We start from the raw sequence: 72,089 nt of genomic DNA, 5'->3' as shown, positions 1-72,089 counted from the left end.
GAACATACAGAGGGAAAGGAAAGGGAGGGTAAAAGAATATTACACAAGAAGAATGAAAACGGATGATCCCCTCTGAATCCCTGAAGGGGGTAACAGGGCTCAGGTTGAACAGGGTACAAGACGAAGCCATAACCAGGTGATGCTTGCACTGACCGTGGTAAACGTGGGTTTACACTGTGATTTATGGGAGTGAAACGCAGCTCTAAGCAAGACACACACAAGCCCACGCACATCCGCACACGTATTCCCATGAAACACATCTAGGGATGCATGCACTGTAAAAAATAATCATGATAAGTGTTTGGTTCAGCTTGGAAAAAGTGTCCAAGCTGGCTAAGCTGACTGAAACTGAAAAGTCAAGTTGAGGTTATTTTGCAATGATTCTCAAAATAATGACTTAACATCACAAAATAATGATTTAGTATCATGAAATAATGACTAAGTTATTAACCAGTAGACTTAGTTCAAGTCATTAGTTATCATCATTGCACATTTATGACATTAATTTGGTTATTTTGAAACTATTCTAAACAAAAAAAGCTTTTCTACTCAAACATGATCAATTCAGTTGTACATGAGAAAACATGTTAAATATGCTTGAGATATTAAGTTGAACTAACAACTCTCCAGTCAAACTTATGAACTTCCAAACAAATTTGATTTTCTTTTACGTTTCCAACTTTGAAGCGTCAGTTCTTTATTTCACACAAAGAGCTGCTCCCTTTGGAGTTACTCTGTTCCAACATTTGCACAAAGACAATAAGTGAAACTGCTCCCAGTGACTTGATTAAATTGTAAAAAAAAATATAAGAGGGTACAGGCTAAATTCTAAACTAACTTACATCATGGTTCAGTGTTTTCATTATTGTGGAAACAATTGTGACTTATCCTAAAGCGTTTTTGAGACACGCAGCAGGTTTTCACCAAATATGTTTTCTTGAAACTATACAAAATAATGTACTCTAAAACAGTGCATGCTGGGAAGTCTGGTAATATGCTGATCATGTTTCTTTAGAAACTTAATTCAATGAGCTCATTCAACTCATCATTTCAAGTCAACAGACTTCAGGTTCTTAAAACTCATGCTAATAAGGTCTGAAAATAAATACTGCATTGTAAAAACAAAAACACTGAGAAAATTCCAAGGAGACTTACTGCAATAAAGTTTTTGAGCTAAACTCAAGCTCTTCTTTTGTTATGATAATTTACTTTCCCAGAAGTCCCCAGTCAACAATGGTTGGTATTTTAACATGTTCATTAAAACCATTTAAATTCCACGCGTCCAAATGATGATAAATAAGGTAAACAGTTCACTGTGGACATTTTTTTGAATATGTTTTTTTTCTTGAGTTTCTAAAAAGTTTATCTAAAGAAGAAAAGTAAGTAATCTCAGTTTAAGATGGAAGGTCTTCTACTTTTTTTTTTTTTTTAAAGTTTATTTAAAAAATTTTAGAATTTGAATTGGTCCCAAAACTAAAAAAAATCTATTGCAGTAATTTGTGGTGATGAAAAAAGATTAGCTGATTCTGCTAAATTCCTGTATGATTTTTTGCAGTGTATATACGGGCGCTCACACACAGAAAACACTCAACAGAGATGCTAAATCACACCATGTAACCCACCAAGGTGAAGCTATAAATCTATTAGGTTCTTCAGCTCTATACATACATATGGGCAAATGTGTGTGTACCAGGTGCTTAGCAGACCTTGTGGCTGTGACAGGTGCAGCACTGTATCTGCATCAGGTCAATGCTGAACATACCAACTGGAGCTTACATTAATGCAGGACAGCTGACAGCACACACATTCTGATAATACCCTGTAAACGAAGTCATTTCTGAACAAAAAAATAGATCCAAATAGCCCCACAGAGAACCATGCAAACATATTGTCCACGTTGGATCCAAGAGTATTTATGCTTTGACCTTCAAGAATTAGGCAGTGTTTACTGACTGTGTAGCCAACTAGCTTACTGCAGCAAAACTGAAGCCAGGGCCATTGTTTGGAATAAAGGAATTCAAAACCGCAAACCGGTCGAATTTGTTCCACATAAATCCAGTTGTATTACCACAAAGAGTGGATTGTGGGCTGCAGATATGGTCACTGAATACACAAGCACCACCTTACTGCTGTACAGGACAAAAGGAGAGAGCGCACTGCAAATAGGAGTTCTACACATAACTTTAATGAGTGTCGGTGCAACTTGAAAGATTCTGCACACCACAGCTATCAAATGTAATTATTAAAGTTCCATTATTTCATAACGGCAGAAATAATCGTGCTGTAGCAGTGGTCCAAAAATAACAAGGGGGCTCCAGATGCGTCCATATGTGTGACTCTTATTAACTGGTGGAGTTGAAGTGGCGTTTCTGTAAGCAGTGAGAAAACTAGTTAATTCCACATGAAAGCCCTCACTTGCAATTTAATGGAACAGGATGCATTTGGTGATGTAAGCCAAACAAATTACCCCACTGTTGTCTGGTATTAAAATATAACCGCGGATTGCAACAAGCTTAAGACCCCTCTTGATTCAGGATGCTTGGCTGGCAAGTGGAAAGCACACAAATGTAATCCAATGATGGTAAAACAGCAACTTTTAATTATGTTACATAACTGCCATTATGTAAGGCAACCCTACAGACAGATTGAATGTGTATCCCACGAATAAGGAAAGCAATTTTGTAGATGACAAAGCGGCTTTTGTCTTATTAAAGTCCACCGTACATATTTAGAGGTGGTGGAGGAGGAGGGGGTGTAGTATGTGATTAGGAGGGGACAGATGTGTAATCCCAACATCTAAAAATTTTGGAAATGGGAGGATGAGAAGAAAAAGTTAGGGGAAGTCTGGGAACCAAGGTGAGATAAAAAGGAAAAAAAAAAGAAGTCAAAAGAGCAAAGCCAATTAGTATGGAAGCTCATCTCCCCAAGCGTGATGGGAAAAAATTGTGAAAAATGACACTTTTGAAGTTATGACTTCAAAATAATGACTTACTATGTCAAAATAATGACTTAGTTTTGCAATATTTTGAAAATCTGTCTAAAAATAACGACTGTATCTCAAAATAATGAGAAGCTAATGCCTAATATTTTGAAATAATAACATTATTTTGAGAGTTTTTCATCATATTGAGATACTAAGTTATCATTTTGTGTTAAATTACTCATTACCTTGAGAAAGTTAACCATTATTTTGAGACACAAAGTTATTATTTTGAGATAAGAGAATGATTATTTGGAGAAATTTTGCGACACTTAAAGGACCAAACACAGTGAAATTTGATGCACATCAGCTGATGCTCCTATAGCTCATAGCCTGCATCAGATTAGAAATCCCATGACCACAGAACCAGCAGTATTTTGGGAAAAGGCCGCTATCTATGTGTATTATTATTCATTTATTTCTTTAATAAAATATTGTCCTCTGGGGGAAAGAAAAAAAGTATCTTTTTTTGCAGGTCAGTCTACATGTGGATTAAATTATGTATAATATTCTTTTTTTTTCTTGTATGAAGGTAGTCAGGATAAAAAAGTTGAACACCAGCATACACCAAGAATATGAAGAGGGAGAGGCAGCACCTGGACAGTTCATCATAGTTTATAATAGTGCAGCGCAGTGACGGACATTTCGTAGAGGAGACGGTCACATGCAGAGCTGTCTGTTTCTCAGTGTCACAGAGACTCCAGTCTGCAGTGTAGCTCAGACTTCACTGATAAACCACAGACCTGTGCAGTAATACCAGGATTGATGATCCAAAAAAAGTTTTTATATCACGTCAATACTTCTGTTAAATGTTTGCATGCTTCCTCTACATCTCTCTCTCCTTCTCTCTGCTGTGAATCTCTGCTGCATTTTATTTTACCTGGTTCTCAGTGGTGCAGCCTACCCATCAGCCCCTCTTCTCATGTTCGTTCCTTTTAGCTCAGTCCAAACAGGTATTGCGGCTGCAGAAAAATAACCTTGGCCGTCATTCGACACCCTAAAATCGAAACAAGGTTGGTGTTGGGGTGTAGGTTCCTACTTATTTTGAGATACTAAGTCATTATTATGAGAAAGTTTCTTAACATACGGAGTCACAGGATCTTCTTTTTTTTATCACATTGGCCAAAATGGGCTTCCGTATTAGAGGCCAGCACAAAATGTGATAAACGGATCAACAATAAGTACACAATATATTTACAAAGTAGCTTATATATCTGTTTTATTTTCATGCACCTTATAGCAGTAGCATATTTTATACTGTACAAGTGGTTCTATGCTCTGCTAGTCTGTTCTATGACCTCTGATTGTTCCTGGTTTTTCTGTGCCCTTCTCTCAACTCACTGTCATCTCTCTCCCCTTCCTGGACTATTTTTTCCTCTCTGCTGCCTCTTGTATTCCACTATATTCCCTTCTACTATTCCCAACTTCTTCTACTTCATTTAACTCTGTAATAACCCTTGTTTTTTTTCCCCTTTGCCTTCCATTCTGTCTTCCTCCTACTCCAACATTTTCCTTCCTCGTGTGACTTTTTCTGCCTCTGGACCCTCACCTTGTTGATCATCTGCTCCTATCCCTTAATCATCTTACATGCCCTTGTGCACCCTCCTCTCCTCCCACCCCCTTCCATACAGCTCTGATTGTTTTTACTTCACCTTTAGTTACTCGTGCTCTCTGTGCACCAGAGCTCATTTCAATCTTGGCACAAGTTAAGTCCTCCTGGAGAGCAGAGCAACAAATCATCAACTGTAGTCAAAACTGATGAGATGGTTGAATAGGAGATCAATGGTTCAGTGGTCAGGCTGACCGTGGATGTCAGCTGCAAAACAATGAGAAGAACATGAGAAAGACAAGCAGAGAGAGAGAACAAAAAAACAGAAATAGAAAACTGTGGAGCTGAAATATAAGCATTGCTCTAGTCCTAGAAAACAAATTTGAATATGTAATAGAAAGGGAGAAACAAAAGAAGATGTTTGTGTTCTAATGAGAGCTGCGGGAGGAAAGACAATATGCTGATGATATCATGATGGCCTAGAGAATATGTCCCATTCTTATTCTTACCATCTTTCCTCTGGACTGACGAGTCTTGCCTTCGGCTGCTTCCACCATCATTAGCTGATGCCCAGCGCGCCGCGGCGTTCAAACAAGACTTAACGACTAGCTCATTTAGATAAACCTGTCACTGTGGTGGCTCTGCAAATGTCGTGTTATATGACTAACATTATCCTTATTGCAAAAGAACAGCTCGTGGGCTAAAAAGTCTGCGTCGCTCAGCTTCCATGAGCTGGCCTGGCCAAGTTTAGCAAGTCATTTTCTGTGGTCTGTGGAACATTACAGCTGCAAATGGTAACGTCCCCCAAGAGGGACTTCTTTTTTTGTAGTATTTGCATCAAAGTTCATTTGAGGTTGATACCGTCTGTTATACGGGGCTGCTTTGTGTCTTGGTAATTTGTGGAAATCTCATGCAGTGCGACAGAGCCCCTCGGGGAAAGTGCACTGTCGTCCAATTTGGCTGAAATGAACAAAGCACAGTTCTGGAGTTCAGTTTGGGGTTGAACGTCATGGACAGAAAACAGCGCAGAAGGCCGATTCAGAAGTGTTTGATGGATGTGATAACTTCACTTCTCACATTATAGAACTGCTGCTTTTTCTTGATGAAGTAGTTATTTGAATAGCAACACCAGCCAAAAGTTTGCCGTCCCTGTGGAGTTGAGTCAGTGATGGCAATTTATTCTCACTGTAGCAATGCATTTATTTGGATACCTCATCTTCTAGTATTTAAAAACTAGAAATTATGAAGAAGTAGAAAAAGTCTTCATATCTTTTGCTTAAATATTCAACAAACAATATCTTTCTATCAGTCAAGTGTAATGGGAAAGGAGTCATTCATAGTGACAAACTCCCATTATTAACTCTGCTCTGTTTGCTTTGGTTTTACAACCAGTAACTTTGCTGTTTTGTTTCACTTTCACCACTATTGTCAACCCTAATTCCATCTGCGACAAGCAGATGTTTTCAGTGAAAAGGATTTGATAAAAATCATTGCACCCTACCTTGCCTCGTCTATGGGGCGTTTACAGTACTAATACATACTGTCGCTGTCCTGTAAAAGACACTTATTTCCAAATTTGGTGCTTTTGAATTATGAATTTTTCGATAATTTTCTTATGCCAACCAAGCCATTTACAAAGTCACTGGATCATCTGAAAATGCATTCTTAGAAAGCTGAAAGCCTGGCTGTTTTTCTTATAATAATAATAATGATCTATGTAGACATCATAACTATCTGTTTAAGTTTAGGAAAAGATCAAACCCAGGTCTCCTGTGTGAAAGTTACCCACCCATCCGTCCTGACCTCCTCTCAATGCAGCCTTTCTTACCGTTTATACCTGCTATTCCAAAACCTTTGCATGCCAAAGACCCCAGATAGCATTTGCATTGCAAGATGTGTTTAAGTTTAAAAGTTGCAAAAACTGTTTTGACAAGCAGGCAATTAGAAAGATGGATGTAACAAATAATTTGATAGCCATATTATGAATGATAGTTGATAATTCAAATATAATTCAAATAGTTAATTAATGTTAATGTTTGAAATTGTTTTAGCACTTTGCAGAAGCTTCCCTGGAGGCGCCATGGGGGACAGGGCCCCCAGTTTGAAAAATACTGCTTTACAGTACTGCACCTTCATACATGCTTGCACTTTTCATTGGTTGTAAAAGTAGCAATACCACAGTGTACAAAGTAAAAGTAAACATATATCTATGTTAGAAGTGTAGTCAGAAAATTGTTTGATGTAGAAGTATATGTAGCGTAAATTGGAAGGACTAGAGTAACTCAAAATCCTACTTAAGTACAGTATTTAGTCATTGTACTTTATTTTGTTTGTGTCTGTAAAATTATAGTACGTGGACAAACACACCACAAAACCACAGAGGTTTACTGCGTACCATAAAAAGGCTGGCACTTTGTGTCATAATACTCTGACATTACTGCCTAACATTTGACTGTTATGGACGGGACATTTAAATTTTATTCTAGCTTCTATTCAGAAGGAGCTTTTGACAATGGAAGGAATTCACAATGGAAATGGCAGCCTTGAAAAGTACAATCCAGTATTGACTCTTTAAGCCCTGCTGAGGAAAATAAATGACTGATTTGAATTTTTATAAAACAACCACCCTGGAAAGAAAACATATTAGACTGGAGGGAGTTTCTATTGTACATGAACAGTTTGCAGCACATTTACAGATGGAAAATACTGTTAAAAATAAAAACAATGCTGTCCTTGGGCACAAAACCTTTATAACAGAAGCATTTACTTTCGGTGGATGCAAGTAAAGTAATTATCTTTTGCTCCAATTGCGTTTTCCTTGCTGTTTATGTATTCATTTATTCATTTCAATTGAAGGAGAAAAACAAATCACAGATCCTGATACCTGGCCAAGTAATCTATGGAGTCTTCCAAAGGATAATTGGGGAAAGACCGCAGGCAACGGAAGAGAGTGAAATGGTGAGGCAAAGAGAGAGAAAAATGAGCAAATGTGGAGAGAACTAATAGAAATCTCGAGCGATGTTGGTCCCTGTTGTGCCCACCGCTTGACAATTTGGAAGCTGGAGAATTAGATGAAGGTACTTCAGGTGTGTGTGAGAAGGACTGATCTGCAGTCTCCTGTCTCAAGCCTTGAAGCACTCCGTCTTTGATTCCACAGAGAAGTAAACAAAAGCAGCTTCTCACTCTTAGCTGATGACTGTGGATTTTGTCTGCTAAAATTATAACTCTCAGTAGCAGATTTCATGAGTATAGCTAGCTAATATGAGCTAATGCTAATAGTTAAACACATTGAGTCAGCTGAGAAGTCTGTCTCCAACTGACTTTTTAATGTTTACATCTGACAAATTTTAAATAAGACGCCTGTAAAAGGGCATTGAATATGTGATGTTACTTGAATGCTAAAGGACTGAGGCTAAAGCCACATCCCAGTAAACACTGGTTAAATGGCGAAATACAACATTTATACGAGAGATGACAGAAATACACTTATTAACGCAGGGATTAGATTAAATGCGGCAGATCTTGAGACGGTCACCCAGCCAGAGTACTGTTGCCTGAGGAGGAGAGCTGGGATAAGAGCTAAGCTAACCTGGCCTAGACATAAGACAACGAGCCAGAGAGAGATGCCTCGTCGTTGGCCCACTTTGATGATGCGCCAGCCCACGTCCTCCTCCTCAAATCCCAATTTAACCCCTGGGAATAAGCCATGAGTTTGGCAAATGCAGTGGTATGTAACACAAGGCTGAAGCTGAACATCACTCTAGGCTGCAAAGTGGTTAGTTAGTTAGCTGGTAGTTAACCTTTGCGGCTTCAGTTAGAGCAGATAAAGAAGAAGTTTAATCCGTTCTTCTCATGTTTGCTCTTGTGTTTTATGTTTTTGAGCGACTACAAAAAGAAAAGACACCAACTTCCAAACTCCTGAGACACAGAATATTTCTCTTCTTGTCCCATGTACTCTGCTTCAACATGTAGAGAAACATAAAACTGGACAGGCCTGTGGAGCCTAGTTACAGTTGCTAGTCCACGACTGGACAGTTGCTCTTCGGAGGAGTGGCTTTGCAGAGGGTCAATTGTTGACCACTGTTTGAGAAATACCCCACCAAAAACCTATCCTTTGAGTGTCAAATACACGCTGAAAGGAATTTCAGAAAAGTTTGTTACTTTCTCTTTTGTCTCTTTTGTCTTTTTGTTGCTTTCATTCACAACAGTCACAGTAGATTCCAAATCATTGACATTTGGATTGTTTTGTGTTAGGAACCCTGGTAAGTATTTTTACGATTTAGCTTTTTTGTGCAGTTTTGCTATGTGTTGACAGAACTGCAAGGTCTTATGTATACTGTGGGGATTGAATTAGCATTGTTCCTGCAAAAAACATGAATCATTGACAGACTGTTCAATACCCCTCTAAATGAGGATCCTAGGGAAACCAGGAGGTGAGAAAAAGGAGTGCCTTTTTTTTTTTTAAAAAGGGTATCTCTTGTGAAAACAGCCATTCACACAAAGCTTTTGTGAATTTCAAATGTGTGTCTAAAACACGCAGATCCAGAGAAAAACACAATATATGCATTTGAGGTAGACAGAATTGGAGTACAATTCATCCTGTGCCTAAGACTGAGTGGGACATGTACCCACCCCACAACCCCTCGGAAAAAAAAAAAAAATCTGTGCCTATGAGGGAAAAAGTGACAGACAGAGAGAGAGAGAGAGAGGGAGGAGGAGGAGGAGAACCAGGCAGAGAGAAAGAGAAAAAGCCTCTTCTCTCTGCTCTTCTGCCAGCGAGAAGCAGCTTTATTACATAACAGTCTCAGGGCTTGGCAGCTCACATGCTTTTAAGGAAGAAGCACACGTTCCCCTGCACCTGAAATCTCATGGCAGGGTGGGAGAAGATGGGGACGAGGTGGAGGCTTGAGAGCAGACGCAGCGAGAGACGAAAGAGGCGAGAAGTAATGAGGAACAAAATACAGATGTCAGTTGAGAGATGGTTGAACTGCCTTTTTTTGGTTTTGATTTGAAGACAGGCGTGAGTTAGTTACTTAAACTTTGATTGCAACCACTAATATATACTGTCACTAATAATGATGATAGTAATAATAAAGCTTTATCATGTTCTGTGTTTGCTTCTATGGATGCTTGGCTCTAAATCAAGGGTGCAGGTAATGTATTTTACAATAAACCACCAGTAGAACCGCAATAGAAGTTTGTTTGAAAAAGATAATAATGAATCAACATCAAAATTTGTTGTTAGAATATCAAAAGGAAAAGGCCTTGCAGAGGTCTTGCAACACGGTTGGCCTGCAAATTACTCTCTGGAACTCTGAGCTGGTTTGAACAACTATAAAATGTAGAATGAGAACTACAGATTTAGGAGGATAGAACAGATGAAGAGAAAGTAACTGATTGTGACTGTTTTACAGTAAAATACAGTGATGCACTATGAGGCAATTAATATGTGGTTGGGAAACTTATAACAGAAATATAAAAAGTTAGTTGGGTCAATGTGTAGGAAAGTTTGGATTTTAGGGGAAAATGCTGCAAGATTTGGGGGTATGAGGTCAGGGAAACATCACAAAAGTCACATGTTTTTGAAGTTTTTGAGCCTAAGTCAAACTCTTTTACCTTGCAGAGGTGGTGTGAGCCACTCGGCGTCCTCCGGACCACTGGCTGTGGGCTTGGTTTGAACAAACAATGGCGGCTTCTGAAGAGGTTAGTGTCGATACTGTGATAGCATCAGTTATATCAGAACTGGAGAATATTTCTTCATTGATTTTATTGATGGAAAACATGTTTTTGCTCTTCTTTTGGCTGGCTTCACTTCAGTGAATTTATCTGACTGGTTGAAGTTAGCCCATATTGGACATGACAGATGGTTCATCCAATCACCAGCCAGGGGTTTTCTTGAAAGCACCTGCCCTTTTCCAAACAGTTTATATGGACAGTTTCTCACATGGTCTCTTAGGTTTTGAAAAAAATACCCACCACTAATGTTTTGTTGAGGTAATTTACTTTTCCTCTTTAGATAAACTTGAATGTTGAGTCTTAGAAAGCCCCCAAGATTTATTATATATATTTTTGAGAAACTCCTTGCAGTGAGTGAATTCAAGCGATCAGATAATGACAAATCAGGGTGGCAGCTCACTGTGAGTTTTTGAAAAGTAAATTAAGTAAAGAAAAGTAAATTATTTCAACAAAACATTTAAGGTTTGCAAAAATTTTCTTTACTTTATTTCAAGTTTGAGTTTGATTCAAAATCAAAAAATCTGATAAAGACATTTGCCTTGTTTTCTCAACTTTTTTTCAGTGTAGCATCATAACAAGGGCATAGGTGTCATAGAGCTCTGATATGTGCAGTTTATCAAACTTTACGTCCACTGGGCAAACAAACAAATCTAGAGCTAGTGAGGTGATGCTTAGAACTAAATGTTAACATCAGCATGCTAGCAGGCTCATAAGGTCAGTGCTGATGTCTGTGAAGATTCTCAGTCATCCAGGTCGAGGTTATTCAAGAAGGGTTGGAAGATGATCCCACATCAGGATGAAAAAAATAATGTGAACTTACCCAGTCACAACAAGATGCCTTAGACAAGTTTCCAGATTTCAAGTTTATCCGCTGTTTATAACTGTCAGCTGTTTGGTAATGTAAAGCTAAGCCTGTTACCCTGTTCTGCCGGCCAGACTCCATTAACTTTTGGTCAATTTAACCATCTACTCCCTCTAAAAGATTATTTATGAGTTCTTACAACAGCTACATATTCTGCCAGGTTCATTAATGTGAACTGTAATTAACGTGAAACGTGCTAACGGTATCAGTTATTCTGGCCCGGAAGGACACAGCGCCTGTAGCATTGTTGTCAGAGTAGCGAGTATTTCAGCTTAATTTCTGATGATATATCATGATTATTTTATGATGTATCACAATAAATATATTATAGAATTCTCATTTAATAATTGGATAAAACATTTGCAACATCACTTCAAATGGAGCTGACATTTGGAGCGGGTCAGTTTACATTTGGCAGTTTTATTTTTGACTCACTGGTGCATGTCAGGGCTGCAGCTAATTTGGGTCCCAATAAACATATATGTAAACCCTCCTCTTGCGTGTTTGACCCCCCCAGGATTCTTCCTATCCCGAATGGCATCACTGTTTTATATGAATGTACCTACTGACGTATACATTTCCAATATGTTGCCTGTTAACAAAGAATATTTTCTTTAATAATAATTTAATGTTTCCAGGAAATAATTTATTGATGATGTGCAAACACTGCATGTTAAATACTTTATGCTGTTTTAAAACCCAAAAGTAACACACCATGAAAATCACACCTTTAAAAATATAAGCCGTGTGATTTCTACTTCTACTACTTGTGATATAAAGAGGGCACAAAAACTCATTCTTTGTACTTGATCAGAGATCTATATTTCTTTGTTTGGTGATCCATAGCACAAGGACAGAGGTGTAGCCACAACTTTCATTTGTTTTCTTTTTATTTAAAGACTAATGCAGAGAATCAGATTCTACAGGGCCATATCATAACCAAAAGAAACAAAAGAAAACATTTACAGAAGGTTCACCATTTCATCTACATCCATCAGAACCCTTTGTCAGTATCATTAAACTACCAACACATTCCTGTGTACTGTGTGTGGGTATGCGTGTTTGTGTGCGTTCTGAAAGTGTGTGTTTGTTGATGTCCATATGTATACAGTCTCACCATAATTTCTCTTACCCTAATCAACTTTTGTGCTTTAGAAAATTAGTTTTTTTTTTTTACATTTCAGTGAAAATCAGAACATATTTTGCTTGATAAAAATACAAGAAAAAACTCCAGTAGGTATCTAGGAATAACCAAAGACTCAATGTTGAAAAGCAAGTGCTGCTGAGAACTGCAATGGACCTTTGCATCAAACATAATGGAAGAAATGACGGATGTGCCTACAAATGTGATATTTACATGTATGCTCTGCATATGAGTGTGAAGGTAAAAGTTGGAAGCTCATGATTGCACTGTGCCTCATATTTCACATTCTCTCTCTGGAGCATTAAATGTAGCAAAACCAGACCTGGCTCAAAAATATCTGTAAATGGTCTATAGCGTTTGTTTGATCGTGCTCGGAGTACAAGTTAGGGGGTTTTAGCAAAGATATTCCCGACAGAGGAGTGTATAAAATTCACTTTTGCTCAAAGTCAAAACTCTCTGGCGCTCCCTGTAATATCGTTGAGCTTTGGGAAGTGACAAACAAAATGATCCGTTTAGCAAAATAACATTTTCACCTGCCTCCATTTTAGTAATGACAAACAAGCTCAAGAAATGAACAGAAATATTATTAACAAGGTGATCTTGTTACAGTTTTGCTCCTGATTTTTTTTTTCAGTTCAATCACTTTATTGCATTTCTCTGGAGAAAAAGTGCAATCAACAATGAAAGCCATTTTCCCTTCAACCACCGACAAATCCAAAGCGCAAACAAAAGTGATAATCTACTGTTTTCTTTGATGTCACCCTGTATAGCCATGGTTGAAAGAAAAAAAAAGCTAATGGTTGCGCGGCTGATAGAAAAGCTAAGCTTTTTTTATTTCTTTTTTTTTTTTTATAATAGCTTGTAAATCTGAAACACAATGGTCAGGGAGAGAACGTCAATGATGTGGTTCAAAGCTGTCCTTGCATAGCACAAAGCTGACTACATAAATGTAATGTTATTGTTCTTCTAAATGTGCAAAATGCATAACAATAGGTTGATAATACAAACAATATTCATCATCATCTTAGCTAATATCTTCATTAATAGAATCAAATACTGTATGCATTATGTATTTTACATATGTATATATATTTTTTCTTCATGATAATAAACATACATACAATAGTTTAGAATTCAAATATCTTTATACAACTCTTCACCCTGAACTTTGCAGTTCCTTGACCCTCTGCTTGTAGGTTAAGTGGCTGTTAACAGTAGACTGCTTGCATTATGCTTGCAAAGATGTCTGCCATTAGGGGATAGATTCAGTATTGGTCATAACGATAAATGCAAATCATAACAATAGCAACAACCACCAATCTCTTTTCCCGTTTCCCTCTGGCAATAGCGTGATCTCTTCACCCCAGCGCACAAACACACAGATAATTCTGCAGGGCTCTTTTGACCCTGCTCATTGCCCTGTAAAACATGTTCCAAAAAAAGCACACCCAGCAACCCATAATGCAATACAATGCACCCCAACTCCCTGGCAAGAAATGCAGAGAAAGGATTCAGAACCCAGGATGGACACACAATGCAATGCCTGTTATCTAATGCCGGACCTAATGGATCCTAGATGTCCATGTGCAGTGTACAGATGAAACTACAAGTAGAGAGGGGTCAATGTAAAGCTACAATGGATATTACCCCCAGACTGAGTGTCAGGTTCAGGTCCTAAGAAAAGCCCTTGCTAATTAATATTGCTACATTAACATAATTTAAAATGGACTGTTCAGAAACCTCAACGTGCCACATCAGAGAAGAAGCGTTTCCTTAAAGAAGTGTGTGTTTTTTTTATATATATAAGTTAAAAGAAAAAAAAAAAGAGCAAGCAATGTTCAAGACAAAAACAAAAGCATTCTTTTCACATTTGCGTTAGTTTCTGTAGAACTGTTTTTCTCGGAAGAGGGATTGACATCATGCTACAAAAATATATTCATCTTCGTCACTATCGTAGAACTACAAGACAAGTCCTCTGTGCGAAACACAGCGCCGGCTAAAGCAAGATTACAGTGCCACTTCAACTCAACGTCTCCTTCCTCTCTTTGTCTCTTTCTGTCTCTGTCCCTGTCTCTCGCTGTTGCTCACCGACAAGCAGCAACAAATGAGTCCAAACGGGCATGTGATACTGAAGGCAGTGTAGCTGGTACTTTCTGAGTGTTATGTCTCAATTTTCAACTCAAAGGAGATGGCGGGACTGTGGCGAACAGGGTCAGGGGGACACAGTGCGATGAAAAACACAGACGCGCCATCAGTCAGCAAAGTAGTAGCCATCACAGCTTCGACTCTGAAAATGGAAAAGGCACTTCTCCTCCTTCTCACCGTGCCCTGCCCCTCTTTAAGCGATGCTAACTTTACTTTGCTATGAATGGCGTTGAAATATAAAATGGCGTTTTGGCCGACGAGGGGCGCGCCATAAATAAAACAAACAAAAAAAAATACGTAAATTATGAGTGATTCAATTCTAAATGTAAAATGCACTCCAGGATTTGAGATGATTTTTACATTCTTGCTCATAACTAGCCAATCTCAGTTTACACCGTTGTTGATGTTGTTGCTGTTGTTGCCATCAGTGTGTGTGTGTGTGTGTGTGTGTGTGTGTGTGTGTGTGTGTGTGTGTGTGTGCACAAACACACAGTTGAATAATATTTTACTTCAGTGTGAAAGCAGCTTTGAATGGAACGCTAACTTGGCGAGAAACAGTCACTTAAGCGTGAATTAGACCAGTATAATATACTCTTTTTGTAGAAAGTATCGTAAACAGGAACAAAAATAAATTAAATTAAAAAAGTTTACTTTTCCATGTATTCAATAAACATACCCTTTAGTTACACTTTGCAAAGCTTAAACATAATATTGACATCTCTAACACTTGATAATATTTACAACGCTGTGAAAGGAAAGTAATATTTTCAATGCTGAGCACAGAGATGATTGAATTTTTGTTTTTTTTTTTTCAACCCTAAATAAATGGTGTGTGTCCACTGAGACATGTTTTATTGCTATTGCAGAAACCCTAACATATTTTGAAGAATGACATAATTAATCTCATAAAACATCTACAGAGAATTGAAGATACTCTGACAGAGACTGAATGTAGCTGCTGAGATCAAATAAACTAAGCTATCAGTCGATGTTGATCTGTATTTTGAATAAATTAACATAAATAATAAGATGCCCTGCCCATGCATATACACAAGTGCCTTTTACCGTGTCTGTGATTCCATGTTATATAAAATAGAAAACAAAAAAATAAAAAATAAGAACATAGAAACAAAAGCCCCTTAACAAGTTCTGGGCTATGTGCAGTTGTAGAATAGCATTCTCTTGGCTATATATTTATAGTAGCATTTTCTTAGTAGCATCATCCGAGACCTGAACAACACCCTTTCGAGAGTCTGTATCATTTATCGTTCATTTTTTCTCTATTTTGTTTTTTCAAAATCTTCAAACTTTAGGTAAACATAGAAGCAATGCAACAACTGGGAATTCAAACCAGCATGGACACCATGTTTGTCTGAAATCAACACCTGTTTTTAGGAGGAATAAGAAAGAAAATGAACAGAAAAATAATAATAATTACAGTTATAATTTTTAAAAGGAATGAAACATGGATTAGTGTGGAGTTATCCCCTGCAATTTGGGCTTCTTATTCAAGTAGGTCGCCCAGTAGACCAAGTTAAAGGTTCCAAAGAGCAAAGGGAAGGCTATTCTGGCAATCCTGTCTATCTTGCTCACACTGTTAAAGGTCTTCTTGGCCTCTGGAGGTTTGGGCTTTGGCTCCTCCTTGGGCTCAGTTGGAGGTGGTGGGGCGCTTTTGGCAATTGTGGCCAATCCAGGGTCCCTGGCAATATTGGGGGCGAAGGCTGTAGCAGTGGCAGCTGGGTAGGCTGTAGTGTTGTTCTTCTTGAGGAGGGACTCCTTCTTCTTCTTTTGCTGATTGTGTTTGTTGGAGAAGGCATCGGGAAAAGGTGTAAACATGGCATAGATTAGTTTTTTTTTTCTTTTGAGATGCATTTTTTTTTGTCTTTTGCACAAGTACTGATGTAAATGTGTCATTCAGTAGCCTGGGGAATATTCAGTAAACATATGGATATTTAAGCTACTACAAGGAGTTATGAAATAGTCTCGAATTAATACTGAATACTCTATATGACCTACATAAGCAAAGGAAACCATCTGCGAGAAGATCAGTTATTTCTGTATAGTTATTAATAATGCCTGTCACGGGGTCAGATTCTCCTTGAAATCAGATGAATGCAAGTCTGTGTTTACATTTTCCCAGGCAGGAGTTACAGTGAGTTGTATGTTAGCCAGTTAAAAGGAAGCAGGAGAAGATTTTTATTTAGATCATTTTATTTCTGACGTGATAATTTGTGGTTATTATGGTGGAAGCGCTCCTGTCCACAGCAGCCTCCAAAATATGAAAGTTCCAGGTAGCCTAGCATTTAAAAACAAGAACTGCAGTTCAAAGAGCAAGTTAGACCTATAGATGGTATATTAAAAAGCTTAAAATCCTATTTAACATGTAATCTATGGTTAAAGACAGTTGTTTCCCCCGGACTCCTGTTTCCCAGATTCGAAGTTTGTATTTTTTTTCCCGTATTTGTACCATTAACATCTGTGAGATATGTGATCAGCAATTCCAAAAAAGGACAAATGTACAATAATTTTTACATTTCCATTAGCCTGCATTAGCACCTTGAGACCAACTAATCACATCTGTATCGCACTGACCAAGCAGCTGGTAGAACGGTGACATAGTCTGGGGTTTTTATTTTTGATGGGTAAGAACAATATAATAAGACAATATATAAGAAGCGATAACCTGTGATTGATTCTGTTTAAAGTGATTAACGGTTGCTGTCTTGTTCACATGATGGCGCCTCCATGTAATATGGTGTACATGACCTAGTTTTGACATTCAGTGTAGCATCCTGTATTTGTTAAAATAAAACAATTTTAAAGTCGCAGTATGATATTGCTGTATTTTGCATTTGACAACACCAACATGCTGACTGTAGTGTTGTTGTCAGAGAAGCAAGTATTTCAACTTAGCATGTTTCTTTAATCTCTGATGACATATACTGGTCATTTTTTGATTTAGTGCACTAAATATATCACGTTTCTCCTTTAAATTAAAAATATTAATTCATCACATTACATATTTCCAAAGAGAGGCATTAAACTCAGCAATCTAAGAATGAATATTGTGCAGCTGGGAGTACAGTGCTGCTAACTGCTGCACAGAGACGAGTGGAGCAGAAAGCACAAGATGAACACTAAACTATTAATGTTCATGTCATGTTACTCAAATTTTCTATGAGATGAGCCGGCGACAACAACTAAATGTTCCCCGCCTGACCCAGCTCTCTCGAAAGTTAACTGCTAACCGTCCTGATGAATGACTGTTTGGAACAGAGGTCCATATGTAGAATTTCTACAATAATGTTTTTGGTAAATCTTGTCTGGTCTGATCATGGGTCTTTCCTTTCCTGGATTCGCCTTCATTTAACCAGGGGGCATTTTGAATTTTGTTTTGGCAAAAACAAGGGCAGACACTGACACTGTAACTGAAGAAATTGGGATAATTATTGCCATCATGTGCCATAACACAGCCCAAAAAACACATTCTGTCAAAGCTTTTGTCCATTATTTGGACTTGGAGGATCTTGTTAAAGTGGGGACGTAACAGTGTACTGAATATAACAATATTGAAGTAAAAATATCTACTGCTATATTACATGATTATTTTATTTTATTTTACTTCATTTTGTTTTATTAAAGGATTATTACTGGCTGCTGCATTGTTTTTGTTTTGCAGTTTTGCAATTCATACCAAATGCTAGCATAATCTTAGGTCATAGCTGGCCACTTTTGTTTAATTTTATTAAAGCATGAAAGTGGAAGTAGTATAAGCTAAAAGGAAAAAAAGTTTTCTACAAATTAAAAACAAAACATTTTGTCAAGTTGTCATTTTTCTTTGTTTTTACTATTGCAGTAAAAATTGTATCATGGACTTTTTATCATGGTATTATTGCGCTGTGACTTTCTGGCATTGATACATCCTTCCATAGTAGTATGTGTAATACAGTTGTCCAAAAAAAAAAAAAAAAGAGCTTCACATACCTTCTCTGGCACAACACTTTTCCCGTCCCAGGCGTAACCCCTCTTGGTGAAGTAGTTTACTGTGGCAAACTCAATGAGGGCCGAGAAGACGAAGGCGTAGCAGACAGCGATGAACCAGTCCATAGCCGTGGCGTAGGCCACTTTAGGGAGAGAGTTCCTGGCGCTGATACTGAGCGTGGTCATGGTCAGGACAGTGGTCACTCCTGCAGGGGGACACACGCACAAAAAGCATCTGTGAAATCCGGTCAAATCACACATAATTCCGTTGCTGTCATTACTCATTTGTGTACTATAAATGCATGAAAAGAAAATATGCTTAGTATGTTGGCATTATAAATTATATCAAGTATGAAACACTGTAAAATAAGTAGCTGTAAACAACCACCATCATTGTTTTCTTAAACCTGAAATTTCCAGAGGAAAAGTATTGTTGCATTAATGTGAATTTACTGTCATAGTTTGTTTACAAATATAATCTACAAATGAATACATAAGGACTAAAATGGAACAATCTTAACGTACCATCATATAAGGACATTGCAGGACAAGGCTTTTTTCTTTCATAAATCAAATAAGCAAGCAGTTTTTTTCACATTAATCTATGAGAGCAGCTGATACAGTCTTGCAGCTTGTGCTTTTAATAGACTCAGAGAGGTAGAGATTTCCACAGATGCAGCTGGAAGATGCAGTTGGCTGCTGCTGACTAATAGCAGGGAAATCAGGCTTTCTCTCTCTAAATGTGACCTGCACACCAATGCAGAAACAGTTACAATAAAATTAACAACGGAAATGCATAAATTAATACAGCTGAAGCATGTTTTTCATATTAAGAAATGCACGTCAGCCTCGGAAAACCAAAGCGCTAAACATCAGCTACCGAACACCGAGATGAGACACTGTACGGCAAGGGAGAGGAACTGGGTCAGAGCATATCTAACGATGATGCGGTGCTCATCACAGAACAGGCGACTGCAGATGTTTACACACCAAATAACATCAGCCCAAGCAGCAAACATCCACCGATTCAGCCCGGGTGACAGTGAAGGGGGCTAAAGAACAGCTGGCTCACACAGGAATTATAAAATATGCAGAGAGGACCTTCCCACATGTGACGAGAGATGTTTATGTAAAAACACACAAGTAAATGACACCTCAACAGCTACCTCTTTATCTCTTTCATCCTTAAAAGATCCACGGAAATATCCATCCACTACCAAGAAATGATCATCTTACAGGTGAAGATCTAGTGTGTAAGAGTTGGTGGGATCTATTGATAGAATATAGCAGAAATATTCACAAATATTTTTTGTTTTTTGTATAATCACCTGAAAATAAGAACCAATGTGATTTGTGACCTTAGAATGATCTGGTTATATCTACAGAGGGCGAGGGTCCTCTTCCACGGTGGCTGCCATTTTGCACCGCCAGGCTTCTATATTTGCCCAGGACAGACAAACCAAACATTGGCTGTAGACAGGGGCTTAGGCATTTTTCACAAGGGGGCAGCTACCATAGTTTTTCCTCCATGCTTGGCAAGGGGGTTTATTTTTGGCATCATATGGAAAAGTTCCATAATAACCTTTGAGCTTAAAGTAACTGACCATTTCTATGTCCCTCCCCTTTTTGTTATGTGCTCCAATAACAGTTGAGCAAGCTTAGGACCTTGGTCAACCTTCTCCTTTCCTGCGAAAGTGACAAATATTTACATCTTAATTTAGCTGTTAGCAAAAGGACTAACAACTGAGGTAGATTAGGTAGCTAATTTTAACAAATGTTAGCAAAATTCTAGCTAACTAACTAGTAAATGATTGATGTAGATTAGTTTAGTTAATTTAAGATTTGAATATATGTTGCTGTTCCAGGTCCCCCAGCAACATCTTTTAACCATCTTCAAAACATTTTTGAAAAAAGTTTTCTTTTCAGCAAAGATGAGCTTTGCATGCAGCATATTCAAAAAGCTTCTGCTCCTCCTCTTGGCTCTGTTTTCAGGCTTTGGAAAATGGGACATTACGGCCAATCACAGGTCGTTAAGATGGTTGATTGTTGAGTCTCCCAAAACGCACGCATTTGACGATCTGGGAATGAGACTCAACAATCAACTCTCCAGAATCAAATACTGCATCTTTAATTCTGAGCAAACGTCTGATACGCCAACTATGCAATCTGTTATTGACTTTTAATGACTACAGAAAATTAAAAAAAAAACTTTCTGACAGTCTGAAGAATTAAAGTTTATTAAATTTAGATTTTGTATTGTATTACATTATTTTGTACAGTGTTCCTGTTAATGTATCCACCACCTCCGAGCTCCAAAAGCAGCCGGTATTTAGTTTTTACATGTCCTACAATGTTACTGGTTCCCTTCAGAATTATGAATTCTCCCTCTTCTTCCTCCTCGGCTCTGATGAAGTGCTAAGTGATGAATCACAGATTCCTCATCTTCCCACTCTCTTTTCACATGCTTTTGGCATTGCTGACTTGGTGCTGTGACATGAAGCATAAAGGATGATTATTATGTTCTCATTAGTCAGAGCCAAATAAATGATTGGTCACTGGCCATAACTGAACAAGACACCTCTGATAGATTTACTGGATCTGCATAGTAGGTGCACAAGGTGTGTGGTCGCACATTTCTTCGTTTCATTATGGCTCCAACGAGAATAACAAATAACTAGGTCAAAGTTATTTATTCTGATGTGGTTTATTGTTGAGATTTCTGAGCTTTTCATTTGATGTCCTTCAATCAAATGTCCTTCATAGATAATTTATGTAATTAGATTAAAAAGGACACACAGGAATAATCAAGAGTAACACCTGCCTCATCATCACACATGGTATAATTGCACTTGGCATTAACACAACTTGAACAAAAAGAAAAATAAATGGTAGCTTCACGTGAAACTGACATTCAATTCTAATTTGATGCACAGACACGACTCAGGAGCCCACATAAGTTATGACAAACGATGCAGAAAGAGAAACATGAAGAGTAAAGGTGCCCACGATTAAACATACTCAGATGTGAAGCCATTTTTATGCTACAGTAAGTGTATTAATAGTTGTGTGATGTCATAAAATCCAAACATGACCATGCTCTGCACTGCACCTGCTGCTAAGTAGGGCATTGAATGGTTTGTGTTGATATATTGTTGTGGGGATGCATGGCAGCAGGAGATATGAAAATATTAAGTGATGCTTAGTCATGTATTCACACCAGATTTTCCCACCCCTCCATCTCAGCTCAGAATTATCTTTATACACAGCTAATTTTGCGTCAGGTAAATAACTTTTGGGGGGGGGGATACATGCTGCATTTTAGGAACATGTGATGTAAATTAATAATAAAATAAAATACAAACAAAAACTAAATAAGGTACTGGACTGATTGCTAATGAAGAAAATATTTGCTCAGGCCAAATAGAGTGCTGCAGGGATGATGTATTTTGTAGGCCCTGGTTACCTGCACAAAATCCAGTGGAATTTGTCCATTGAATTTTGAATTAGTGCAGAAATCAGCTCTGTGGTGAGCAAAAGTTGCCTGTTTTGTTCAGCAAGATAATCACAAACACCACTTCTATATTTTTTGCAATCTAAATGTAACACCAGAAGCAAAAAAAAGCTAACATTAGGCTGTAAGCAAACGCCACCGTGGTGGCATGACTTCAACATCACCATCACAAAGTAATGTTCAGTTTGATGATGTTTGATGTCCCCAACCTTTAACCAACCTCATATATAGCCACTTTACTGCGGCTGCTTTTTTAAAGAGACAAACAAGATTTGAGCTTTTTTGAGTGGAGTGTTATTCTGGTATTTTATGTCGTAAAACAAAATGTGAGAATAGGCTTGGGCAGTGTTATGACAGTATTTATGTAAAACTAGCAACCCTATTCCCACAGCTGGAAAACAGCACACACTCAGGAGCTTTGCTTTATCTTGAGAAGCTGCAGCCTTTATTCACTGACAAACTCAAACCTACACTGTACATTTACTGCCAGACCGACAACCACACTGCTCACCTTATTATTTTTGATAGTACTGAAAATCTTAATACGTTGACATACCCTGATACTTGTGTTAACCAGAAACCTTATTTCGACAACTTACCAAAAACATGTTCAAAGAACACACTGACTTCGAGACAAGGGAACTGGAAAAGATAAAATGCAAACTTTCTGGGTTTTAAGAATAATAAATGCGGCACTCTATTAAGCATGGATAAGGTGGTAATGGTTATGTTAAGGCTACTATAAACACTTGGTTAGGGAAGAACAGTAGTGTTGGTTATAATGAATAAAAAGTGAATGCCTAGAGAATGAGATGAGGTGTAAACATGCAAATGTAAGTTGCAGAATCAACACATGTAGCACATAACACAAAGATGTAATTTGACTGGAAGCACTGGCTTGTTGTCACATTTTAAATCAGTTTGGGGTTGAGAACAGAATTCTGAGATTTCCAGTGGACTGTAACTCTAACATCAAGGTGTCACTGCTTATGAGGCCAGTGCCAGAATTTTCTCCATTGGAGAACAGCCAGTGCGAAGGGATTTTGCCAGCAGTCATGTGAACTTATGGCCTCAGCAGGTGCTGGAGCACAAAAGCACAGCACCTCACATCCATTGCTCCTAGGAGTGAAGGAAGATGAGCAAGTGTTCAAAGGGATATCTATTATAGGGAACAACTAGATAACCCGTATACACGCGTGGGTGGAGAGTGAAGACCTATATGCATATTTAGAGGTGCGTGGGGTACAGTGTAGTACAAAGGGATGGAGGCAGGTAAGGGAAGGTGGATGGACATATGTGGTGTCAATCTGTCAGGTATTTTGTTTGCCAGTAAATCGGTTAATTTTGTGGGGGCGGATGAAGGCAGCACCACTGGGTATTACACAAGTCCTCACAAAAGCGCCCCGATGCTTGGAATCATATATACTTTACTGTGTTTGACAAGCTCTGTTGTCATGGAAACAAGTCTTCCAACTCCTCCAACGTCTTAATACCACAAGAGAAAAAGAAAAAAAAAAAGAAAAGAGAAAAACATTTGGTATTAAATTTGGAAAGATGCATGAATTTGACTATCATTATGTGCTGGCTTGTTTCTTGCATGTATGTGATTGTGCTAACAAGAGGGACAAACAGGTACGTGTTTTCCCACCTCCAGGAAGAACACTTGCCCTTTGTGTCTGTTTAGTGATAGGCCTACTTAGGAATAATTTAGAACACTAGTAAGTTGATTCATTAGAACATGGCTCCAGAGCTGGTTTTAAATGACTCCGTTTGACATGTTGTAACTAATAGACTTGAGGCTTTGAAGGCTGTTAATGAACAAAGTCACTGATCTGGAAAGTTCTAACTGGATTAATAATGGTGTAACTCAATTCTTGAGAGTTCCTTCCACTCAATTTAGCTCAGTGTGCACAAGCACTGACACTTGATTTATATGATACACATCTTCTAACAAGATTTTTTGCATCTGTTTGCAAACTCACTTTAAAATAGGCTACACACACACACACATATGGGGTGATAGGGAAAAAAAATGTCAAGATACAGAGAAAGATGGTGCAAAAAAAGCAAATTTGGGGAAACTAAATTAGAGATTTAAGGTGATGAATGACAAGGTGAGGCAGACTGTTTCAAGGTGGGAAGGCTATCACTGCTGCCTCAGGCAAGAAAAAGTTTGATATGAGAACACACGGGCAAACAGTCTAAATGTGCATTTTTGGAGAATGTGGGGCAGATAATGTCCACTTGGTTAATAGGTTTCTGACACAGCAAGGTAAAGCTTATAGAATTTTGATTTACTGTCTATCAGGGTAATCAGTCTGATAGACTCTTAGCGCTCGACTGCCTGTAAGAGGACGCAGATTAGAAAATAAATTGCTGCAGGCATGGCTAAAAATAAATGAATATGCTCTTTGAGCTCAACTTTGTTTGTCCCTTAAGGTCAAACAGTTTTTCAGAATAAGGTGCAAAGTCATTGTTTATTATTATTATTATTATTGATCTCTCTGACAATTTGTTGTTCCCTCAGTTGGTTCCAACTTTAGCGCTTGATTGACAGCCCTTGAATGACAGGCTTCAGCTAATCTGACCAATCTCAAGCCAGTGAGTAAAATATACTGCTCAGCCATTGGATCGCAGCCAAGCCACAGATCTCAAATCTCTGCGGGGGAGAGTGAGCCTTCAGGAAAATGGCGTTGCTCGTGTGCTCTGTCTCTCTCTGCTCGTATGCTCTCTGGTTCCAGGCAGAAATGTGCCTCTGACAACGTTTTGACTGAGTAGGCAACCAATCAAACATGACAATCAAAATGTGGGACGAGGTCAAAAGTACATTGTGAAGTAGGAAAGCCAGCTCACTCAAAGAATGCACAGTGCTTTATGTGTGACTTGAACGTCGTATCCAGCCAGGGTGCTAAAGACTGCGATGCAATAAAGTTGATGTTAATGAACTGTTTTACAAACCTTTTACTGGTAGCAAAGACTACTTCTGAACAAGGGCAGGGCAGGCAAGGAGACTGCATTGGGATTGGGATCCACACAGGAATGGGCAGTTTAAAGGACCAGTGTGTAGGATTTAGTGACATTTAGCAGTTAGCTTGCAAAACGCCTCGCCTCACCCTCTCCATCCGAGTGTGTAGAGGAGTGGCTGCAAAATTGGCCCTGTCTGGAGCCACTGTTTGGTTTGACTGTTCTGGATTACTGTGGAAACAGTGCAGGACACCATGGTGGCCTCCATAGTAGAGGACCTGAGCCCTCTGTATATTAGAGCCGTACCAAACGTTTTTTGTTATATTGGAAGATTCTACTGAGGTTTTTGAACGAAGCTTTAAATGTATGTCATCATATTTTATTAAATCATTGTCCTAGAAAAATCCTTGAGCAGAATCCCTATAAATAAAGTGATTTATTGGATTAAATGAATTACTATAGTCTTTCTTTTATGTCATTTTTCTTGGACTACCCTTTACGTGTAGCAAGTGGAAGAGCAAAACATCATTTTTGAAAAGCTAAATGCCAACAAATATGGATTGAAGCAGAATGCTGTGTTTACTAAAAACATATCGTGAATCTTGGAAATAATTACCTCTATCTTTTTTCAATAAATTTGACTTTGACAGTGTTTAAATATTGATTTAGATTTAGAATATGAATGTTGTGAATGAAGCTTCAAACTATTTGGTTTATCCCTACAGTGTATATAAACAGGTCATTCTATAAGGTAACAAAAACACAACAAAGTGTTATTTTCAGGTGATTATGCACACTGGACCTTTACAGGTTGCTGTGTGTGTGGGACAGTTGTGGGAGGATGAGAAGGATGGATTCAACAAATTAAGTTGAAAAGAAGAAAAGCAAAAGCATGAAAAGCAAAGCAAGGCAAATCTGACATATAGAGGAGTGCAACATAATTTTGCTATGCTATGACTGTCAGGTATGCAATGCAGCTGGAGACGTCAGAAAATCAGTGAAAGTATAGTGGAGGAATGGTCAGAGTGTTTGCAGGTGTGGGCAGGAGTGGAATAAACATTAGGGGGCTGGGCAGTAATGGTCAGAAATCCAGTGGGAATGGGATTAAGATAACAGTCCCGTCACAGGGCTCTAAAACTTGTCACACTTTTGCAAAGTTGCAAATGCTGTTTTATGCTTAACCACATACAAAGGCTTTCATAGACTGGTAAAACACGTTTCTCTCCTGCATCACCCACAGCTCTGGTGTTTGGATACTGCAAAAGCACTGCACAGAAGTCACAGGGAGGACATGAGGGTGATATACAGTATCAACTTTGCAGTTACACCCTGTATAAACATTTTATATTGGCATTTACCAGTTCATGGATGTTTCCTCATTATGTTAAAACGAAAAGTCTGGATTTGACAAAAAAAAAAAAAAAAAGTGATGAATGTACTTGTATATAAATGTATTTTTAGAAGACAGGGTTGCCTGCATGCATATCACCATTCGGCAGTTTTAGTGAGGATGTGGGAGGATGCCTGCCTGATTCATTGATCCTTTATCTGACTGAGGTTTGTGCAAATTAGTACGACCCCAACCATGGCTCTGAAATATCCCTAGTTTAGTATTGGTAAATCCATGGTGTTGTCCATGGTGCTGAAGTAGCAGATGGATTTGTAACTATGCGTTTTTCTCTCAGTTCCGCCCTTCTGTTTCATCTTGGATCTATAATATTCTCTAACTATTAATGAATAAAAGTATTATAGTATTGAACAAAATGCACCAAGTGACTTAACAGAGCAATATATAACAATTATGCATCCACAAATGAGTCCAAAGTTTGATAATGACAAGCGATGATGAGTCCTACACTACACACTACACCTACACTGTAATCTGATCAGCTGTTTTTAACTCGGTTGTCTGTCAATGCAAAGCTAAACCTGTTATCCAAAAAAAAGCTCAGTTTAGAGTTTGAGTTGCCTGCCTTCTGTCAGCCAGACTCCATTAAAATATTGCTCAATTTAACAGTTTAAAACATCTATTCCTTCTTTTACTTTAATCTAATTAATTAATGTGAAATGGGCAAACCATGACATAGGTTATGGACTGGAATAGAAATTTCAAAGGACATTGCAGCTATAATATTGCTGTCAGAGAAGTGAGTATTTCCTTAATCTCTGATGACATATTGTGGTGGTTTGGTGATTTATTAAAGCAAACATATTACAGATTTCTCCTTTAAAAGAACCAATCAACCAGTCTTCTCATCACTAGGGTGCTCATATTGGTCCGTTAAAATGTAACAAATCTTCTACTGCATATCTCAAATTATTTCGGTCACACTTCAGTGATTTTTCACTTAAAGCAACATGTAGATGATCGGAGGGATCTTATACTAATAAATTAGTGAGGGTAGCACTGCTGTGGCGCTTGTAAAGACTGATGAATGAGCATGATTGTTGTGTAGAGAGTTGTCAAACATCTTCCTATATTCCCCCAACCGGTCCCAGGAGTGAGGCTGTCTTTGTTGTGTGTCTATCAGCATCTCCACTGTGCTGCAGTTACTCAGTTATTCATGCCTTATCAATAACTGAATCCTCAGGGGGGCCTGACTCACAAACACATTACCTTCAGCATCACCACGTCACCTCCCATTTACATAAATGAAGAAATAAATTGACATGTTGATTGGCAGGTGAGTTAAATGACTGTGCCAGCACCACAGCTGTGGGAACTGTGCCGCGCACACACACACACACACACACACACACACACACACACACACACACACACACACACACACACACACACACACATTACATAGCAGAACTGCCTACAATGTTATCAGCTAGTAATCATGAATTTATGATCTCCCGCTGGCGCACAACCAGCATGTGCACATATAGCGAGCAAACACGTGCTTTGACACATAAACATGCTCACTTGTGTACATACACAACCAAACTCCAACACACACCCGCGCACAAGGAGTTATTTCTTAATGAGCAGATACATTAAACAGCATCATGGGAAAACCAATAAATACCCAGCCAATCGCTCCTAAAGAGGAGCGAAGGAAGCAAGCTAATCTGCTGTCCCTGACAGCTTGGATACAGAGACAGAGACGGGGAGAAAGCACCATATCAGCACCATCAGTGGCTGCTTCCTTTTGGTTTTCATTTGGACTGCAAATAAATAAATTGCCGACAGTTTTTCCACCACACCGAACTGGCTATAAACTAATCAGCCTCTTAATCGGCACAATGATAAATAAGATAACTCTACCCACTGCTGTGTTTTTAAATTGCCTATTCATCTACAGGGCAGGCTTTAGGAAAAAGATTTAGTGCCGAGGCTGTGCTTCATCGACACAATGTAATTTAAACAGTGTTGCCAGTGCTGCATTTGTTCATGTTAATGGGGTTTCTGTGTCAGCTTTGGACATCTGTGTCGGAAACATAAACCTGATCACATCTGTAGTAATAACAGAACATGTACAGTATTACTGTAGTTGTTTGTTTACTCTTGGCATCGGTGCATCATTTGATGCATTGTGATTCTGCCCTGAAATGAAAACACGGAGAAACCAAGCTGTGAAAAGGTGTCTGCGGGACGATGACTAAAGTGCATTAAATTTAATATTGAAAACACCATACTTTTCTTCTATTTTTTTTGTTTTTGTACTCCTAGAGACTTTTCAGAAAGGGATTAGATTACATGATCACATGGTTTTGTTAAAAACTCTATTCCAATTGGTCACTGACAGCATTCTGAGGTCGATCTTAGACTCTGGAGGAGCAAAATAAATAAATAATCACTTTTAAATCAATAAAATCGTTTTAAGTTACCTTTCACATCTACTTCCTGCATCACCTTGCCAGGGTTAATTTGACAATAATGACCTGCTCACTGTACATTATCTTACTTACTTACTTGGTGGCTCCATGTACTGTGTACGTATTGGTTAGAATAACTAAAGTTTGAATAGGCGTACGGCAGCTATTCACACCCAACCCCCTTTATTTGAGCTGTAAAATACACCTGGGTTCTTGTGTCTGCCATGCTGTGCTATACACACCTGGGTGTGAACTGGCTATTCCATCCTGGGTGCAAATAACTATATTGGTATTTCTAACCCAGGTGCAAATAGCATCTGTCTTAAAACATGTCTTCAGACATATGAGTCTTTTTATGTCAATGTTCCTTACAGCTTTAATCAGGCCGTTCATCCATGCACACCATTATAGAAAGAGTGATAATGCTTTATGGAGAACACCGGAGAAATGAAAAGTCTTGATACGGTGTGAAGGAAGATGAGTGTTTTCTGTTCTCTCAAAGGCTGCATCTGTGATGGATTTTAAAAGTTATTTTGCCTTTTGAAGATTTAATTAATGACCACCGTGGGTACGAGTGATCCTTCTTCTTCTGCTCACAGTGAATCCCCTGAATATAAATTCTCATTAATTTCATCATTTATTAGACAATTCTGCTGCCTACTTAATAATATCCAACTGTGCACAAGCAGGGAATGACAAGGCATTAAGTTGGGACTCTAATTTAATTCCTATCTGCCCACATGTTGTATGTGAAACATTTTGCCGAACATCCATTTATTCATCCATGTCGTTGGCATTAATGAAAAGCAAAAATATTTGAAGGCAGAGCTGGTCTGATTGTCATTTTGCTTGTGTGTATTATTAAACCATTTTTTTCTTTGTGCATGAGAGGTAATAATTACGTGACACATTAATTACAGCACTCTTAATAAGGCGGAGCTGTGTGTGCATTTAATATCTCTCCATTTAATTTTGTTCTATGTTAGCATTGCATTAATGTGCATTCAGTTTAGACTTTTGCTGTGATGGAAATGTTACCAGGAAATTATTTTTATGTATAATTAATTTGCAACAGCGAATTTTTTTTTTTTTTGTGGGGGGCTTTTACGCCTTTAACTGTACATGACAGCTGAATATAGGACAGGAAAGGGAAAGAAAGAGTGGAGTATGGGGGGTCAAACCTACAGCCACTGCAGAGGACTCACAGCCTCCATACATGGGGCAAACACTCTACCAACTGGGCTACCAGGCCAACAGGAAATATGTTTTTAGGGAAACACAATGCCATCCTGCACTTTGTGTTGTCCCTACAGAGTAAGAACAATTTCTAACAATATACAAATGCAGTTTCGAGGAGACGTTTGCTTGGGTACTTATTTAGACACAAAATTGCAATAAAGTACATAATGAGGTGCATTTCTGTAAGGGACCTCAAACTATGCTACAGCAAGTGTTATTTGTGTTCATCAGGGTTCTGAAACTGTTCCTGTCAAGCCCTCATCCCACTTGTTTCAAAACTCTGACATCTGTCTGCAGCACATCATACTCACTGAATGCTTAAGAAAAACATTTACAAGCTCAGCTCTAAAAATAGTCTGTATACAGCGATATAAAGTCGCGACAAGATATATCAAACCATAAGTGCTCTGATACATCTCCCCCTGTACAGAGCAAACATCACAAGCTAGGGCTGCCTCCTTCATAGCTGAAGGGAGCATTTGTCCAGTGAGGCATTCGTTTTGTTTCCTTTGTCAGTCAGTGTACATTACAGTTAAAGGATAAAACAGAGAAAAGCTACAAATGCACAAGAATAACATTTTTGTGAGGAATCGAGGGGAATCATAAATATATTTTTATATTAGCTGGTGCAATTATTTTTAAAAAATCCTTGCGACAACATGTGCTGATGAGAGAGCGTGAAATGAGTGGTTGGTAAACAAGACTCAGCACTTTTCAGTTGCATCATTATATGCAGAGCAATGCAACAGTGCGACAGACTGTAAACTTTACAAGTCATACTGCTAAATCACCACCAACTACAAAACTAACTGTGATGGAAGAGGAGAAGAGTGACAGAAATGGAGCGCAGGAGACACGCCGTCAGCCGCTTCACCAGAGCGCACAGGGTCTGACAACATTATGGAAAGGATTACTACAGTGACATAACTATTTTTGATGAGTAAGACATATTTTGTTTAACCAGAAACAGCTGTTTCATTCAGAATCATTTTGCAAAACATCAGTATCATCATCAGCCTCGTTCAAACTTGACAGAAACAAAACAAAACTCGCCAAAACTGTATTGGTTCAACTTTTTATTTTTCCAACAGTGACTAACTTGGGTCTTGCTGAAATAAATCCTTAATTCACAGCGTGAAGGAGCATGCAGCATGCAAGGCAGGTGCACTGCACTGCTGCAGCCTGGGGAGAGATGCTCCACTGATTTTATTACTGAACTACAGGGGGAGGCACACTTTTACATAAACCTCTGTCTAACATGAACATACAGCAACATATCACCAGGTATCTTCTTATTTAGGCTGCATTTTGCATATGAATCACTATAATGAAGATATACTGTACATAAGAGCTTGTCTTTGAGGACAGCACAGTGTACTCTTTCATCCTAATAGCACCAGACACATGTACTATAGTTTGATTCAACACATAAATCCTTGACTTAGATGATAGCCAAAGGATTAAGATGGCAATGAAAGATCCTGATTGTCTGCTATGTCTTTTTAATGATTCATTTAGAGTGATATTGACATTGTAACCTCTTTGAAGAACAGGCTCATTCATCTGATGTCTTATATGATGCATATTAATCACACGAGTGACCTACCTAGCATACGCGACGCTGTGCCGCTCTGCGTCTTCATGAAAGCATGTACATGTGTTTGTCCAACTATGTGTGTGCGCGTGTGCTGCATGCATGTAATCTCATGGAGCAGAACCAGCAGTGATAGCATGAGGGACACACACATGCCCTAGATAGTTGTTTGAATCTAATCTAGGCCATCCTCATTTCCCCTTGACACGTGACAAGCACCGCAGGTAGCTAGCTGTGGCGCACACTCGCATACGCACTTGAAGACACCAAAACATCACAGAAGAGTTAAAAAAAAAAAAAAAACCTGCTGGAGACTGCAGAGCTGCAGAGTCTGGTGCATGTATAATGTTTGCGAGAAAGCTCTTTAAGTGGCGGGCCAGAGGAGACACTGACATCCATGAGAAGAAGGGAGAGCGAGAGGAAGAGTAAGAAAAAGAAGAAGAAAGAGTACAGGGCGAGGTAACTCAAGGACATTCTGCCTGCTGCTGCTGTGCTTTGCTGCTACAGAGCATGCTGCAGACTAGCAAGAGCTTTCCTTTTGGGCGGTATTATGTAAGACCTTAGTGTGACAGACAGACAGATACACACAGATACACACACATACACAGACGCATACAAACACTCACATACACATGCCCAGACACATGCACAAAACACAGAGGCCAATCTCTGTGCACACACACACACGCACAGATGAACACTTACATCACACACTGGCTGGCACAAACACACACACACACACACACACTTGTGGACACATATTCAGAGCACGTAAATCTAAATTCACACTGAGCCTTGTGCTTGAAATTCTACTGCAGCCAGCCACAACTGATTAAAGCTCTTGTTCACCTCATTGGTGCAGAGACAGAAAAGAGTGGAAGAGAATGAGATTTGGACTGAATATGCAATTGTTCAATCAGTCTTTTCAACATTTAATATCCTTTAGCTGAGGGAAAGTTTGACAGTTTGGCAAACACGCTTATTAGCTTTCTTGCTGAGAATTAGATGTGAAGATTGATACCATTCTGTCATCACTGTGGTTGCCAGGCAACCAGCACAGACACAGGAAGTCACTACTCCTGGCCACTGTTCAGCAAGAAATTGTCACAGTGTCGTGCCGTCCTTTTCTTTGTGTCCTTTCATGAATTAGTGAGCTTTAGAAGTGATGATATTTTTTAACTTTGGGCAGCACCAGGCTAGCTTTTGTCTCCTGCTAGGCTAGCTTTTTTCCAGTTCCAGCTCTCATTCAATCAACGAAAGCAAAAACACACATTTCCCAAAACCATGCCTTTGGTTTGCAAGCCCTCTGAAACATTTACTGCAATATACTACTCGGCTACTGCGTCAAACTTTGGTCAAGCATCTGCCAGGATAGGAATGACAACTTGTGGTTGCATAGCAGCTAGTGGCACCTTGCAAGTGTCGAAGGAATTACTTTTTGTCATCAGTGCTAGTGCTTTTAGCCAAAGTAATCAAAGCAGAAGCCACCGACTAAGGAGTTTAATGTGAAAGGGAGATGGAAGAGCCACCACAGAAAAAAAATGCGAATGGCTGAGGAGAAAAAGAGTTTTCAGGAAAAAGGGATCAATTCTTATTTCTTTGAACATCAGGGCAGGTGAAGTGATCCACCCTAATCTGCAAACAGGTGAATTCTGTGCTCAAGAAATCTGAACCCCTGTTTAAGAGAATCTGTCTCCATTGATGTTACGTGGAGCCAACACACCGTTTGCTTTATTTTGATTTTTTTTCAGTCAGTCAACACGCTCTAGCACCATGAGGCAACTGGTCGAGGACACCATCGCTTTTTTTTCAATTAAGATGTGCTATACACGCTGTAGAAAATACTGACAGCAAAAACATTTTTTTTTTCAGTCTTGGTGCAAAGAAATAAAGCTGCACTGCAGAGCCATTGACAGCTGCATATGTATCAGCCATGTGTCTCACAGTTGCTTCTATTTAGACCAAAGCCAAGTCTCAGATGTATTTCATTTTAAAATTCAACCAGATGGTGTTACAGTCATTTATCTCAGGATCAAAGATCAAAATACACTCATCATTCCTTCTTCTTCTTTTTTTCTTTTACAAAGAGGAAAGTAAATTATGCAATAAGTAGTGAATTTAGACTGAAACAGCTTTCAAATAATGCCATGTATAGAATATGTGATAGATGCTGAATACGTTCCTGCACAGTGCTATACCACCTCACTGCAGGAAGATTTAAATTAACCCATAAAATTCAGATATTAACACCAGCTTTAATGTATTTCATCCCAATATGTTTGTATAATTTAGTTTACAGCTCAAAAACACATTTAAGTAAGCAATACTTGTTTAAGATTCCTTTGACACTTAAATTCACCATCTAATATCATGTTGTGACATGATATAAAGTAAGAGGCTGTGTTACTGTCTTTAATTTTACTATATTCTTAAGCAACCAGTTGTTTAAATACCTTGCTCATTGCCCTATAGTTTTTTTGAATGAGTGCTTAATGCCCTGTCATCATATCTCCCACACTGATTTTCCAACAACAGATTTGAAACCTTCTGGTGACGGGCTCATTTCTCTACCCACAGATGTTTAGAAGAGAGAGGAGCAGACAACTCACCAAAGACAGTCCTGGCAGGGACGGATTCTCTGTTGAGCCAGAAAGACACTTGGGACAGGATAACTGTCATGATGCAGGGTAGATATGTCTGGATCACGAAGTAACCAATTTTCCTCTTCAGGTGGAAGTGGGTTGTCATCACAACATACTCTCCTGTGGTCAGCAGACAAAAGACATGAAAGTCAGAAAGAATGCACAGCCAAACTTTGTACTTTAGCTCTAAAATATATATTTAGAAGATCTATTGTACCTGTCCTTATAGTCTAAACTGTTTTTTTTCTAAATGGTTTGTTGTGTTTTGGCCTTCAGTTTTATTGTAGTTGAGATTTATTGGAACAGTTATGGGCGTCATTTGTCAGCAAACTCAATACCCAGGCATGATCCATTTCATCAGTGCATTCAGGCCCAGTTGCAGAGAGAAAACGAGAGTCACAGCAGCAGCACTGGGGTTTAATCTGGTTAGAACAATATGTTGATTTTGAGGTTTTCCACAGACATAAATAACTGGAACAACTGTAATAGAATGCAGTTATATATCAACATAGCTTATTCACTCTGCACTTGGTAGATACAGCCATTTGGGAGCTTGTTGCTAATAAAGCAAAGCATGGCTTGGGGGATAAGGCTGTCTTAAGCATTACTTTCTGCCTGCAGCTAGCGTCGCTGCAAACAGGTCACCCATTTTATGCTGTCACTAATTTTTGCCAGTATCAATTGAGAGAGGAGGTGGTGGAAAAAAAACTGCAATGGCCAGTAGGGAAATTATGAATCTGGGACATGGCCTGTCAAACGTAAAGCGACAAACTGATGCCAGTGAAGATGCTGATGAACTGATGCAAAATTTACAGTTTAAGACCATTAAGTTTGTTCAGTGATGAATTATGAACATTTGTTTTTTTAGTGACCAAAGAGAAGGTAAATGTAAGTGTATCTAGTGACCTATAATCTTTCTCAGCAACTTTGACTGGGTAATGAAGATTTCCCTTTAAACATTTATTCATCTGTTGCTTTTATTTAGACACTTTGTCAAGCTTTCCATTCTCACACTGCAGATATGCAGTTTACAGTGATAACTGTGGCTGAATTCACATCAAAACAGGCACTAGTTTTTGATTCCACAGAGAAGAAAACAAAAGCAGCTTCTCATTTCTAGCTGACAACCGTGGATTTTGTCAACTAAAATTATGATTTTTTTGTTATCAGATTTAATAAGTGTATGTTTGCTAGCTAGCCAGCCTGAGATGTCGATCTCCAGGTGACTTTTTGATATTTCCATCTGACACGTTTTTAAAAATGAGAACCCTGTAAAAGTGTCTTAATGCTAAAAGACTGAGGCTACATCCTAGCAAACAGTGGTCATACGGTAAAATACAGCAAATATGTATATGTTAGATGACAGAAATATACTCGTTAATGTAAAGAAAGGACGTTGAGATGTTTAATCAGTCAGACTGCGATCACCTCAGGGTTTGAGCTAGGATAAGAGCTAAGCTAACCTGGCTTGAACATAGGACACTGAACCAGAGTGAGATGTGGAGGTGGCCCACTTCAATTCTGCACTAGCCCACGTCCTTCTACCAACAAATCCCAATTTAATTCCGGTGAATTACCTATGAGTTTGGCAATTGCAGTGGTATGTAACGCTAGTCGGGCTGGAAGTAATGCTACCATAAGTAGTAAGCTAGCTGGACATGCTAACCTTTGCATCTGGCATTAGAGCAGACGAAGACAAAGTTTAAAGGTGTGCTATGTAAGATACTAGCATTCAAAAATGACAATTGCTGTCCAAATAGTGAGTTGGAGCCATGTGTGATGTATTAAGTCAGGTGAATCACTATTTACTGTTATGTATTCCACTCAGCCTGCAGGCTGCAAAGCACCATGAGTTCAACATTATGCTTGAACAATAACAAACGAAAACAAGTCCTACACTGTAGGTTGATCAGCTGTTTATAACTGCCAGTTGTCTGTAATCCTGAAAAGGCCACTGCTCGGAAAATACTCTGGAGTTGGAGTTCAGTCACTGCCTGCCATTATGAACATCTACTCTGACTTCCTACGAGTCATAAACATACACGTAGTCATTCAGTGAACATCAGGCATCAATTTTAACTCTAACAAAAGTGAAATGGGCAGTGTGTGGAATCTTACAGGCCAAAACAAGAACAGATGTTTTGGACCTGAACAGAAATTTCAAAGGAGAACATGCCATCTGTGGTGTTGCTGCTGGAGAAGCCATTATTTCAACTTATGATGTTTCCCTAATCTCTGATGACATATAATGGTCTTTTTATGATTTAGTACAGTGCCTCACACAGTGTTAGTCTGAGTAGTAGTCTTCTTACAGCCCCTTCTTACACCTACCTGTGCTGGACTGGACCACACCAGAATCCACACTCTGACCCATCAGATCGTACTGGTTTAATCTGGATCCGTCCTCAGCCACTACCACGGACTGTGCTGCCCCTCTGGTCCACACATACACCACCTCTAGTCGAGTGTAGGCATCTGGCAAGGGCAAATGGAGTGAAAAGTTATAAATTATTTTGCTAGTGGTTGTTGGTTGTCACGTGTTGCCTGCAGTGTTTTTTTTTTTTATGGAGCTGTTAGGGATGCCAGGTGGAAAAAACACACAACTTTGAAACAAGTTCTCCCACTGAAACCCTGTAGTTTTGTCTTACCTCGTCTTGTCTTCTCTCATCTTGTCTATTCTGCTCTCATCTCAATTCTGCCTGTCTTGTCTCGTTTGCTATTTAAGCACATTATCCTTTTCTGTCACCTTGTTAGAGCGTCTGTTAACCTTATCTCCATTTTTTTTTATCTAATCCTTTTGCTCATCCTGCCTCATATTTTGTTTTACATTTTAACCATTTCATCGAGGGACGTGATGTCGTGTCACATCGTGTCATCCCTCGACTTATAAGAAAGCAAACAAACAACATCCCAACAGGACAACATGACCTTAAAACAGCCAAGTCAGTCTTTCCTTCCCTCCGGCCACCCAACCTGTCAAAGCTGCAGTGTGGCTCGACCACTGCAGAGGAGAGGATGGCTCGACTGCAGACTGCAGCATAAGGAAGAGAGCTCATCACTGAAATATTTAGGGAGTGAGTTCAATTTAAAGGGGGTTGAGGCTGGGTCCTTTCACTCACGCTGTGCAGCTGTCTGAAGGATAGCACAGAGACAGTGTGTTTTACTTTTGCGATGTTTTTGCTTGCTCCCCCACCGCCTATGCTCATCTTCCCCTTTAGTTTTTCACTCATTCTCTATTCTTGTCGCCAACCTCCATCATTCTATCTCTTGTTATGTCTTCTCAAGGATGATGCAGGGTAGGGGTAGCTGTCAGCGGTGAGCAGCTGGTGTGATGCTCTGGAAATATTACAGAGAGTGCTGCCTTGGATAAACACAGGTCTGCGCGCTGCATGCCTGCCAGGGTCTTGCAGGGTCTTGCAGGGCCTGGCAGGGTTGAACGGGGGGGACCAGAGGGGCCTTGGCAGACAGTTCCTCTGGGAGAACAGCTGTTACCACACTGTCATCCCTTATCAGGGGCTGGTGCCGGGGTCGCGCTTCCAGTTGGAAGAGGTAGTGACAGCATGTCAAAGAGGCATGTGTGTGTGTCTGTTGGGTGTGCTCATGTGCATTTCTGTGCATGTAGGTAAGGTTTTGTGTGCGAGTACAGAGGCCACTTACAGCTGCCAAACTTCAGTGGACAAGCGTGAGCATCCATAGGGAAGTCTTCCAGGTGCATGGGGCATTCTGCTCTTACTGTAAGCCTAGAGAGATTTAGACAGACATGGATGGTGAATTAGAAAAGGACCGAGAAAAATCAGGAAAAACACAGCATGTGGAAAGGCCAGGAAAAAAGAAAGCAGTGCTGGTGGAGGGGTAACGAAGAAGAGCGGAAGAATTAAAGTGATAGTTCCAATTATTTGAAGTCAGATGCATGAGGTATTTATCATTTGGGTATAAGGTACCATAGATGACGGTTGGCAAGCCCCCAGTTTGGACAAACTTAAGCAGGAAAGCTATGCAATGTACTGCTCTGGACAGGGTCGGCAGCTAAATGTATTTTAGGCACTTGAAAAAGGTTCACTGCCTTATTTTGCTGTCAACCAGTCTTTTCTAATGGGACACCCCCATTTTATAAGCCAAATACCGCTCTCCCCAAACCAACAAAAGAGGCAAAATCTGTCGTTTTACCTTGCAGAACACGAGAGGTGCCACTGCCTCAAATTTTTTGTTTGTTTGTGTTATTGTGTGACTTCGGTGTTTTAAAAGGTTGGTTCAGATTCACCGATGTCGCACAATAACACAAACAAACTGACAGACAGAGGTTCACCATCATTTGTATTCTGTGGAGTAAAATGACTGATTTCACCATAGTCTAAATATAGTGTACCATTAAGCTTATATAGATTTAGAGGTGGATCTTTAAGTGGCTTAAACACCCTTTGTTGCTGACCCTTTCCACAGAAGATCATTCCTCAGCTTCTGTGCAGATGCCCCTCTCTGCTTCTCCTAATTGACTATCAATTAGTACCTCAAGCATCCCCACGTCAAATAATGTGAACTGTCCCTTTAAGGCACAAGAATTACATTTCAGTACAGTGAGGCATCAGAAACATGTGGTGTATTATGTTTTTTTTTTTCATTCTCTCAGCACCAAACACTGTCAAACCGCAGATACTTTTCCCAAACCAACAGAAAACGCTCCGGTTCCCTGAGCTGTGGGTTTCTATTTCCTGACAGCTTGGTGAAAAACAGCATGTCAGGCCACCCGTGACACACTAATCTCCCATCCATCCCTCATCTCGCTCATCTGTGACAGCAATATGGGCTCCGCCTCTACATCCTCCCCCCACTAGTAAACATGCTAAAACAAATGTTTTACGATGCTTGCCTTAGACATCTCACATTAGCATCACTCTGTGGTGTGCATCAAGGTTGGTACCGTCTTTAAGGCTTCTATTTACCTCCTTTCCTGCTGAAGGCTACTGACGTGCCACGCATGGGTCTAAACTCAGCTCAGCTGGTCATATACCTTATCTTCCTGCTCGCAACTGTCAGGTAGCATCCCCAGAGTGATCAGTCATGACAGGATAAAACTATTTTATTTTTCCTGGTGAACACTACAATGTACAAAATGACAAATTGCACACAGAGCTTATAAATGGCTGACTATATTCTCTGAAGAACAATAAATAAATAAATATATAGAGATAAAAATAGACATTTAGTAGCATAGTGAATCATTGTTGTGTAAAAAGAACTATATATGTATAAAGTGTAAAGTGGAGTATTGTGTGTAAACACAGTTGAACACAGTAGAAATAATACACCACTTAGTTTCATTAAATATCCTAAAAGATAAAGCTGGTAATTTCCAATTTTATTCCTACTGACTAGAAATTCCATGACCACAAATCTAGAGCTAAACCAACAATAAACTGATCTTACTAGTATACTTACTAGACTAAATATTGTCTGAGTACTAGACTAAATATTGTCTGAGTACTAGACCCATTTTCATTTCCAATATGTCAAAAGCAGCAGCTTGGCCCCAACAATTAACAATCAAATCTTTCTAGTGCATTCATGAACAGCTCTGACAAATCCCACTGATTCTACCTTTAAATTAAATCAGTATTTCATTTTTTAATTATCATGGTTATTGTCAATACCAGTATAACACGACACCCATAAGGCAAATACAAGACTTTCACCCAGGAGACCAGGCTTGTGTGAAACCATGAGTCAACGATGACTCCTGTTTTGACTGTACATAACTTACAGAACCCAAACCATGATCCTTTCCTAAACCTACCCAACCTATACAAGTTTTTGTGCCTTTAGTTTGAAAGTGTGTGTTGCGTATTTTTTATTTCTGACTTGACCATGGAGCCCTGTGCATGCAAAACTATACGGCTACCTACATTGTCATAGTTTTAAGTGTAAAGCGTAGCTAAACACCTGATAAAACATATTCCTCTGTGCCACAGATCATTGTCCACATACTATTAAAGCACATCAATAAACCACGCCACTGGACTGGGTGACATGCTCCATTACCACGAACATGGTAACTTCCATTTATCATGAGTCAATCTGATCTGGTGCTGTAAACACTTACTAGCATGCTACAGATAGTGTAGGAGAGTCAGAAAGTATTGAGAGATGGGTAATTAACTGTTGGGTTTTAGTTGTTTGATAGGATTAGTTGGAAAATAATAGAATCAGGCTTCCTTTCAGCTTAAATCACTAAAACTGTCGCCGGTCATGTTTTCAGGATTTCTCAACAAAACAAAATTACATCAGTCACCCTCTTTTCAATTCAGATAATAGATTCAGTGAGCCCTTAACCCTCCGTCCTCTTCAAGAAATGAAATGTCTGCTGATATAATATGACACAAGGCTTCTGCTTTTTTGTCAAAGCCCCAAAAGAAAATTTAGTCCCTGGCTCACTCTCAATCCTTTATTGCGTTGTTTTCGTAGAACTTGTTAGCCTACCTCATAGTGTACAGCAGCGTGCCCTCCTCTGTGATTCGCAGCAGCTTGTTTGGCATGGTCATGTTGTGGGCCACCGACTTTTTGCCGTTGTGAAAGAAGGTGTCGGGGGTCCAGATTTTGCTGGCCATCAGGTTGTTGAGACGCAGCACGGCCATTGGGCCTTTGAACTTTAACCTTTCATCCTTCCAGCTCTGTCTGAAGAAGACATCGATAGTGTACTCCTACAGGTGGACGGTGAGAGGTGAAGAAAAAACAAGTCAACAAACAGGTAAACAAGAAGAGAAACAGCCAAAACCACAACCCTGAAGCTGTTTTCTTCTATCCACAGCTGGTTTAGGGAAGACGCTGAGTAATCCAACCTTATTTTCCCTTTTTTACCCTTTTTTGTGTTCTCACTTTACCCCTTTTCTCTCCCTCATGTCACTTTGACTTTCTTACGGTAGTCTTGGCCTAGTTTCCCTGCTGGTAGCTGTCTCTTCATGTTAAAGGCTTTGGCCAACACAGGGAAGATCTACTGGATGGTTTTCTGGCTGGTATTTTTTTTTTTAGAAATGCCTTCATTGTTGGAGTATAGTAATTGTTTTCCATTTCACATAGTAATATGTGTGGCTGCCATTCCATTTCCTTTCATTTTATTATTTGCATAATTATGGTCAGGTCAGTTTAATAGGCTTTATGCAAATGGCGGCTCATTCTGTATTTGGTCATTTGGTACTGCATTGTTAGGTAAGTGCCAAAAATGACCATTGTTAGCATTTATCTTTAGGGAAACTTCTTTCCTCAGTAATCTAAATTATACTGGACACAAACAGGAAGCACTGGCCACAAAATTAGGAGGACATTTCATTTTGAAGGGAGCTAATGACTATAGCTGAGAGCAGATTTTAATGGTTCCACATGACTGCCTGGCAGAGTAAAGGGAGCCTGTAAAAATTACAGTTCAGCCTGTTTTTTGTTCTCTTGGCCCCCCTCCTTTCCACTCGGCCCGCGTAAGATAATTAGTACGAACTGAAACAGAGCTTCAAGGTAATAGAGGGGGATAGGGAGTGGGCTGGAGATGGAGAAAATGTTCTTTAGCTCTTCCTTCTGGCTTTAACACAGCAGCAGAATAGTCCTGGGCTGCATGTCAGCCAGTGCAATTAACTGAGATTACGTCAAATAGAGTACACACACTTCACGTGCAGATAACAGGACTCTTTTTTTTCTCTCTCTCTTTCAAGTGGTAAAGGAGAGGCAGCGAGACATTTGGATGAGATTAATTGGTTTCCGGTGCACAGTGCAAAGATCAGATGCTCATGTTTGAACAGCCCGCAGCTTTTTTTTAGGTAGCAGCTTACTAAAGTAGACTAAAGAAATCATGAAAGTGATGATTCATATTTTCATGTTGTATTTTATTTTGATATTCATATTTTGTTGTTTTTCACTTGCTGTCAAATCATCTCATCAAACAGTAGTGCTTGTCAAAAATCTCAAAATTGGATTTAACAACAGCTTGACCTTCTAAATAACAGCAACACATAACATAAAGTTTTGCTATTGCTGCAATTTAGTTATATTTCAGGAGTGAAATAAAGATCAGCACCGTTCAGGGATAGTTTGAATCATTTTAAGCGTAATTTATGAGGTATTTAGATATAGTCAGTGTATTATTTACAGCTGATGGTGCTGACACAACCCCAGTTTGGAGAAGAAGCAGCTCCAGTGTAGGAAGCTAAGCAGTGTGCTGTTGTGGACAGGTTCAGCAGCAAAACGTATTTTAAGCACTTAGATAAGGTTAAGTGCATGCCAGATTTAAAATACTTTCACTCCTTTACCTTGCCATGAGACATCTTCTTCCATTAAGAAAAAAAATAAAACATTATATAACCCAAATAGTGCTCTTTCCATTGGCAAAATCAGTTATTCTACCTCACAGGGAGTTGCTGGTCTACTGCTGCCTCGATCTGTTTGTTCTTCTTTGTTTTAAAAGGTTATTTCAGTTTCACCAAAGTCACACAATGACACAAACAAACTAACTGACTGAACCGGTGGTGGACCAGCAACTGTTCTGCAAATTAAAATGACTGATTTCAACTATGGAGACTGTTTGGTTTGGACAAAGGGATATTTGGCCTGTACAGGTGGCTGTGAAAAGGCTGTGGTAACTGTATTCTAAATGTAGACAAAACATAAACTGCTATTGAATTTTTACATGGGGGATTAAAAACAAAAAATAAAAACTTTTGCTGCCGACTCTGTCTGCAGAAGTACCTTCCTTAGTTTCCGTGCTTCTCCAAACTTGGAGCTTGCCATCAAAAATATACCTTTAATCTGGTACATCTACACAGCTATGGTATATTTTTTACAACACTAGTCAGTCACTGCCTGATTATTGTTACAATACCATCTATGAACCTCGATATCCTTCACATCTCAGCTCCCGATTTTTTAGCATGAAGGATTGTTCTACTAGCTAAACAAACGCTAGGTTTAATATTCCTTAACAAATAAAGAGAGTACAGGGTCAGAGTTCAGAGCGTATTTCGACATCCCCATAAAAGCCACATGTGGTCATATTTATGAGCAGGGCTGACATTTATGTAGAGTGGGATAACGACCCAATGCGCTAGAAAATACGTTCCACGCATGTGACAGTTTTATTAAAACATCGGGAGTTAATGGAATGAATCATCAAATTAATAATTATCTCACAGCTTAAGAGACCACAGTGTCCAGAGAGGTTAGAAGAAGGGGGGTGGAGGGAGGAGGGACAGGGGGAGCGGGGAGGACTAGTGACATTTACAGAGGCGAAAAGAGTCTTACCATGTCATGGTCCGAAACTGGCCCAATACTAGTCACGAAAATGTCAGTCTTGACTTCAGTTACACGCTCTGTTGAAGCAGGAAATTGCCAGAGTGAGTGACTATCAGTGGCATTCATTAGCCCCTAACTACCTGTTAATACAAGACCACCTGGCTATAGCCTCTGATCCATTAAATCTATCTGACATTATTTTTAACACACGCACACACACACATGGTGGGAATAAAAAAAACAACACCATAAAAATGCCCATTTTGGATGTCGATAACCATTTCTGCTGGTATTGGTTTCAGTGTCAGCTCCATTACCCGGACACTGGTTCAATCTCTTAATAAATTTGTGTGTTGCTGTATTACTGAAAATATGCCACTCTGGTCCCATAATACTGATAGCCAGAATGGGTCCACTGGGGATTCAATTGGAGGGGGTGGCAGAGACGATGGGTGTGTGTATGTGTGTGTGTGTGTGTTCGTTCCTGAAACTGAAAAATGACAGCATGATTTATGAATGATACCCATCATAATCCATAATTTCTTTCCTCTCGGCAGCTGAACTTCTAGCAGGCCGCGCTTTTATTCGCCTGTCTGTTTGATGCCTGCTGCATCACACTGTGCGATCCTCCGGTGTCCTTCACACACCAATTCTCACATTATCTCTCCCTCTTTTTCTCTTTTTACTCTTTCTCTTTCTCTATTTCTATCATTTTTTTTTTCATGTCTGAATTTGGCTCTCAGTCTTTCTGCCATTTTGTTTCTCTCTCTAACAATGGACAGTTGACAATAGAGTGAACAGGAAGCCCACACAATAAAATGACATCCACTGTCTGCGCTATTAGAAGTGCTGGCTTTTTGACAATTCACTGTTTCACAAAAGCAGCAGGTGAAGAATGAGTCTCCAGTATTTTTTTTTTCATAATTATCACACACTAAATCTGACACTGAAAGCAAACCCACCTCCGTAACATTTAGTCATATGGATATTACTATGTGTAGTATAGGGATGGGAGAGAAAAATGACTCTCTTAAGTATTGTCATTCTTTTTTGGTGATTGCTGAATTGATTTTTAAATATCAAATTGATTTTTTTCAAGTATATAAAGGACTGGCCTTTAGTTTGTTAGCTCAATGCTAACACATAATGGGAATTCTAATTAACATGCTAATGGAAATTAGCATCATGATCATCCTAAATTCTTCTTAACAAACAAGTCTTTACATACTTAACATAAAACAATGTGCGTTCATACTTTCAGGCATAAATTTCCTCTGATCTCTAAAAAACATACTAATTGATGCTCATTTCACATTGGTAACACAATCTATTGCTCTTGTTTCAACAATCCAGACTTGAAGAGCTGCAGGAACCTCAATGCACAGTATGAAATTCTATTTTCATATGTGCAGGAATCTTAATTAAAACTCTTTGTACTGTGTGCAGTTTTATTAATTTTGGCCTTACATCTTATTTTATTAGTTTCTCCTGACACTAGCTTGATGAGAAGGAATACCTAAAGTTTACTTCAAAAAGTAGTAAATCATATATCGCATCAGAATACTTGTAGAACTGCAATATTAAGAATTGCAATACATATCAAATTGGCACCCAAGTACTGTGATTGTAATGAGTCAGAAGATAAGTGTATCATCTCAGTTCTAATGTGCAGTTTTGTGAAAAGTAAGATATTTATAGGAGTCCTTTGGATGATATTTGCATATTTGAAGAAAAAAAAAAAGAAAAGTACAAAATAATGAGTCAAACAATCACCATGAGGGACAAAATACATTCAGTGGCTTGGCTTTACTGACCTCCCAGTCCTGGCCTGAGGCGATTGTCATAGCCATCCAGAAGGCTGTCTAAGATCTTGGTGAACACTGTAGTGTTATCTGGCGGCTCATCTGTCATGCTGTTCGGCCCAGAGCTGGCAAAGCAAAGAAGAAGATTTAAAGTCGTCACAGCTCGAGTCCAAACCTACAGTCAAAACTGCCAAAAGAGTAAGAACAAACTCTGAATGTGAATCATATATCAAAGACAGAAAAAAAGGAGGATCTCTGCTCTGTAGTTAGCATAAGACAGCTCTTTTGAATCACATGGGCAGCGCAGAATGCATTGTGAATCACGTTGTGAAGAAGTGGACAAGAAAACTCTGTCGAATCCTATATAACGCTGAAGCAGTTTGCTGTCGTTGCCTATTTACAGTTCACAGCAAGTGACCACATGGTTTTAGATCACACTGATATGAGATAAATCCCCTGAGACCAATTTATCCCGTATTATTGTTTTTTGAAAATGTGTTTATTAATAAAGGTGCAGGTGGTAAAGGAGCAATATGCAGCAATTGCACGTACGAAAATGAGTACTGCAGTACAAATAGCAAGTTGGAGCCAGAGACGGTATAGTAAATGGGTTGAAACCATATTTAATATACAATCTATGGTTGAAACGAGTTGTTTCCCTCCTGTAGGCTGCAGGAACGCTGCAGGAGTGCAGGATGAGCACAACCTTGTTCTTTGACATTGATCAGCTGTTTATAACTGTCAGTTGTCTCAATATAAATTAAGTCTGTTGTCCTGAAAACAAAAGCCCGCTGCTCTGAAAATACACACTCTGGACTTTGAGTTCAGAGGCTGTCTATCTTACTACTTGCCAGATTCCATTAACATATTGTTCAGTTTAACATCTACTCCTTATACAAGCTTATTAATCATTTTTTACAACTCATAAGCAGACACTAACTTATTCAGCAAACTTTCAGCATTAATTTGAACAATAATTAATCTGCAACAAGAATACAATAACAGTAATTTCGGTCAAGAATAGAAACTTCAAAAGGGGAAACTGCGGCTGCGGCGCTGATATCAGAGAAGTATTTCAACTTAACATGTTTCCTTAATCTTTGATGACTTTAATGGTCATTTTGTGATTTATTACATTCAATATATTACAGATGCAGATATTACAGTGCATGCGCACACACACCCACAAGTAGGCACAATCTCACGGACAGAATAGTGAAATCATAATACATTATTTATACCTTAATATGGTCTTTTAGACCACAAAGGCCTTGCTGAATGTACTCTTTGAACATGAAACAAAATGCTTAGAGCAGTGCCGAAAACAGTCACAGTCAGTAATTGTGAGAGCAGAGTTTGCAGCATCTCCACGAATAAATATTTCAGCACACTCATAATCAGGAATACCGCCCCTAATTACATTGTGTATCATAAAAGCAGAATGCGATCGGAATGTTTAGAGAATGTGTGTATGCGTGCGTGTGTGTTTGCATACCTGAATAAATGCATGCATGCAGTGCAGGCTCGCGGTCTGTGCACACAAGCTTATGTACATATTCATGCATATGTTTGCATGTGTGTTAGTGCTGATAATAATCAGATGAAAGTCTCTAACAATTGCATGCCGCCAAGCAATCATCCTCTCCCACTTTTTATGCCAATAGCATTTGGTTTGATTGCATGCTAAATAAACAGCAAGTGTTTGGAAACAAGCTCTGCGAGCTGAATGGCTCCAAGGAGAGGGAGAGGTCATCAAGATTAGTTAGCAGGGACCTGCAACGTGAGGGAAGGAAAAGCAGGAGGGACGTTTGGAGAAACATGTGAGGGAAATCTCTAAAGAAAAAACAAAGAAGAGAAAAAAGGATGGAGATAATGGAGATGGAGATAAAAGACGGGAGAGCGGGGTTGGGAAAAGGTGAGGATTCTGTTAAGTGAGACGGGGAGTGGTGTGTTAGAGAGACACAGCTCACGTTCAAAGCTGTGGGATTGAGGCAGATCCCACAGCTTTGAACGTGAGCTGCTAAACATTTTGCTTTCTAAATAAGGATGCAGCATCCGCGTTACACATGGATTTGTATAAAAGGGTTAATGCGTATCCCTCTGCCACCAGTTTCCCTTAATTCGCAAGCGGCCCTCTATCTGCCAAAAAAAAGAGAACTCTCTGAAAACCAAAGCCAGCATTAAAACCGTAGAAACTGTGATGAGCAATTTTGTTTTGAGGTACGAGCTTTGAAATAACTCAAATTCAAAACAACAATTAATCTGTTTTGTTCAGGTCTGGGAAGCCAATTATATATAAATACAGGAAGCATAAATTGCATCCATGGGATGTCAGCCGAGGCTGAAATAAAACACAACCCCCCCCCCCTTTCTTAATATTCATATTTTCTACTACGGATGCACGATATGGATTTTTTTTTCAGCCAATACAGATAGTAACCGATAATTTCCTGCTTCTAATGGCAGAGAACGGTAAGATAATTGCTAATTTCACTTTTTTTTTTTTTTTTTTTTTTTGAAGGAAGTTGATATAACCTGCAGTTTATGCACACTTGAGGGTAAGAAAGACTGAGATGTGGTGAGCAAAAATACGTGATTTGGTATTCCACAGCTCTGACTGGGCCAGATCTCACTCTTATACCAGCTGTATATCTATAACAGCTGTGACTCTTCAAAGGTTCATATAATTTTTCTACAGCATAGTAAAGTTCATCAAAAAAACTCATAGAGCATTTTCAGGCACATACAAAGATAGATCCCTAGTGGTGCTCAAGCAGCTGCCCTCTTGGCTTCTGACTAAGCAAGTGCCCTTTTTGCAAAACATTTTGTTCCCATTTACTTTTCTAATTTTATATTTTAGCTTTTAAATCTGGCCCCTAACATCAATGCTTAATTAAAAGCATGTTATAAAGCCCAACAACTGAATTTGAGTTCTAATTCTGCAAGACCGCTCAAGCCCCTGCCCTTCCCTCTGCGACCTCTGTCACAGCCGCAGCAATTAACACACTCAAATCCAACATCCTGCAGAGTATTAAACAGCTGCATGAGTGTATGAGTATTGAAAAAAACTAAATATGTAAGTAAGTAAATGATGTGCTTCTGTGTGTAACCCTGTTTTGTGTAAATAATAATTAGACCCTTTAGTGCCCCTTTTTTTTTTGTTTGAGAAATTGCTCCCAAAATGTTTGTGCACGTTCCTGAGCATATGATAAAAGAATTCAAATAAAATGCTTTGACAGATATTAGTATAGCCGCTATTTATTGTCTAATATATGCCACTGATATAACTTAATAATTTACTGGCCCTGATATTCATCCTGCATCCCTACTTTTTTGCATTTATTTAGGCATTTCTAATTTGCCAAATCAAAGCAAGACAGAGAAATAGTGTCTGGTCTACCCAAAGGGTTACAGTCCTCTTGTTATAGTCTCTACCAACAGAGAAAGCAAGCCAGGATGTCCCTTAGCTCTTTCAAGCTCAACAACAGTGAAAAAAACACTTAATAAGGGGAATTACAAGGGAAAAAAATTGCTTGTTGTAAGTCATTAATAATCAGTGGATGTAATGGTGAAATGAGATACTGCTGTCCAAATAGTGAGTTGGAGCCACAGAGCTGGTATATTAAGGAGGTTAAATCCCTATTTAATACCATATCTGTGGTTGAAACGAGTTGTTTCCCCCTGCCCCCCCTTTCCCCCAGACTCAAGAAAGCTCAGGCAGGCTGCAGGAACACTGCATGAGCACAAGACAAGCACAACATTGTAAACTGGCAATAACAGGCGACAGTGATTCCTGCACTGTAAGCTGATCAGCTCTTTATAACTGTCAGGTGTCTGTTGATGTAAACTCAAGCCTGTTATCCTAAAAAACAAAAGCCCACTGCTGTGAAATACTCAAGCTGGAGTTTGAATTCAGTGACCGTCCGTCTTACTGCCTGCCAGACTCCATTAACATGTTGCTCATTTAAACTGTTGTAAATGTCTGTGCCTTCTAAAAGATTACTAATGATTTTGTTCAAATCATAAACAGATACTCATTCAGTGAACATGCAGCATTAATTTGACCTCTAATTAAAATGAAATGGTCAAACTGAAACAGTAATTCTGGCCAGAGATGTCAGAGAAGCAAGTATTTAAACTTAACATGCTTCCTTAATCTCTGATGGTCTATCATGGTTATTTTATGGTTATTACACAAATATATTACAGATTCCTCCTTCAAAATGAAAGAATTGATCAAAGGGCAAACTGTTTTATTGTACCTTGATTCATGACAAATTTGACTTGTGTTATTGGGCTATATAGACAAAACATGACTTATTATTTCAACCAAGAGAAAACCATATTTCTACACATCAAGAATGCATAGCATTATATGGTACTTTTTTTTAAGGTAGGCAGTTTTACAGTGCATGTGGGCGACTTTGGCGGTGGGGAGTTTGGAGCCGTATGTCCAGGAAAAGGAAAGAAAATGGAGAGAAAAAGGTGCTGTGGAAGAATACACATGTTTATCAGCCAGGGGCCACTTCCTCATAAAACATTGTACACCATCCCCATCTACAGGTCATCTGAACAGCAACAGTGCCGTTCACACACACACATGCACTCAGCCGATGTCTCTCTGTCTCTCCCTTTCTCCATTTTACTGTACATCTCTCTCACACTCTCTCTCTCTCCCCTTCTCATCACTCGGATATCTAATTATAAGGCAATTTCTTGCAGTGGCAACATACTGTAGCAGAGTGCTAGGTCTTCCTGATTACCGTGTCTCGTTGAAATCCCCCAAGGTGTGTGTGTGATTCTGTATTCGACTTCAAAAAAAAAAAGGGGGGGGACTGGATTATACAGTAAATCTTTGGGTGATAATTGCTTTGCAGTTTGCGGTGACAGTTCCTCAGTAAAGTAATCAGTATTTTTACTTTGCCTCTAATGTGCTCAACATACCACACAGCAAACCCAGTAAATCAGACCCTCACTGCAAGTCTAGCCGTCAGTACATCTCAAGTCTATAAGCTACAGCTGTGATTAATCTGTGTCCAATAATGATATATGGCAGTGTATCATATTTTTCAAATAGGACACGTTCCATCTGCGTTCTGCCTGTGCTCAAGGCGTGTAAGCTGGAACATGTATGTGTGCTGTATGTATGTGTGTTTTTGTTGCGTATGTACAAGCTGGACCATCTCAAGACATCGCCATTCCTGTCAACGGCCTGTGACAGTTCTGCTGAATTATTCAACCAATCCCTTCAGTGTCTCCAGGTTTCACCAGAGGAACCACAATGGGATGGTGATGAGAGCTAAAATGATCTCATGCACTTGCAACAGCTAGTAAACTGGACTTCTGGCGTAACCTTGAATGTTTTACCGGTCTGCAAGGCTTATTTACCGTGCTGTTCAATCAAAGTTATCCACATTAATCCAAGGAGTGGAGGCTAGGGATTATGATGCTTTAAAGGTATGCTACACAAGAATGGTTGCCCAGTGTTTGAACCATGTGGGAATTAATGCAGTTGCAGTCACATGACAGTGGATCTCATTGCTGTCATCTCTCATCCGTTCATTCTCCCCCTATTTCTGCTTCTGTCTGCTTCTGGTTAGGTGACATCCAACACCTCGGTGTTGACATTGAGAAGTGTGTCTGTACATCGAGCCGACTGTCCCTGCAGTCACTGTCAAAAACACGTGTGCACAAATGTGTGCCAAACATCACACACTGCAACACACATCAGCCTGGGTCTTTAAACTGAGACAAGCCTAGGGAACCAAAATACAGAATAATGACATGGATAGTGGCTATTTTGGCTCCAAATCTCCTCTCTTGGTGTTGCACTTTGCATTACCTCTATTCAATTATAGACATGGTGGTGTCCTGTGGGGATGCCCCAGTTACAACCACAGAGAATATCCTCTGGAAGGGTGTAACCCAATAAACCGAGCAATAGGCAGAAACACTGAACATCAGCCCAGCAGGTGTACCACTGGCTGCCCCCTTGGCTGGCTGTCTGCCTGACTGATTTACTGACATATTTATGAGACAGTTGACCATTTGGCAAGCGCTGAGACTAGAATTAAAAGGTAATTGTCCTTTTCAGCAAAACTGTATTCATTTTTTTCCCCCCAAAACAGTGTGATCTTCACAGTTTGCCCCCAACATGTCACTATGCACAACTGCAGTTTCAGTGATAATTTGAACATATAGGTAATACTTAGAGCTAAAATAATGTGCATATGGCTTCAAATTCAAGTCATGCAAACAGTGTGCACAAATTATTTGTGACTCTCATATATTTAGAACTATCTGATGATCTATAATGGTGTATTTTGTAAGTCAAAGTTTGTTCTTACCTTTTCCCACCCAGTGTGCTGTTGGCGGCAAGCAAGCAAGCCCACAGACACAGAAAGGCCGTCCTGCTCCGTCCACACATAGTTGCAATATGAGGACCTTTCACTGCTGGAGGTCAAAGAGAGAGACAATGAACATCAATACCAAGTCATATGAGCCACTGGTCCACCATTAAGTCCAACACATCATCAACAAACATGTAGATGAGCCAACGTGGAGGTAGGTGGAGGCTTGTTCCTATAGAGATGCTTCATGTGAGGTTTCTGGTCCTGCTGCTCGCAGATTCACTGACAGCACATGAATCAAAGCAAACGGCCCTGCCACATGCGTTGGGCCATCACATGCCACTTGACACACGCACTTTACATCATCAATTTGAATGATCTGTCACACTGACAGAGGCATATTCTACACCCATTTCAAACAGCTGCTCAGCATTTCCATGATGGGAAAGGGAGCCAGTGTAAATACGAATTTCGTAGCTGACACTCAGCACTCACGCATACGGCTTGGCTGCATCTGTAGCGCAAAATGATTAAGAAGAAATAACAAGGCAACACATCATCGACCACATAACACCCTGTGTGTGAGAGAGCTTGTAGCACCTGTACACAGCCTCCTCCTCTAATACCCTGCAATGTGAACCGCGGCGGTACCGCAATATCAAACCAAATCCCCCTAAAAAATAAGAGCATTTGCGTCCTACTCAATCATTAAGCTATGATGTCAGCTGGGTCATAAAGTATGTAAGCAATTAGCCTGCGCTATTGCGCATGCAAAACACAATGCACAGATTCACGGTGCATTTTCTGAAGGAATTATCGATCAGTTACTTACTTACAAGAAAGCGCAAAAAAACAGTATTTCACAAACGAATACAAAATCCTGTCAGTGAAACACAGCCCTCATAGGAGACAATACCCCTGCTGTACTTGCTTGTGATGTTCCAAGGTGCACTGTGAGCGGATGGGAGTCGGGGGGTGGGGGGGGGGAGACACACACACACACACACACAATGCTCTCTTAAAATGAAATAAAAAATAAAATAAATCCGTCGGTTGACAAGGATTTGACCAAGCGGGGATGATGCAGATTAGCGAATGGAGGAGAAAATCCCGCACAAGCACACTTTCTAAGTTATTCAGAGGAAATGTCACCCTCTCAGCTGCGATACACGGACAGATTTGAGCTGAGGAGAAATTTTAGCATGCAACTGGCATCCCTGCGAGGCTGCTCTAAATACATGCATGGCGATCCAATTCGTGCGTGGCGGAGTAATTAAGCAAATGTGCGCTGATGCTGTTTTATTCGGAGCGCTGTCCGCGGTGCTGAAGCCAGGGCTGCCTCCCCGTTAAAAGGCATCAAACGGCTCCCGTTCGCCATAAAATACCCCGTAAACGGTCCCAATTTCGACGGCAGACTCCCCCCTTCTCCCCCCAATAAAACTCGTCTTCGATTCTAGCGGCGTCCAGCAACACAAACCATCCCTCTCCCCCTTCTTCTTCTTCTTCTTCTTCTTCTGCCTGGCAAAAGGCGAGAAAAATGGAGAAAATCACTTACAGCAGATGCGTCCGGGGGTATATTCGGTGTCCGCTGGCGATATCCTCAAACTTTTGAGAATATCTTTTCTAGCCGGACTGAATGAGAAAAATCCTCTGTGATCTCAGATCTGACGAATTTTAGCTTGAGGCTGGAGAAGCGGCTGCTGACGATATGCGCAGGTCTCTCTCACTGTTCATTGGTGGTGCTGTAGTGAGTTGAACTCTCTCAGTCTGTCAGCAGCAACAAAAATGTTCTACTAAACTAACAAATCTGCTCTGTGTAGCGTGGTTTCTATCCCAAAAATAAACGTTTTAGCTCATCATCAATCAGTGACTGTAAATAAAGTGCATGGCAAACAGACTGTGTCCAAGCGCAGAGCATTTAATTTTAGAATAGGCTGTACCAACCTAATATAAAGACTAGCCCGCCCATTTTATATGCAGCACAATTTAACTTCCACTGCTGCTGTCGCCCTAATCTCTTTTCAGTGGCTGCTAAATAAAAATCCTCTTACATTTTCAACTGGGATCCCTTGTTTTTTCCCCCATCATCGCGCTTTCTCTGTCGCGACTCCTACGTGATGATTTCCACCGGGATAAAAATTGACATTTATCAAAAAGACCGTCTCGCAACCAAGACAGCTAGGATGGCATCTCATGGTCACAAAAGCGAGAGTAAAAAAAAAAGAAAGAAAGAAAGAAAGAAAAAGAATGAAACGCTAATGGATAACACAGCTCGGATGCGCGCACACAAGCAAGGGGAAAAGACATCTCCAAAATTTGTAAGAAAATCGTGTTGCCTCACCAGCTTCGCACTGATGAGACGAGCCTCTCTCAGTCTCTGCAATAAAATCCTCCTCGAATCACTCACCGTCTCCTAAAAGCCTGCGTTTCGCATCGAGACAACAGCACTGTGTCTCTGTTTACAGCCAAATATTCTGCTGCTACAGCCGCGCCACTCAAGACTGTGGTGAGCTCTGCACGGCGCGGCGAGGAGCGCTGAGCTGCGTGCATCTGCAAGGGAGAGAAAAAAAAAATCGGGCTGCTGATGATACCCAGCGTATATTTTTGTAGTCATCTGCGTATTTCAAGTTAAACTACAAATCAGAGGACATTTTCATCACCAGGGGACTACAGCGGGAGGCATGTATATATATGTGCATATATGAGAGGGAAACAAGGGCATTCTTATGGGGCAGTTTTATGATCATATCAGTGTAAATTCACGGTTGCATAAGCCTCGTATGAACCCCCCAGCTGTTGATTTTGGAATGCTTTTGACAGACTCATTTTCGCCTTCAGTCTTGACTGGGGGTTTATTTTCATCAGGGCAGGCAGAGTGAGCTGGCAGTGGAGTCACGTCAGTCTGGTCTGCAGTGCAACGTTTCCTCTATGAGCGCGTGTGAGTGAATGTGTGTGTGTGAGTGTGTGCGTTGCCTCCTCACGCGTGGTTAAAGTAGTGCATGTGCGTGATTAGTTATGAGGGACGTCATGGACTTATGTGCAGGGGCGTGTCCAGACTTTTTTTTTGACTGGGGTGGCATTTGGTAGTACTTATATTTTAATAATAGCATTTATTTACTAGTATAATATTTACACTAATTATTGACGTCACATTATCTGACAGTTTCTTACATTTCTGTTGAAAGATAAATAGTCCTAAGTGGCAACATACAAATATAATAGAAAGCTCCTATACTTGATTCTTTAAGTCCAACAGAAACCTCTTTCCTCAGGCTGCAAGACTCTACCATGAAAATTAATATTATTTTTGTGATTTATTATTTACTCACCCATTTGCTGTTTATATGCTTTGTGTTTTTTGTTTTTGGAAGTAGCATAAATGGAACTGCAACTAAAATGTCAGTATGCAACCCTGAGTTGTGAAATGAACCATATAGTAAATTAAAGCTACTACAAGGAGATTTTAACTTATTATAAAAGTCTGTTTTTTTTATATGACTTGCATAAGCAAATGAGACCATCTGCGAGAAGACTGACTGTTTGTATTTGGTTGTAATGCCTGCTATCGGTTCACATTCTCCTTAAATCAGATTAAATAACTGTGTTTACATTTTTCCAGGCAAAGTTGCAGTAAAAATCAGCTTAGTCAGATCAAAAGTGGCAGGAGAAGGTTTTTATTTCAATAAATTTCATTTTGACATTATATTTTGTGGTTATGGCATTGGCAACACTACCACTTTTGTCAAAAACAATCAACAGATCAGAGAAGTTTGTTATATCTTTGAAAATAACATAAAAGAAGGCATTGCGTATGAAAGAAAATGATGCTCGTTCAAATATACTCATTGGTTTCAAACTAAGGTCCTGCCTCTTACCTAAAGAATAATGAACAGTGAGCAGGTCATTATTGCAATTATTGCTGGACTCTGATATGAAGTGGAGAGGTCTTGAATCATCCTGAAGGACTTTATCTTACAATAATGACCTGTTCACTGTACATTTTCACACTTATTATATGGTTACTTACCAAAAAAATCTATAATTTGACATAAACTACCCATTTTAAGATGATTTTATGGTTTTTTCATTATTATTGCTCCAGTCAATGATCAGAATGGCATCCATAGCAACAGTCTGTTCTTAATAGTGATGGTCTGTTATACTTAGCATGATTCTGCTATACAGAAATAACAGACCTTAGAATGCTGTCATTAACCAATCATCAGTGAGTAATTAACAAAGCCATGTAATAATGGACAGATAGCCAATAAAATATGAGGATAATGGGGTGGGCAGTCAGACTTCATGGGGCCCAGTGCCCCTCCAGGACCCCCTCTAGAAACATCCCTGAGAGATGCATCCATCTATATATTTATGTATTTAAAGTCAAACTTTTCAGCGTTTTGGGATATAAATGTGCATGAACATCATTTTCAGACCTTTTTATTATTTAAATCACGACACAAATTGCATTAAAATGATCCAAATGTTTAGATAAATGGACTTCTTTCCTCTCTTTTCTCCCTCTCCTTGCGCTCTGCTCATATTTCGTCCTCATAACCTGCTGCAGCAGGTGTACGCGCATATTTTAATAATAATAAAAAAGAAGAAGAAAAAAAAACTCCACAGCCCCACCGAGCTGCTTCCGTAGAATTAATGCCATTGTAATGCAAGCGGAGTATCATTTCAAGCTGCTTCTCTCCTCTCAGAGCCAGACGCCACCGCTGCATGTGACTCCATTTGCCTCTGCGCGCGCGTGCACGTGCGAGCATGCATAACCAACACGTGCCAGCGTGCGTGTTGGCGCGAGCACGCCCGAGACGGATAGTGTGTGTGTGTGTGTGTGTGTGTGTGTGTGTGATATAGACGGGGGAAAAGTACGACTCTCGTCCCCCTCCTCCTCCTCCTCTTCTTCCTCACGTTTGAATAACCTTCCGTTCTGCCGAAGAAGAGGAGAATTTTCTTCTTCGCGGTCAACAACAGACAGCTTCTCCAAAAACACCGCAAGTGACCAATTAAGACGAATTCCCAGTGACGCCGCTCAAGCAAATAACGACAATCGAAGGCGACTTGCCTACTTACAGCTCCATCTCTGGGCAGGTGATGGGAACGGATAGTGAAGGGAGGTGTGTGTGTGTGCGCGCGCGTGTGTGCGTGCGTGCGTGTGTGTGCATGTGTGCAGGGCTAAACGGAGAGAGATGGATGACGGTAATTTAGGTGAGAGATGTGCAGGTTATGGGGAAATAATCACTCGCTGTGAACAGTGCTTTTGCATTTTAAAAGAAGGGATATTGACGAACTACGCCCCCCTCCCTTCTCTGTTTGTGCATCCATCATGAGGCTGTATGTGAGGATAATTTTTTAGTTTCACACAAACTTAAAGTACCTGTGGCGAATTGATAGTCAGACACCAAAAGTAACTTGCAGTCACATTTGTTGCCTCCTAACATTTGCGTCACTTTAGTACTGTAAAAATCATGCAGGAATTTAGTGGAATCAACTAATGTTTTCTCATCTGCTTCAGGGTGTAATATGTAACATTTCTGTATTAAAATCTTTATTATTATTATTTTTATTTCTTGTGTACTTGGCAACTCTGAAATATTAAACATAGGGATTGTTTTGCAGGGGGTCTAGGTCCTTCACCAGAAAAAAAAAATGAATTTCAGAAAATTTGTTGCCTTGATTCTGGTGACTTTTTAAGGTTGAAAATAACAGCATAATTACACAGCAACACAATTCACTTAATAATTTGCCCTCCATGTTCCAAAATGAATGTCCTATTTCTCTAAAACATTCTGTAAGAAATACACATTCTTCCCAGATTTCTGACTTTTTTCTTCAGGAAAATTGGGAGGGTTGGCCAGTATGTATTGTTAAATTGTGTCCTTAGATTATTCCAGATTTTCCGAACTGTGCATTTCCTGCTAGCTGTTGCTAGCTAGTTGCTAGTTTCCGTAACTTCTAGGAAAACGGGGGATACATCAAATACATCAGAGAGTGAGGTGGATGTGACTAGACCTAACATCACTAAAACTGTAATATATGACCTCGTCCATGAACACAATTTATGCCCGAGTCATGATTTTCATCAGCTATGTCAGCTGTTAAAAAGTGAAGACAGCAACCGTCATAATACATTTAATGTGCATTTACTGTAACTTATCATACATATACAAGTTTGATTTATTAAAATCCATTAAACTTTAAATTTCTATGTATTTATACAACACTTCAGAAGGTATAAACTTCTAACTTGATTCTTTTGACTTAAAAGGAGTTGAATGAATGACCTGTAAAGTGTTCAAACAACTCATTAAATTAAATTTCTAAAAAAAAAAAAAAAACATGATCAACACATTAGCAGACTTCCCAGCATACACTGTCTAAAAGTTTCAAACTCTCCTGAACCTTTTTTTTCTTCATATTTTAATATATATTTTAATAAACTGAAGAAAACAGACATGATGAAAACTTGCTGTGTCTCCAGTAGGCCTAAAGATAAGTCATGGTTGTTTGTTTTCACAATAATAAAAACACTGCAAACCATGATGAAAGTTGGTACTGAACGCAGTCCCTGCCTCACACTTAAAATTTAATAAATTCACCTGGAGCAGTTTCACATATTGTCTTTGTGCTGATGCTGGAACAATGTAGCTCCAATAGGAGCAGCTGCAGCTGTAAGTTCTGTTTGTGAAATGAAAAACTGACTTTTTAAATGTGGAAAATGTAAAAGGAAATCAAATATGTTTATTATGGGAGTGTGACTGAAGAGTTGTTGGTTCAACTTAATATCTTAAGCTTATTCAACATGTTTTCTCAAGTACATCTGAATTTATGTCAAGTTTATTTGACTAGGAAAGTTTATTTATTACCTAAGCTTGTACTTTTACTTTTTTAAGTTAAAACATTTATTTTTATAGTGAGGTTTTCGAAAGAATCAATACGTAAAATACTTTTTCCAACACTGCATGTATAAAATAATACAATATTATAGTAACAAAAGTACCAAAGCCAATAAAAAAAGGACATAAGTGCTCATTCAAGACCTCAGTTCAGTTCGTTCTATATTGTTCTACCTGAAACTTGCCTTGCAGCACAGCAAACTCAGACAGTTTTCATTAACTTTTTCTGCAAGTTAATTTAAAAAAGAAAAAAGTATATCCTATTTTGTGTACCCAGGACCTCATTTTCTTTGTGCCTTTCTTTGTGTTTGTGTCTTTTTTTTTTTTTTACCGTTTTTTATACGGTCAAGTCAATTTTATTTATATAGTGCTAGAAGACATAATGATAACAGAGGTTACCGCAGAGCACTTTTCATATCGAGCAGGGTAGACCAGACTCTTGATAATATAATTTACAGAGACCCAATAGTTCCCTCCAAGAGCAAGCACTAAATTGACAGTGGCAAGGAAACACTTACTTTTAACAGTCAAACTCGAGCACGGCCAGACTTTATGGTGGGCAGCAACCCACCGTGACTCTTATTTCATCCAAGTTCCCAGGTCCCTTTTACATCCAGGACCTGGGCCTGAATCTGAGTTCGTTTGATTAGTTTGAACACTGCATACTGCACTGGTTCCCAGGTCTACTTGAGTAGGTGGTCTCAGGTGCGGCGTGCATGAAGTGTGAAAGATAAACAAGGAGGTGGACTGCTTTTGGGATCTTGTCAGGCTTTTCTACACCATAACAGCAACATAAAAAAATGTGTAGATGATGATGCATGCATGTTCGGGTACAGAACAACAATACTAATGTGAAAGCCGGCTGGTGGGGAAGGACAATTGTACTCGGGCACAGTACGAAGCAATTGTACCTAATGTGAAAACACCCTGAAATTCTGGTATTGTGACAACTCTAGTGTCACTGTGTTTTTGTATTGTGTGTGTGCCTGTGTGAGTTCCTGAATGTGTATGTTTTGCTCAGCTGCAAGATGAATTTTGGACATGTAGGTATGTTTGCACACGTGACCATTTAAAGTTAAGTCATTCACACTATATTTTATGACTGTGTATCACTGTGTGTGGGTCTTTTGGGTGTCCTACGGAGCCTTTGTCCTGCACTGAATGTACCGGGATTGTTTTCTCTGAAAGGAAAAGTAACCCTGAAAGGTTTTGTTGACCTCTTTTTAGTTTTCAACACCTGCCTTTTGATGACTGCGACACAATCTCAACACCCCCAGATTCTTTTTTCGGTCCTGGCTCAACAAGCACACAGACAACAGCAGGTGAAGTCTCCGTTTCAACTTATTTGTAGGCAGTAAAGAGCATTTTAAAAAGGGATGAAACCAGGACAGGTGGGAGAGGGCTTTTTCGTTTTTTTTTTTACTTGTTCTTTGGAGTGGAGCAGAGCACTCTTCACGGGGGAGGAATGTCCTAATTTGGCATGTGATGTCACTCAATTGGAGATTCCTGAGTCTCTCAACTCATGGCCTGCGGCATGTTGTTCCTCCGGGTAGGTCAGGGCTGCTCCTCGATGAAGAGGTCGCTGAAGACCACTCTCTGTCCAGTAGGCAACAGCAACCGGGGCTCCCATCTGGCTGCCTCGAACTGAGGCTGTAGCAAGAAAGAGAGAGGGAGAGATAAACCCGAGTGCAGTACTTCAGTTCAATTACTGCAGTAAAGCTTGATTTGTGCTAGCCTTTTTTTTGCCCCTTGGGCTTGTGCATTTCACAGTGCCAGTGGGCTGAAATTCTGCTACTGCTTCAGCTCTTGAACCCGGGCTTAGTGTATACTGCTTTTCAGTGTCTCATTTCCCTGCTGCCAAGCTCCTGACTTCATTTCTCTCCCCCTTATCCATGCAATATGGATGGAGCAGGCTAATTGAGACTTTCTACAGGTGTGGATGAATCACTGGAAATATTTTCGCCGCGGCGCTCTCCACATGTGGTAAAAAGGAGAGGAGAAACACTCACAGTAAATCAAAATCAGCGTTACTGTAGAGCACCTCCAACAAACAAGTATGAGGGAAGGTTCACATCAGAGTGTACCACAGTGCCTCGTCAGACGTCAGTGCTGTCAAATTGCAGGGTACTTGCCCTTCTAGCAGTTTTACTGGTGGACATGCAGCCACTGTGTACCCTGCAGTTCCCTTTCTGCACAGCATTAAGAGTGACTTGCCTCAATCAGTCGTCTTGAAGAATAAATCAGGCTGTTGTAGCAGACAAAAGAGCGCTTCCCCTCTGTGAGCAGCTCTGCAATCAGCCATAAGCTGGCACCTCTTCTGACTCACTGTTTCAGGCCAAGTCCCCATGTGACGCACACAAACACTCACAGGTGCACAGTACACAGGTATACTGACATCCATACCTTCTCATACGCCTACATACGTAGGGCTGCACAATATGGCAACAGAGAGTATGAGATTATTTTTTTCAGACATTGTGATTGTGATATGATTCCTGATTAGTGGGAATGATCATGTTTGCATCACAATTTGAATTTCCACTGAAAACAATCATAATGATGTGACATTTCGGGAGGTTTGTACCAAATACAGATGTTTTCTGGAGAAAAAGATTTGTTGACCAGGGCATCTGTGCAACGCTGCAGTACTTCATCATGATGCTGTTTCATCACCTGTCATCCTACTTGTCCATATTGAAATTTTGATAATATTTAATTGTGCCACCATCAATATATTGGTACAGATGTGTAAAACTGCTACGGATAATCTTAAAACATCTATGGTAACCATTTCTCAGTGATTTGATTATTTGTGTCTGAAAATAAGATTTGTTTAAAAGGTGGACCATCATGTTTTTTGTTTGAAGAAAATAAAAACACTTAAGCCAGATATTTATGTCAAGGGGGGAAAGATTGACACTAAACTAACTAAAACTATAAAACTAAAATGGAATAAAGAACAAGAAGTTCACCTCAGCATATTTCAGTAAAACGAGGAACTCTTTTTTTATTACTTCTGCCAACATACAGCATTTATGAATCACTCAATCTTTTCCCACATGCCGTATTATACATGCAACCTACCAGCAGTCTGGAGAAACCAGTCATTACTGATGTGAACAAACATTTAACAGCACTGGAAAACTGGAGCACAAATAACTTGGATGTAGGTGCTGTTTACTTGTGTACTAAAAACATGTCAATCATAGAGTCTATGTAGGTTCCACACCTGTATTTAAACGTGGGCATCACAGATTGTAGCTGCTTTTAAAAACCTTGAATAAAATCTCACTTTAGTTTCGCCATTACAGTAGTGCACTGCAGTTGAGAAGCAATCTTTTGAGTTCTGAAAATGACACATTTTATCAAAAAATCTGTTTTAACTGCGTCACAAATAACATTTATGTTGAACATTGTAATTTAAAAATAAGTTAACATAAGGTCTCTGTAAAGCATTATTAAATATGAGTTATGAGTTTGTCACACCACAGAAATTGCTATCATGTCATTAACCACCCTGACAAATTTCAGTTGCAAATATTGTGAAATATATAAAATTGGGTTTCAAACTCCACTTTCCACTGGGGGACATGTTGACTGGTGCTGTCTCAAGTGTCAAGTGCTCCATCTAGCAGCTTTTTTGGACTTGCATAGATGTACATGTTTGAGTCACCAAAGCTAGAATCCAAGTCAAAGCCAGAGGACAGTAACCCATCAGAGAATCAACTCCTTTCTCGATGTCTGGCTGTTGGAACTGAACTGAGGGGTAACTGACTGGTTTGACTGAACGAGTTGGTAAAAGACTTGGTTGCCTGGTTGGTTGAGTTGGTTCACTTGTGGAGGGTGTACGAAATTAACTAGGTCACCTAAAAGAACCAGTCCCCTCATCACTTGTGCTAATGATGCTAAATGCTAATGCACTCTAGTTTCTATAGTGTTAGGGGATGTATGGCTCTAGTGAGTCATTGAGCCATGATTTTTGGGATTGCCCAAAAATTCTTGAATTCAGAAACATTTTAGCTGCCTCAATTCAGTACTTCATAGTTCTCAGTTATTTTCTGACATGTACAGAATTATATAATAATAACCTCTAAATTTCCTTTACACAGACTTAAATAAAAATATTTTCAGTGTCAAAGTCAATTACATATATTTAAATATGTGACACAGATATACACGTGTGTTATGACTATTCTTACCTGTACACAGTTAAAGGTGTACCCCTGGACCTTGATGGGAAGTGTTCACTCACTGTGGGATGAGGTAAATAACTGGGCCAGTTTCTCTCAGGTGAATCTTAAATAACTGCAAACATTCAGCTTCACATTGGGAGCATGAATACACTACTTAAATATTAAACATGAACAATAATAGTTATTATTATTGGAGTAATAAAAATAAACCTTTTATTGCAACTGTCCAAAATAATATCCTAACTAAAATAAATAATTTACCAGAGAATATTGTACAGCTTAATTACACAACATAAGATAAACAAAAGTAATTAAATTAAACCAAGATGTGGTCTTCGCAGTACCTACACTGCTATTACAAATGCTTGAGCAAATATACAGTTTGTGTTAGCAAACGCGCATACAAGCAAATCCTGTGTGCATGCACATTAAGAGACACACATATGTATGCATAAGTGTTGTGCAAAAAATATCCATTTATATCCATATATACACTGTGGTAAAGGCTTGTAAATTGGCTAAAAGCATACACACGCCTACATCCATCTACTTGCACACACAAACACATGCACATGCACAACACAATGCAGTACAAAATAAGGAGGTAAATCCAAAGCTAAAGCTAGAAATAGTCTGCAAATCTTTGCAGCCGACACACTATGCAACCACTTGATCTGTTCACACTCAAATATTCATGATTGCCAATGAACTGCCATGATTTATAAAGACGACGTGAATGAAGAAGGTAACAGTTCAGCTCCGTGTTTAAAAATACATACTGTATACGTGCTTACATGAGAGGAAGGAATCAGAGGCCTCTCAGCTAAATCTTTGTGCTACAACTACGTGGAATATATCATTGATTATTTGTACACTAAAAAACCCCAATAGGCTACTTTGTCATACTTAAATATACAGTACATGAACTGCGTGGGTGTGTGCATATATACACTGTGCATGCTGTGTGTAAAGTCTTCTCAGCAAGCTTTCACTTCACAATATTTTCACATTCTCGCACCTTTTCAAATGAATCTGTGAACTATGTATACCCTAACACTCCAAATCTGGTGAAGAATATAAAGTTGAAATAATAAAGACGGAGAAAAAAACACTTAAGTCTTGAGACAGTTTCTCACCGTGACATTGTCAGTACTTTTCTAACAGGGTTAAACGTTGCACCGACTCTTTGTGTTATATAATTTAGTAGTTTCTTGCTTACGGTTAGTAAATTCTACCAGTGTCCTAAGATGCCATCGATATGTACAGTTAGAGATCATCTCAGTGGAACTCCAGAATCCAAGCAAGTATTCACTTAATTAGCTCCCATGCCAATGTGAACATGAATATATGAGTCGCTAGTGGATTTACAGTATGTGTACATGGTCAAAAATTTAAAAAGGCAGCTGTCTTGAGCTGTGATTTGGTGCAGCACACAAAAATACAGCTAGATCCAGAGGAGCGGCCAGGAGCCAGTTGGCTTGTTAATATTATGGATGGATTACTGAACAGGCCTACTGGGTATCGGCCCCTGGGCCCCTGGATTGAACTTCTATATGATGTAACTGTTTACATTCCTTGTTGGAACGTCAATCAAAGGCCTACAAAGAGATGCAAAATGACTACAAACAGACACAAAACAACAACAAAGAGACACAAAATTTCCCCAAAGAGACTGAAAAAGAGATGCAAAGTGAGATGCAAAACAAGTACAAAGAGCTGTAAAACAACCTCAAAGACATCTTCAGACACATAAGATAACGACAAAGAGACACAAAAAGAAAACACAAACTGATGCAAAACAACAAAAAAGAATGCAAAATGACCACAATGAGATGTGACACAAAGCGAGATGCAAAATAACTACAAGGAGACGCAGACGAAAAGCATAGTGACTGCAAACAGATACAAAACAACAAACTACAAAGAGTGCATCTCTTTGTAGTTTGCTCAGACACACAAAAGAATTGGTTTATAGGGAAAAGAACTGCTCGGGCTTGTTTGTGTTTATTTAAACCAATCACAATCATCTCGGGTGGCGCTGATCCCAGGATGCAGCGGCAGTGCCCCTGCAAAATAGTGTCCAGGCAGAACTTGTCACGGCACAACGAGCTCTGGCATTAAAATGACCAATTCACGTCAAAAGAAAAGGTAACGGCTAATTTGCCATAGGTTGCTGCACAGAGATTGTTGTGGTTACCTGAGAACTTTGATAAAGCAGATGGCGGATGTCACAGCGCCACTCGAAAACAAGCCGGTGGCAGTTTTATACCCACAGTGTACATACAGTACAGTGAGTCAGACTACTGCAGATAGTACCCCCTCAACGTAGGCAGGATTCTTAGCCGATTGTCATAGCGACACCCTGTGAAACTGCCATGACATAATGTTCAGCGCTACACGAACACATAAACACAAAGAGGACACTGAAGGGATAAATGTTGGTCACAGGAAGGAGACAAACTCTCCCATATAATCCTGAATGAGACACCTCTACTGCTCTGTGTCGTGCAAGTGACAATTCTCTGATCAATCAGCTGTCTGCGTTGTTTTCACCTCAGTGTTTATTATCGGCTCGGCTTGGTTGGAATCTAGCCTGAGGTGATACTATAATCAGCGCCAGGTAGAAGGTACTATCACAGGTTATGACACTGGAAATCAAAACTGCTGTTTATATTATTTCATATAAACTATTCAGTTTTGTGTATTTGGTATTCATTTTCACACAGAATTAAAACTATAATTCTTAATAATGTACAGTTTATTATTCAGGAAAAAACAAGGTTCCCTGTCTACATTCAAAAGTTTCACAGCTTGCTGTCTGGACCAACTTTCTTTTTTCATTTATTTCAAGTACTCAGAGAGCTGCTTGCTCGTGTTGGATCCCTTCATGTTGTGCCTGTTTGACCAGCTTCTAAGTAAACTGTACTTGTGCAGCAGATTCATACCTGTCTTAATATTTTGGGGGTTTTCCCAGTCACTTCAATACAGCTTATTAGAGCCAGCCTCTAGTGGCCATTAGAGGAAGTGCCTCTGTGGAGCTGCATTGGCTTCACCGTTCAGCTGTGGTGCTTCCTTCTGTGATAAACTGACGTCCTCTTTTGAAGTCTGGGCGTCAATCAAATGCCTCTGCTATGGAAAAAAAAAGATTTGAAATCCACTGAGTGTCTTTTCCTGCTGGCCTTGATCTCCATCTCATCCTTCTTGGTGTACATCCATACTGGCTCCTCTCTCCCTTTTCCTCTCAGAAACACTGACGTCTGCTCATGAATACACTCTAAACATGTACACACAAACAGTGCTGTGGATGCGAGCGAGTAGGGCCACAGAGCGGAGGCAGACCGCACAGCAGCAGCAGCGCTCTCACTCGTCAGTTTACATAACACTGATTATAACCCTGAGATTTAGCCAACCGATGCGCAACAGTTTAGTTTGGCCTGGGCATTAAAATCTCACTGACCATCTGTTCCACTGCTTAGTTGCTTTCCTTCAAATACTTTTCCTGGACACTGATTCTACCTAGTGAAACTGAGCACTACTGTCACTCAAGCAGTAAAGAACAGGGATTTGACGTTACACATTTTTGCTTTTTTGCAAGATTTTCAAAAACCCCTTTTATAACTAATATTCATCATTATCAAAATAAGTAACCATGGAAATAAATGATTAGGAAGCCCAGTTAACTAATAAATAAATTCTAGTTAAAAAAACTTGTATGTCCAAAACTGTTACTGTTCTTGAAATTTAAAAGAAAAAGTTTTAAAATGAATTGAGTCAAAGTTAGTAGCTCTTTTTAATACTTCTCAGTGGTTAAATGTACATAAAACCCACAAACAGACATAAAGGTTGATCAATAGCATTGATTTATGAAAAAAATACAAATGCTGAGTGCTGAGTACAATCAAAAATGTCTCAAATTTGAGAAAATAGTTAAAATTCGAGGACATTTAAATGCACAGGCTTTTACACACATCACATATTTACTTACTGATTGATTGAGATTGAGAATGCAAAACTGTCTTAAAAATTTATTCATATTTATGTTCTGTCTTTTATCTAATGGTTGGTTAAGATGGGGATGAAATCAGTGTTTTTCCTGAGAATGGATACTCCTCTGCTGTCTTCTTCTGTTTTTACAATACAGAAAGCTTTTATACAAGATCGCATATTTCATGCCACAGTGGGGTCATTTCTTCTCATCACAACAAAGTCCGCCGCAACTTTGTTCTCTGCCACACCACCGTGTTCTCCTTTTGTGTTTTGTCTGCCTGTTCTGTTGCTTGTTGTTGCAAAGAGTGACAGAGACACAGAGTATCTCATAACCACAGTGTGAGTGCTGACTGTGATTCCAGCACGTAGAGGAATGATCGACAAACTAATAGATTTGTGTATATTTCTGACTTGACCGCTGATGGTCTGAATAGCCTACTAGATTAGTTATTTAAATGAAATATTTTAACAGTCTATATAGGCTATAGGTAGGTAGTGGACCAAACCACTGTGAGGAATAATGAGGGGGAGCATGCAATCTTTCAAAACTCAAAAACACACGGTTTTACATCTATAATTAGCACAGGTGCTTCTGGCTCTCACTGACATTGACGAGACACTGAGAGCCAGCAGTGATTATATCTTAATTTTTTGATCAAAAGTATTGAAAGGGCCAATTCAGTTATCCCTGGTTATTGGTAGGATCATGTCCCTGACATCCCTACCCAAGTATACACCCTGCTTTTATTATGCTTGGTCATACATCTGTATCTTAAATGAACCTTTAGTAGTTAACACGTGTAACAACACAGATCACTGAAAGTTTCATAACTTCTGCACTGCACAGCAGAAAGACTGAGTTATTGATTATAATGACACATATACACATACAATTTAATTTGTCAGGAAATGTCTATCATATTCTGATAGTCATTGAGGTCAGTGAATGTTAACCAGATCTGGGATTCAGCCAAACTACAACATATGATGTGTTCATTTCTGCACATTTTTATTTTATTCTGCTAATGTCAGCTGACTCTTCAGTGACCATTTGTCTCCCTGAGGTGTGAGAAATTGTGGATCACAGTTCAGTCAATGGTAAACCCACCCACGCTTAATTTATCCATCTTTTTAAGTCTCTTCACGACACACAAGTCCAATATATCAGTGGCTATTAAATCAGACTGTTCTAAGTGTAACAACAATAAGGGGAATGTTTCTCTGAGAAGTTAATTATGTTGGTAATATGTGTGGTAATTTGCATTATGAAGATCAACTCATTGTTATAGTCGAGGTGTCCTCTACACCACTAATTATGACTCTGCGTCCTCTGCAATGGACCATGCTGTCCTCCCTTTGTCCGATATTTCCTCTGAGTGCAGTTTACAAGTTAGAGTACTGACATTAATGGATCATAAACTCTCTTCACTCTCCAGATGCGATGGAGAAATTGCGTTGTGGCACCATTACCGTAGCCATGGCAATTATATGGAATGACAGTTCCTCTCAAACATCACTGATCCCAAAATAAAGACAGAGCAAGAGAGACAGACATAGAGGAGAAAGAGATGTTCTGTGATTGTTAGCACAAGGTAATGAAACACGGAAAAGGTGACATTATCAACATGTGGGCTGAGATATTCAGTGAGACTGTTGCTGCCTCTATTTCTGGAGGTGTAGGAGTATTTGTGTACGTGTGTGTGTGATTGAGAGAGAAACCGATGGTGTCAGAGTGTGCGTGTGGATGTGTGTGTGTGTGTGTGAAAGACAGAAAGTGACAATAAAAAACAGAGATGGAGGGAGGGAACAGAGGGAAAAGAAAGATTTTTCACACATCTCCTACCTCATTAGAGCCCATCATTCAGTCATTCAGCAAAACTGTGAATTTGTATGGAGGTGCTATTCTGGGTCGCAGCCACAAAAAGTTGCGATTCCAACCGCGCAGCCAAGACTGAGGATGTTTCTTTTTTACTCATAGCATTATGATTAATGCCTTAAGAGTTGTTGGTAGCATATCTCAACATGTCAAATGGTGAGATATGCAGAACAATGGGCTGCTCTGCACACTCCTAAATCAAATGAGGAAAGCATTTACTTCAAAAAAATTCTACAATTCATTTATCTTATTTCTGAAGCTCGCTGCACTGTGCTTCTCTGCTTTAAAACCAGCACAAAATTCCTCCCCGCTGCTTCTCTGGTTAAAATTTGTGCAGTCAGTGATGTTATGTTTTACCATTGTGCATTTCAGTGTGCTTTGATGTTACTCATGCTGAAATTTTAAAAAAAGGTGCACAGAGACATGATTATTATCACCTGGAGTGGATCATGCAATCGCTTGCTTGTGCACATGTGTGATCAATGTACCTGGAGCTTGTCTGCAGCTTATCTCGAATACTACTGGATTGATAATTTTGCCCAAAAATACACTACACTTGTTCACCTGTACACCTGTACCTGTCTCTGTATCTGTATTTGTATAGAAGAACAGATGTGGCTGTGGTATGTTTCATATATCTCTCTTTCTCCTTTTGTTATTCAGTTTTATGAACTGTCTGAAACCCTCCACCGGCTCCCCTTTTAATGGGCAAATACAAACTCTACAGTAAAGATATACGAATGTACAGAAATATCCTTCAGTTAAAGGGAATAATCTTGGTCTGTTAAATCACTGATCGATTGAGGTTATTACAACCCCATCTGAAGTCTGCTGAGAAAATCGTGGAGCTGACATTTTCCGAATAATATGGAGCAACTTTCAATAGAAGAAATTCCCGTTTCCATTGCATCATTTGTGCTTTCCCGAATAACATATTCTGATTCATGTGCATCCCTATTACATATGTAACTATGCAACTGTAGAAACAGATAAAGTACAAACAGTGGACAATGTCATTTAAAAATGCAATAACATCTGATGTAATAACCTGCCTACAATATGACACAAATGTAAATAAAGCACATAATGATATAAGAACACTATGGCAACACATTTTAAGGCATTATGTGATATTTTCTGTTGAGTGGTTACCAAACCAGACCTGAATAAACATCTCAAAGACAGCTGAATAGAGTTACACAGGTAACCAGACACGGCAGAGACAAGAAAAAGAAGCAGCACGAGAGAGTTACATTTTTATGGAAGGAGACAAGCAATGTGACATCAAAAGCATCAGGCTGAACCTCAGATATTATCTGGCTCCTGTTTTACCATCAGACAGCGTCTCTTCAATCTCTTGCTGCTGGCATGAGCAAATTAAACAGACACAGACCAACAATTACCCCTCCTTGATCAGAGTCTAACAGGAGAGTGAAGAATCCTGATGGCTATTTTTGTTTTTGCTCTTTTAGCACTTGTTAAGCCACTCTGAATTTATAAGAGGGGGTGATAGAGAAAAAGCCAGAGAGTACGAAAACTAGAGAGTCGTATTTGGTTTAGCAGCAAAAATAAGTGCCTGCTTGTGCATCTGCTGCTCAGCTTATCGCTGTCAAATACAGCTGCTGGCCTTTAGCAGCTCTATGTACATCTCACTACATGTTACTTAAAGCAAGGGTAAACAGTGTAAAGAGGAGAGAAAAAATCACAGGCAACTAAATCACAAAGAACAGGATCATTAGACTGCTTTGCACCAGTAAGATACTGTATAGTTGTGGCACAGTGGTTAGCTGTTTTGCCTCACAGGGTTTGAATGGATTCAAATCCCAGCAGAGCCTTTGTGTGTAATGTTTGCCTGCGTGGGTTTTCTCCAGGTGCCCCAGTTTCTCCATTATTATCCCCACCATCAAAGAACAGGTCACTTCTCCAGCCAGTACCCCTGAACAAGAGGTGAGCACTGGTTAACAACTGGAGTTGGTCCTCATGGGCTGCCCAGACTGTTCCTTCTTCTGGGATGGGCTAAGGCTCTAATATGTAACATCTCTGCATTAAAATGTCTAAAAATGCTAAACCTAGTTGAGTACTTACATTACCAAAATGTTTCCAACAACGGTCAAACCCATGAAAATCACAGGACACGTCAGGTACATCACAGAATGAGGAAGGATGTTAGCAAACATAACTAAACATAAAGCCAATAACACTTGAATATTAAGTTATCCATGAGCATGACTTCTGTCTGAGTCATGTCAGATATATTTTCATCTGCAATGATGATTATTTAACGGAAGAAGTGAAGAAAACATGATCCCACACTGCTGTCATCAAACTATGACTTTTTTTTATTGTTTTAATATGAGAAAGACCCTCAGTTGCAGAACCTGACTGTGTCACTGTACACTACACTGTATGAAAAAAGATGAGAAAACTCATAATTTCAAGTCAACTGCTTTCACAAGATCTTTAAGCTTTGAATCAATTTTAAACTTAAAAAGTAAATTATCTCAAAAAGACATAATAGATGATGGATTTTTTCAAAACTTAAAAAGTTTGATTTGGGCTCATAACTCATGAGTCATATATGATTTTGTATATGTGGCAATAAAATTGACCATTACCTTTGACAAATAAAGGCAGTCTAATAAAGCAGCTCAAAGCACTACCCCACTCCATCTATGAATCAATAACCAAGAGTGCAGCTTGTGATTCAGGGGAAAAGAAAAGAAGACTCGAACTTTTGGTTTTGCCTCACTCTCTACACCCACTGTGGACTAAAGCTTAGAGATTAGCACGAGCGCCATCGCCTTTCAGCAGAACAAGCTGCTGTTGTTCATGACCTTCAAGTTTGCAACCACTTTCGAAAGCAGGAGAAAGGTGTGATACAGCACTGCTTCAGATACACGGTTTGCAGGACGTACTGGCAGTACAGTACCTGTAATTGCAGAGGGATCAATAACTAGAGAAACATGTTCTCCATGAAGTAAAAGTCCCAATAAGATTTTGAGATGGTCATACACCCATCACTGTCATATAAATAACGGCTTTGGCTTCCTCGTTTGAATTTACGAGAACGCTGGGGCCGACCTGCTGTCAGCCCAGTGGCAGGCATACAGAATCATAATATACAAACATCCAGACTTCTCACAATGCTTTTGCTCATGGCAGTTATATAGAGGCATCAAAAATAAACTGAGGCTGTTAAATAAACAAAAACTCCTCATAGCTGCTGTAAATGATTTTCCTTATTGTACACTGCAGCCCTTATTTCTGTGTTGACATGCATTACCAGCATAATAGTCTTGTAAACAAGATTGTTTTTTGCTTTTCTGTGAGTAAGATGCAAGGAAATAAGTTCTGCTTCTCTGACATAAAAATGCTGCACAGTAAACACTCTATACGAATACATATGGACACAAAAGAATGTAAACAGATTGTTCACTGACCTCTATAGCCAGCAAACAGTAGATGTCTGCCAGCAGTGCAGATCATGTCTATATTGCTTCAGATATAAAGGACTTTGTTGGATGTAATGTTCGTGAT

At 39.4% G+C, this 72,089-nt stretch overlaps 1 protein-coding gene across 3 annotated transcripts; it reads right to left on the bottom strand.

The window, feature by feature from the left end:
- Positions 1–12,892: 12,892 nt before the first annotated feature.
- Positions 12,893–54,155, bottom strand: gabra1 (gamma-aminobutyric acid type A receptor subunit alpha1). 3 transcript variants are annotated; one of them, XM_084729849.1, is made up of 10 exons: positions 53,999–54,155; positions 51,589–51,694; positions 45,254–45,366; positions 43,449–43,516; positions 40,647–40,867; positions 37,830–37,912; positions 36,504–36,647; positions 34,140–34,292; positions 18,401–18,603; positions 12,893–16,207 (listed from the first exon to the last, which is right to left on the bottom strand). In XM_084729849.1, exons 2-10 carry the CDS (start codon positions 51,666–51,668, stop codon positions 15,887–15,889), a joined length of 1,386 nt encoding a protein of 461 aa, XP_084585975.1. In that variant the 5' UTR covers positions 51,669–51,694; positions 53,999–54,155; the 3' UTR covers positions 12,893–15,886. The 3 variants fall into 3 exon arrangements, with proteins under 3 accessions (XP_084585975.1, XP_084585973.1, XP_084585974.1); XM_084729847.1 differs by having other exon boundaries at positions 53,933–54,154; XM_084729848.1 differs by lacking the exon at positions 53,999–54,155 and adding an exon at positions 53,147–53,783.
- Positions 54,156–72,089: the final 17,934 nt, after the last annotated feature.

This window comes from Lutjanus erythropterus, chromosome 11 (assembly GCF_056507025.1).
Source record: "Lutjanus erythropterus isolate fLutEry1 chromosome 11, fLutEry1.hap2, whole genome shotgun sequence".
NCBI classification, from domain to species: Eukaryota; Metazoa; Chordata; class Actinopteri; order Lutjaniformes; family Lutjanidae; genus Lutjanus; species Lutjanus erythropterus.
The sequence above is the reverse complement of the archived record's forward strand: the minus strand, read 5'-3'. Positions and strand labels throughout refer to the sequence as shown.

Coding starts and splice junctions, on each gene's coding strand:
- gabra1 (XM_084729849.1), bottom strand. CDS start 51,668: ATGTGTGGACGGAGCAGGACGGCCTTTCTGTGTCTGTGGGCTTGCTTG. Junction 45,367..51,588: donor AGCACACTGGGTGGGAAAAG/GTAAGAACAAAC, acceptor TTGCTTTGCCAG/CTCTGGGCCGAACAGCATGA. Junction 43,517..45,253: donor CCTCAGGCCAGGACTGGGAG/GTCAGTAAAGCC, acceptor CTGCTTCAACAG/AGCGTGTAACTGAAGTCAAG.